This window comes from Panthera pardus, unplaced genomic scaffold (genome assembly GCF_024362965.1).
Source record: "Panthera pardus isolate Hobbes unplaced genomic scaffold, ASM2436296v1 HiC_scaffold_181, whole genome shotgun sequence".
NCBI classification, from domain to species: Eukaryota; Metazoa; Chordata; class Mammalia; order Carnivora; family Felidae; genus Panthera; species Panthera pardus.
Window position 1 is genome coordinate 35,703 of NW_026526745.1, and position 72,089 is coordinate 107,791.

The 72,089-nt window shown below is 39.4% G+C and overlaps 1 protein-coding gene and 1 long non-coding RNA gene across 3 annotated transcripts in view; both read left to right on the plus strand.

The window, feature by feature from the left end:
- The first annotated feature begins 16,757 nt into the window (after window positions 1-16,757).
- LOC109261619 (amine sulfotransferase-like) lies at window positions 16,758-44,656 on the plus strand. Of its 2 annotated transcripts, none has more exons than XM_053906489.1 (7): window positions 16,758-16,872; window positions 21,852-22,004; window positions 33,654-33,862; window positions 37,816-37,939; window positions 38,915-39,009; window positions 41,758-41,941; window positions 43,790-44,656. In XM_053906489.1, exons 1-7 carry the CDS (start codon window positions 16,833-16,835, stop codon window positions 43,909-43,911), a joined length of 927 nt encoding a protein of 308 aa, XP_053762464.1. In that variant the 5' UTR covers window positions 16,758-16,832; the 3' UTR covers window positions 43,912-44,656. The 2 variants fall into 2 exon arrangements, with proteins under 2 accessions (XP_053762464.1, XP_053762465.1); XM_053906490.1 differs by having other exon boundaries at window positions 41,758-41,923.
- A 27,202-nt stretch (window positions 44,657-71,858) lies between these two features.
- Window positions 71,859-72,089, plus strand: part of LOC128778157 (uncharacterized) — a 4,090-nt gene continuing 3,859 nt past the window's right edge. Inside the window, exon 1 of the long non-coding RNA XR_008423516.1 lies at window positions 71,859-71,966. This is a non-coding gene — a long non-coding RNA (uncharacterized LOC128778157). The remainder of the gene's footprint in view (window positions 71,967-72,089) is intronic.

The window sequence follows — 72,089 nt, forward strand, 5'->3', positions numbered from 1 at the left end:
ACATCAGGGTCTGTGCTGGAATAAGTGAGATTGACGCAGGCAGGGTCAGAGAACCCAGTGGAAGGTCCCACAGAACCAGCCCTTGCCTTCATGCAGGATTGAATTCCAATCTGAACTAGAGAATGTGGAAACAGAATTTCCTGAGTAGCATAAGTTACAGACGGAGAAAACAGTTGGAGTGCCTGGGAGACTCAGAAAGGAGAGGAGAATGAGTCTCCTCTTTCTTTGGGGTTAGGAGTTTATATTAGAAAAGGACATAGGGCTCACGTTCTTTCAGGAATTCAATCAATCGAAGGCGAGTGTCAGGTGAACCGTAGGTATTGTTGCATAAAGTACCAAAGGCAGGAATGTTGCGGCCAGTGTCAGCTGAGGTTTGTTTGAAATTGATGTACTGGAACGTGTTCAAGATGTGGCTCTTCTTGGGTGTTATTAGGTGTTTGGGGCCTAGTACAAAACTCAGAGAATGATAAACTTTTTCGCTTCCCCCTGGAAGTGGGAACATGGCTCGTTTGGCATATTCAGAGCAAAATACAGAAGATGAGTAAATGGGGTCTAACAGAAAAAAAATAGAGATGGAGGCTTTCTAAACTGAAGACCCTTCATTTCCCTACTTCATCTCCCTGCTATGAGATTTTTATCCTCCTCATTCTTATAGAGGGGGTTGGAGGTGAAGGCATCATCTTCTGTAACTTCTTCAAGCTGAAAGGGGTTGTAGACTCTGTCTATTGGAGGCATAAAAATCCCAACCCATCTGATTAAATGAAAGTCTCCTATTTATAAGTTGTCGGTCTTAGAAGAATATATGAGGCCTCCTCACAGGAATAGGATATTTAGATTTGGAAGCCGCGCAGCAACAATAGCATCTACAGCAAAGGAAGATTCCTGTTGTAATTATTATTTGTAAAAAACAAGCCAGTTGGAGTAGGAACAGAAACAAAGACAATATTTCCAGAAGGCTAATGGGCATAGAGTATTAATAGGCCATATTTAGAATCAGTATATATATATATATATTGAACATTAACTCTTTACCTAATTATAGTGGTTAAATTAAAGCAGCCCAGCCTCTTGTGACAAAGTATGGGGAGGCAGTTTGACCTTGATCACATCCTACAGACTGACAAGAGCATATCAAGCTTTCCTTATTTCTTCATGCATACAACTGCTTCTATCTGTAAATCATTCAGCCTCTGGATTATACAGAGGTTTATTCTTTCAAAGAGGCCTACTTGAGTAGACTTGTTTTATAATGTCCTTAAAGAGTGAACTAAAAGGTCTTTATTGTCTTTATCAAGCAGTAGAGTAGCTTGGTTCAAGTCTTGCCACACCCCAAGAGTTACATCAGGGGTGTCAAGGAGGATGGCCTGATATTTTCACAATCTCCCTCCAGTTAGCCATTGATGTCCTTTGGCCTCTAAAACTCATTGAACTTCATGTGGGGTCATTATATCCAGATGCTGTCCTAGAATAAGTGTATTAGCTTCTTCAACTAGCAAGGCAGTTGTAGCTTTTTCTTGCAAACATCCTGGCCACCCACCCTCTGCTACTGGGTCTAGCTGTTTGGAGAAGGAGACTACTTGACTGAGAACAGAGCCCAGCTTTTGGGCTAGGACACCCAAGTGATTCCTGTTCTATGCCCTATGTATAGGGTAAAGTAACATTGACCGAGGCAACTTCTTACTAGATATGTTATTTTTTCCTGAGGCAAGGAAAAACAGAGAGCAAAAATAAACTATTGGGACTTCATCAAGATAAAATTCTTCTGAACAGCCAAGGAAATAATCAACAAAATTCAAAGGTAACCTTCACAATGAGAGAAGATATTTGCAAATGACATACCTGATAAATGGTTAGTATCCAAAATGTGTAAAGAACTTACACAACTCAACACTCAAAAACACAAATAATCCAGTTAGAAAAAGGGCAGAAGACAGGCACAGACTTTTTTCTAAACCTCACAGATGACCTACTGACACATGAAGAGTTGTTCAACATCACTCATCATCAGGGTAATGCAGATCAAAACTACAATGACGTGTCACCTCACATCAGTCAGAATGGCTAAAAATAACAACACAGGAATCAACACATGTTGTGAGGATGAGGAGAGAGGGAAACCCTTTTCCACTGTTGGTTGGAATGAAAAGTGGCAAAGCCACTGTGGAAATCAGTGCGGAGGTTCAGGAGAAAGTTAAAAATAGTACTACCCTATGATAGATCTATCACACTACTAGGTATTTATGCAAAGGAGACAAAAGTACTGATTGGAAGGGACAAATGCACCCTGCTATTTATAGCAGCATTATCAACAATAACCATCTATGAAAATAGTCCAATTGTCCATTGACTGATGAATGGATAAAGAATGTATGTATAGACATACAATAGAATACTACTCAGCCATAATAACGAATGAAATTTTGCCATTTGCAACCATGTAAATACAGCTAAAGAGCATAATGCTAAGCCACATAAGCCAATCAGAGAAAGACAAATACCAAATGATTTCACACATATTTACAGCTTAATTTTTTGTGTTTAGTTATTTTTCTGCACTCTCAGTGCAGAGCCAGACATGGGGCTTGAACTCACAAACAGTGAGATCATGATCTGAGCTGAAAACAAGAGTTGGGCACCTAACTGACTGAACCACCCAAGTGCCCTACATATGTAGAATTTAAGAAACAAAATAGATGAAAATAGAGGGATGAAAAGAGAGAGGCCAACTGGGACACAGACTTTTAAGTATAGAGAACAAACTGATGTTTACTGGAGGGGAGGTGTGCAAGGGAATGTGTTAAATGGGTGATGGGTATTAAAGGGTGCACTAGTAGTGAGAGCACAGGGTGTTGTATGTAACTGATGAAACACTAAATTTTACATGTGAAACTCACATACACTGTATGTGAACCAACTGGAATTTATATAAAAACTTGGAAAAAACAAAGTTCTAGAACAAGAGCAGTACTTAATTTTTCTTTGATTTCTTTGAAGGCTTGGTGGCAGCTGTCATCCCATTCTAATGGAGCCAAATTGTTCCCCTGCATGTCTTTATAAAGGAGCCTAGCTGTGAGGCTAAACCCAGGGATCCAGATCCAGTGATGGCATACCATTCTAGAAGCATGTATGGATCCTTCTTCATGATGGCACCTTTCTTTATGGAATCCCTTCAGCTTCCTCACATCAAGAGGAATTTCTTTTATTTAAATTGTTCCATATATTTTATGATGAAAAACAAGGGAAAAGAAGTACATTCCCTACTTATCTGAAAGGGTTGTGAAAGGGAGGAGTGATATTGATATGAATTTTATTCTGAATTATCATACGATACACATATATTATTACCATTTTTTAAATGTAGTCCCTTTTGTCAAGCACAGTGTGTATTCCTCAGACTGTCTGTTCAAGTGAGTATGCATTATGTTACATTTAAATATTTCTTTTGATCATGAAACAACACTACAGCCCTCTTTCAACCTAACTGAGTAAATTAAGCTGCGCTTATTAGTGCCATCTGGAAATGAAAAATCTACTGCACTTTTAGCCAACATTACTGTTCTGCAATTGTGGCCGTCTCCGGGGACAAATGGGGCAAAAACAAAAGCAAACAAAAAACATAAAAATTTATCCCCTCTCTTCCTGACCACTTCCTCAACTTTTGTCTCCCCTACACAAAATGCCTGATTTGCTTACTCTTTGGTATCCTCAGCTAGTTTTGAGGCTTTTTTTTTGGTTCAGTGTTTTAAATGCTTTAAATATGGGTTTAAAGTGTTTAATGCCACCATACTGGAACCACAAAATGAATGAGAGTTGATTTATTTATCTTTTAAATTTTTACTTATTTTTTAAAGTTTTTATTTTAATTCCAGTTAGATAACATATAGTGCTATATTAGTTTCAGGTGTACAATATAATAATTCAACACTTCCATACATCATCTGGTGATAAATGAGAGTTTAGACTCTAAGATATTATGGAACTTCCAGCAATCATTTCTGTTATTGAGGAAGCATTAACAATAGAAGAGTAGCAGCATTTAAGACCAATAACACAGGTATATATAGAGGGAATTTGAATAGAACTTAGATATTTATCCTTTATGGCCATTCTATTTAACCACAAACTGACTGGATAGAGTGTGAACCCCTGAAAAAGAGAACACAAAACTGATTCTGAAGAGCCAACCCCAGGACCTCGCTCTCTCCCTGTGATATAGTGGTATGAAAAGTTTGCAAATGGTGGCCTATTTCAGGAGAATAATAACAGGAAGTGTTGAATGATATTTGGATATGTATCAGATTTGTGTCAACCATATGATGGTAGAATTTGGGAAAGTGTCTAATGTTGCAAAGTAAATCTATTAACTACATACAGATGTGGATTTCTTCCCCCCACTTCTCAACTGTTCACACTAAACCTATTCTCAATACCATTTCTTAAGAAACAACGGCAATATTTAAAGACCCCAAGAGTAGTACTAATGAAGTAGAAGCAACTGAGGCCATTGTGTTAGTGATCTATAGCCTTAAGAGTATCATGAGTAGGGCAGCAAGCAAATTGATCTTTGTTTTCTGATGTTACTGTAGACGTTGAACTCTACTCAGCAGCACTGAGTAGCACTGTAACTCTTTAGAATCTAACACCCATTTTTTGTGGTAAAAACCTCAGGGCTTATCACCAGTTTGTTGTATGATATACTGGTCAGTTACTGATTCTGAGTGAGTTACTGATTATTGCAACTCTGCTAATTGGTGAATCATTGGATCTCTTCATGGAAACTTACCTTTGAACTGTTTCTCTCTCCATCCAGCAGCAACAATTATTCTTCTCACTGACATTGATACCAGAAGTTAACTCTTCTTTTTAACGAACTCCTTTTGGTGAGTAGTTTCAATCTTGATTGGGGGTGGACATTTTTTGGATTCTCTTTCTAGGTTCTTTGGCTGATATGGTAATTAAATTGGCATAAAACAGATTAATAGGTGAAAAACAAGTTTAATTACCTGTGTATGGCAGCACCATAAGACAGGTAAAGTCAGAGACAGTCCTGCAAGGGGAATACAATTGAGGCTTGTATACCCCTAAAGAGAAGGGATACAAGGGTTAGGAATTCAAAGAGGAGGAAGACAATTCACAGGAACATGTGAGGAGCACATACTGGGTAAACAGATGTGTGTCCTGCCATGCAGTTGAGTCTTACTGACATAAAAATATATCTCTGGTAATAACGTTCTTCCTGGTACAGACTCCCTATGAAAATTGTTTTAAGCTGTTAAGGAAAAGATAAAAAGCTTTCTGAGTTTCCTATGTCTGTGTTACTTCCTGCTCAAAACAACTACCTGCTAGAGCCATACATTTAGGGGTGATATACTCTGCTCCCCTTCACGTCTCTGAACTGTATTCATTATGCAGTCTCAGGTTTTGGTGATTTTTCTAAACACTACGCTAGATATATAAAGATATCAGCTCATATACATGCAACAAAAATATTCTGTGTCTCTCTTTCTATGATTGTCAATCAACTTAGCCATTATATGGTTCCAAAATATTTATTTAGAGGTTTAAGAACATAATGACACATAATGAATCATGACTCTAGTGTTTATACTAGGTTCTAATATAAGAGGAATGTAAAAGCTTAGAATTTATAGTATTGTAATATCTGAATGACAGATTAGTTCAGTTTGGGTTCCCTTGTACCAGTTTTTCTGATCACACTAAATTTTTCCATAAGGTCTAAACACTTTACTTCCCTAGAAAGAGACCATTGATGGTATGTCCCTTTTTGTCTTCTTGTTTTGTTACTTTATTTCCTGGTAACACAGCAAAATTAGAGGAGAAAGCGTGTCCTGTTATTACTATGTTCACACATCTCCACAGAAGATCCAGCAGCCGGAGACTCTTCTTCATCACATCTCCTTCTTCCCTGGTCTCCCTTGTAAGCGAAATCTTTTGGCCACAAGATTATTTTGATGTATTTTCCCCACTTTAAAGTATATACACATCCTCCGCCCCATTTCCCAAAGGATTGTAATTGCAATGTCACTTCCTTTAGATATGAGAGTCCTTTCTCCTTGGCCACCTGGTCAGAAAGGCAAATTCCCTTATTTGCAGTGTATTTCCTGGTACTCCTGCATATCAAGAATTAGACGCTGACAGATGTTTCAGTCAACTTCGACTGAGTGTGTATCACCTTCATTCTAATTGCACACCTGTTGTGTAATAGCTTCAACATTCTACACTGGGTAATGTTACATATGTCACATGCCACGGTTGCTTCCCATCCAATGTGCAGTCAGGTAGGGCTCAGATCAGGGCATATGCATCCCCCCTGAAGCCTTCTCTACCCATTTGTCTACACCAAGGAACATGTATGCCATTTGATTCAGGGGAGCCGCTGGGCAGCAAGACCATGATGAATCTCCAACCCAGATGCATTTTTTACAATATTTCTCCCCAGGAACACAAAATAGAAGATACTGGTTTTTTCTACCTTTGTGAAAAGATGATAAGGAACCAACATTCACTCCCCAACATTCCTGTATCTTTCATACAAGTCTTTCATAACTTTTTATCTCACCATTAGAAGTCATTCTGTATTTTCCACATTTTTATTAGCAATGATCATTCCTCCATCTAAACTTAAGAACCAAATACGTATTTTTATTTCTTATTTTTTAAAGTTGACTTATTTATATTTAGACAGAGAGAGCATGAGCAGTGGATGGGGCAGATAGAGACAGGGAGAGAGAGAATCCCAACTCACACTGTCAGTTTACAGCCCAGCTTGACACCGGATCTCATGAACAGTGAGAACATGATCTGAGCTGAAATCTAGAGTCCCATGCTTAACCGGCCCAGCCACCCAGGCAACCCCGGCATATGTATTTTTAAATGTATTCTAAACTGACCTCCCTATCTTTACTAACAGTTGATACTTAACTACCTGGTTGTTGATTAAATTTTCATGTGGGAATCACAAAAATTCTGTTAGGCATTTAAAAATTTGTTGCACCTCACATCATATTTCTGGTTACATTTTAATAGCATCATGATGAAGTCATGCTTGTACAAAACATGTTTACTTGTTCTGATTGATTGCAATCAATGTTTGCTCTTTGATATTCCAAATGTCACCCTTTGGTCACTAGCAGTCCTCATTTTGATCTCTTTAAACCCTGAGTACCTCTTCTGATAGCAACATGATCTTGTTTACTTTATTAGAAGATCATAATGTTACAGGCTTGTTTTTACTTTTTTAAGACTTGGAACTGGTTGTACTAACGAGCCACTTTTTTATGTGCAAGTTACTATTACAGCCCAATGTGGTATCAAGGTGTAAATTAGGTTTTTCCTCTTGAACACTGAGGATAGTACCGAAGATACTCCTTAAATAACTCTTGTGACAGAAGAACTCATCTCCTGTCTCTTCCTCCACCCTTCACTGTCTGGACCCCAACTTTCTTCCTTGTCTGTGAATTCATGTTGATGATTCCAACCAATTTTTACCTTTCAAAATTTCCTTTGTAAAGAGAGGCTAACAATTCTACGTATTCCAGTAAGAGTTGACTGTCAAAATATATTTTAAATATTATTTCCTTTTTTCTTCTTTTAAGCCATTTTTTAAATGTTTATTTATTTATTTATTCTTTTCTTTTTTTTTAATATATGAAATTTACTGTCAAATTGGTTTCCATACAACGCCCAGTGCTCATCCCAAAAGGTGCCCTCCTCAATACCCATCACCCACCCTGCCCTCCCTCCCACCCCCCATCAACCCTCAGTTTGTTCTCAGTTTTTAACAGTCTCTTATGCTTTGGCTCTCTCCCACTCTAACCTCTTTTTTTTTTTTCCTTCCCCTCCCCCATGGGTTTCTGTTACGTTTTTCAGGATCCACATAAGAGTGAAACCATATGGTATCTGTCTTTCTCTGTATGGCTTATTTCACTTAGCATCACACTCTCCAGTTCCATCCACATTGCTACAAAAGGCCATATTTCATTTTTTCTCATTGCCACGTAGTATTCCATTGTGTATATAAACCACAATTTCTTTATCCATTCATCAGTTGATGGACATTTAGGCTCTTTCCATAATTTGGCTATTGTTGAGAGTGCTGCTATAAACATTGGGGTACAAGTGCCCCTATGCATCAGTGCTCCTGTATCCCTTGGATAAATTCCTAGCAGTGCTATTGCTGGGTCATAGGGTAGGTCTATTTTTAATTTTCTGAGGAACCTCCACACTGCTTTCCAGAGTGGCTGCACCAATTTGCATTCCCACCAACAGTGCAAGAGGGTTCCCGTTTCTCCACATCCTCTCCAGCATCTATAGTCTCCTGATTTGTTCATTTTGGCCACTCTGATTGGCGTGAGGTGATATCTGAGTGTGGTTTTGATTTGTATTTCCCTGATAAGAAGCGACGTTGAACATCTTTTCATGTGCCTGTTGGCCATCCGGATGTCTTCTTTAGAGAAGTGTCTATTCATGTTTTCTGCCCATTTCTTCACTGGGTTATTTGTTTTCCGGGTGTGGAGTTTGATGAGCTCTTTATAGATTTTGGATACTAGCCCTTTGTCCAATATGTCATTTGCAAATATCTTTTCCCATTCCTTTGGTTGCCTTTTAGTTTTGTTGGTTGTTTCCTTTGCTGTGCAGAAGCTTTTTATCTTCATAAGGTCCCAGTAATTCACTTTTGCTTTTAATTCCCTTGCCTTTGGGGATGTGTCGAGTAAGAGATTGCTACGGCTGAGGTCAGAGAGGTCTTTTCCTGCTTTCTCCTCTAAGGTTTTGATGGTTTCCTGTCTCACATTCAGGTCCTTTATCCATTTTGAGTTTATTTTTGGGAATGGTGTGAGAAAGTGGTCTAGTTTCAACCTTCTGCATGTGGCTGTCCCGTTCTCCCAGCACCATTTGTTAAAGAGACTGTCTTTTTTCCATTGGATATTCTTTCCTGCTTTGTCAAAGATGAGTTGGCCATACGTTTGTGGGTCTAGTTCTGGGGTTTCTATTCTATTCCATTGGTCTATGTGTCTGTTTTTGTGCCAATACCATGCTCTCTTGATGATTACAGCTTTGTAGTAGAGGCTAAAGTCTGGGATTGTGATGCCTCCTGCTTTGGTCTTCTTCTTCAAAATTACTTTGGCTATTCTGGGCCTTTTGTGGTTCCATATGAATTTTAGAATTGCTTGTTCTAGTTTCGAGAAGAATGCTGTGCAATTTTGATTGGGATTGCATTGAATGTGTAGATAGCTTTGGGTAGTATTGACATTTTGACAATATTTATTCTTCCAATCCATGGGCAGGGAATGTCTTTCAATTTCTTTAAATCTTCTTCAATTATCTTCATAAGCTTTCTATAGTTTTCAGCATACAGATCTTTTACATCTTTGGTTAGATTTATTCCTAGGTATTTTATGCTTCTTGGTGCAATTGTGAATGGGATCCGTTTCTTTATTTGTCTTTCTGTTGCTTCTTTGTTAGTGTATAAGAATGCAACTGATTTCTGTACATTGATTTTGTATCCTGCAACTTTGCTGAATTCATGCATCACTTCTAGCAGACTTTTGGTGGAGTCTATCGGATTTTCCATGTATAATATCATGTCATCTGCAAAAAGCGAAAGCTTGACTTCGTCTTTGCCAATTTTGATGCCTTTGATTTCCTTTTGTTGTCTGATTGCTGATGCCAGAACTTCCAGCACTATGTTAAACAACAGCGGTGAGAGTGGGCATCCCTGTCGTGTTCCTGATCTCAGGGAAAAAGCTCTCAGTTTTTCCCCATTGAGGATGATGTGAGCTGTGGGCTTTTCATAAATGGCTTTTATGATCTTTAAGTATGTTCCTTCTATCGCGACTTTCTCAAGCGTTTTTATTAAGAAAGGGTGCTGGATTTTGTCAAAGGCCTTTTCTGCATCGATTGACAGGATCATATGGTTCTTACCTTTTCTTTTATTAATGTGATGTATCACGTTGATTGATTCGCGAATGTTGAACCAGCCCTGCATCCCAGGAATGAATCCCACTTGATCATGGTGAATAATTCTTTTTATATGCCATTGAATTCGATTTGCTAGTATCTTATTGAGAATTTTTGCATCCATATTCATCAGGGATATTGGCCTGTAGTTCTCTTTTTTTACTGGGTCTCTGTCTGGTTTAGGAATCAAAATAATACTGGCTTCATAGAATGAGTCTGGAAGTTTTCCTTCCCTTTCTATTTCTTGGAATAGCTTGAGAAGGATAGGTATTATCTCTGCTTTAAACGTCTGGTAGAACTCCCCTGGGAAGCCATCTGGTCCTGGACTCTTATTTGTGGGGAGATTTTTGAAAACTGATTCAATTTCTTCGTGGTTATGGGTCTGTTCAAGCTTTCTATTTCCTCCTGATTGAGTTTTGGAAGCGTGTGGGTGTTTAGGAATTTGTCCATTTCTTCCAGGTTGTCCAATTTGTTGGCATATAATTTTTCATAGTATTCCCTGATAATTGTTTGTATCTCTGAGGGATTGGTTGTAATCATTCCATTTTCATTCATGATTTTATCTATTTGGGTCATCTCCCTTTTGTTTTTGAAAAGCCTGGCTAGAGGTTTGTCAATTTTGTTTATTTTTTCAAAAAACCAACTCTTGGTTTCGTTGATCTGCTCTACAGTTTTTTTAGATTCTATGTTGTTTATTTCTGCTCTGATCTTTATGATTTCTCTTCTTCTGCTGGGTTTAGGCTGCCTTTGCTGTTCTGCTTCTATTTCCCTTAGGTGTGCGGTTAGATTTTGTATTTGGGATTTTTCTTGTTTCTTGAGATAGGCCTCGATTGCAATGTATTTTCCTCTCAGGACTGCCTTCGCTGCATCCCAAAGCGTTTGGATTGTTGTATTTTCATTTTCGTTTGTTTCCATATATTTTTTAATTTCTTCTCTAATTGCCTGGTTGACCCACTCATTCGTTAGTAGGGTGTTCTTTAACCTCCATGCTTTTGGAGGTTTTCCAGACTTTTTCCTGTGGTTGATTTCAAGCTTCATAGCATTGTGGTCTGAAAGTATGCATGGTATAATTTCAATTCTTGTAAACTTATGAAGGGCTGTTTTGTGACCCAGTATGTGATCTATCTTGGAGAATGTTCCATGTGCACTCGAGAAGAAAGTATATTCTGTTGCTTTGGGATGCAGAGTTCTAAATACATATGTCAAGTCCATCTGATCCAATGTATCATTCAGGGTCCTTGTTTCTTTATTGACTGTGTGTCTAGATGATCTATCCATTTCTGTAAGTGGGGTGTTAAAGTCCCCTGCAATGACCACATTCTTATCAATAAGGTTGCTTATGGTTATGAGTAATTGTTTTATATATCTGGGGGCTCCGGTATTCGGTGCATAGAAATTTATAATTGTTAGCTCTTCCTGATGGATAGACCCTGTAATTATTAGATAATGCCCTTCTTCATCTCTTGTTACAGCCTTTAATTTAAAGTCTAGTTTGTCTGATATAAGTATGGCTACTCCAGCTTTCTTTTGGCTTCCAGGAGCATGATAAATAGTTCTCCATCCCCTCACTCTCAATCTAAAGGTGTCCTCAGATCTAAAATGAGTCTCTTGTAGACAGCAAATAGATGGGTCTTGTTTTTTTATCCATTCTGATACCCTATGTCTTTTGGTTGGCGCATTTAATCCATTTATATTCAGTGTTATTATAGAAAGATACGGGTTTAGAGTCATTGTGATGTCTGTATGTTTTATGCTTGTAGCGATGTCTCTGGTACTTTGTCTCACAGGATCCCCCTTAGGATCTCATGTAGGGCTGGTTTAGTGGTGATGAATTCCTTCAGTTTTTGTTTGTTTGGGAAGACCTTTATCTCTCCTTCTATTCTAAATGACAGACTTGCTGGATAAAGGATTCTCGGCTGCATATTTTTTCTGTTTAGCACACTGAAGATATCATGCCAAGCCTTTCTGGCCTGCCAAGTTTCAAAGGAGAGATCAGTCACGAGTCTTATAGGTCTCCCTTTATATGTGAGGGCACATTTATCCCTTGCTGCTTTCAGAATTTTCTCTTTATCCTTGTATTTTGCCCGTTTCACTATGATATGTGGTGCAGAAGATCAATTCAAGTTACGTCTGAAGGGAGTTCTCTGTGCCCCTTGGATTTCAATCCCTTTTCCCTACCCCAGTTCAGGGAAGTTCTCAGCTATAATTTCTTCAAGTACCCCTTCAGCACCTTTCCTTCTCTCTTCCTCCTCTGGGATACCAATTATGCGTATATTATTTCTTTTTAGTGTATCACTTAGTTCTCTAATTTTCCCCTCATACTCCTGGATTTTTTTATCTCTCTTTCTCTCAGCTTCCTCTTTCTCCATAACTTTATCTTCTAGTTCACCTATTCTCTCCTCTGCCTCTTCAATCCGAGCCGTCGTGGTTTCCATTTTGTTTTGCATTTCGTTTAAAGCGCTTTTCAGCTCCTTGTGACTGTTCCTTAGTCCCTCGATCTCTGTGGCAAGAGATTCTGTGCTGTCATGTATACTGTTTTCAAGCCCAGCGATTAATTTTATGACTAAATTCTCTTTCTGTTATATTATTTAAATCCTTTTTGATCAGTTCATTAGCTGTTGTTATTTCCTGGAGATTCTTCTGAGGGAAATTCTTCCGTTTGGTCATTTTGGATAGTCCCTGGAGTGGTGAGGACCTGCAGGGCACTTCCCCTGTGCTGTGGTGTATAACTGGAGTTGGTGGGCGGGACCGCAGTCTGACCCGATGTCTGCCCCCAGCCCACCGCTGGGGCCACAGTCAGACTGGTGTGTGCCTTCTCTTCCCCTCTCCTAGGGGCAGGATTCCCTGTGGGGTGGCGTGGCCCGTCTGGGCTACTTGCACACTGCCAGGCTTGTGGTGCTGGGGATCTGGCGTATTAGCTGGGGTGGGTAGGCAAGGTGCACGGGGGCAGGAGGGGCAGGCTTAGCTCGCTTCTCCTTAGGTGATCCACTTCAGGAGGGGCCCTGTGGCAGCGGGAGGGAGTCAGATCCGCTGCCGGAGGTTTGGCTCCGCAGAAGCACAGAGTTGGGTGTTTGTGGGGAGCAAGTAAGTTCCCAGGCAGGAACTGGTTCTCTTTGGGATTTTGGCTGGGGGATGGGTGGGGGAGATGGTGCTGGCGAGCGCCTTTGTTCCCTGCCAAGCTAAGCTCTGCCGTCCGGGGGCTCAGCAGCTCTCCCTCCCTTTGTCCTCCAGCCTTCCCGCTTTCTGAGCAGAGCTGTTAACTTATGACCTCCCAGACGCTAAGTTGCGCTTGCTGTCGGAACACAGTCCGTCAGGCACCTCCGCTTTTGCCAGCCAGACTCAGGGGCTCTGCTTGGCCGGCGAGCTGCCCCTCCGCCCCGGCTCCCTCCCACCAGTCCGTGGAGCGCGCACCTCCTCGCTGCCCTTCCTACCCTCTTCCGTGGGCCTCTCGTCTGCGCTTGGCTCTCGAGACTCCGTTCTGGTAATCCTCTGGCGGTTTTCTGGGTTCTTTAGGCAGGTGTAGGTGGAATCTAAGTGATCAGCAGGATGCGCGGTGAGCCCAGCGTCCTCCTACGCTGCCATCTTCCCTCCAACTCCCCTAATGTTTATTTATGTTTGACAGAGAGAGAGAGAGAGAGAGAGAGATAGAGCATGAGCAGGGGAGGGGCAGAGAAAGAGGGAGACACAGAATCCAAAGCAGGCTCCAAGCTCTAAGCTGTCAGCACAGAGCCCATGCGGGGCTCGAACCCACAAACTGTGAGATCGTGATCTGAACCAAACTCAGAGGCTCAACAGACTGAGCCACCCAGGCACCCCAAGAAACCATATTTAGAATCAGTATATATATTGAATGTTAACTGCCTAATCGTAGTGCTTAAATTAAAGCAGTTAGTTTAGCCTCTTGTCCTAAAATATGAGGAGGTGGTTTGCCCTTGATTACATCCTGCACAATGATAAATTTTATATCAAGCTTTCCTTATTGCTGTATGCATACAACTGCTTCTATCTATAAACCAGTCAGCCTCTGGATTAGACAGAGATTTATTCTTTAAGACAGGCCTACTTGACTATACTTGTATACTGTTCTTACAAGAGTGGATTAGAAGTTCTTTATTGTCTTTGTCAGGCAATAGAGTATCTGGGTTGAAGTCTTGACACACCTTGAGGGTTATATCAGAGGTGCCAAGAAGAAGGGCTTGTTATTTTATTAATCTCCTTCCACTTAGCCACTGATGTCCTTAGGCCTCTAAAACTCCTTGAACTTGATGTGGGGTCATAACATCCAGATGCCGTCCCAGAGTAAGTTTATTAGCTTCTTCAACTAGCAAGGCAGTTGCAACTATTACTCGAAAACATCCTGGCCACCCTCTGCTACTGGGTCTATCTGTTTGGAGAGAGAGATTGCCTGTGTGAGAACAGGCCACAGTTTTTGGGTTAGGACACCCAAAGTGATTCCTCTTCTTTCCCCTACGTATAGGATAAAAGGCTCTTGTAAATGACATTGACTGTAGCAACTTCTTATTAGATATGTTGTCTGAGGCAAGGGAAAGAAAAGCAAAAATAAACTATTGGGACTTCATCAAGATAAAAAGCTTCTGAACATCCAAGGAAACAATCAACAAATTTAAAGGTAACCTTTAGAATGGGAGAAAATATTTGGAAATGACATATGGGGTAAAGGGTTATATCCAAAATAAGTAAAGAATTTATGAAGCAAAACATCCCAAAGCCAAATAATCTGTTAAAAAATGGGCAGAAAGCATGAGTAGACTTTCTTTCTGATCCTATAAATGACTATAGGACACATGAAAAGATGTTCAACATCACTCATCATTGGGGACTACGAATCAAAGCTACGATGAGATATCACCTCACACCCTTCAGAATGGCTAAAATTCGGAAAGAACACGAGGAGAAGGTGGAGAAAGGGGAAAGGGAATTTCTAGGGCAGGGGGATTACTTAATTTTTCTTTTAGTTCTTTAACATCCTGGTGGTAACAGTTACCCCATTCCAATCCACCCAAATTGTTCCTCTGAATGGCTCCAGAAAGAGGTCTGGATGTGAGGCTAAACCCAGGGATCCAGATGCAGTGATAGCCTACCATGCCCCAAATGGGGATGGTTCTTTGCTCATGATGGAGTCTTTCTAAACGAGTCCCTTCAGCTTCCTCACCACTTCAAGAGGAATTTCTTTTTTTGAAAATTGTTCCATATTTTTTATGATGACAAATCGGGGAAAAGAAGCACATGCCGAGGCTTATCTGAAAGGGTTGTGAAAAGGAGGAGTGAGATTGATGTGAATTTCATTCTGAATTACCATATGATGCAAATATATTATTACCATTTCATGCGAATTTTTTGTTTATAATGGAGTCCCCTTTGCCAAGCACATGGTATATTCCTCAGACTGCCTGTTCTGGTGAATACGTAAATTTTGTTAAATTTAAATACGTCTTTTGATCATGAAAGGACACCATGGCCATCTTCCAGCCAAATGGAGTAAATTATGCTGAAAATGCTGTGTTTACCAGTACCATCTGGGGATGAAAGAATCCACTTCATTTTGAGCCACCTGTACTGTTCTGCAATTGTGGCCATTTCCAGGGACGAAGGGGGCAAAAACAACAAACAAAACCCAGAAAAATTTATCCCCACTCTGCCTGGCCACTTCTTCAAATTTTGTCTCTCCTCCACCAAATGCTTGCCTTTGCTTACTCTCTAGTATCCTCAGCTAGTTTTGAGGCTTTTCTTTTTTTTCATCCAGTGTTGTTTATAGATGCTTCAAAGATGGCGAAAGGTGGTTAATACCACCATACTGAAACTGGAACTCTAATGACAGTTGATTTTTTTAATTTTTTCAATGTTTAGTTATGTTTACATTTTTAAGTTTTTGTTGTAATTCAAGTTGCCAGTTTACACTTCAGTGATTCAACACTTCCATACATGTCCCGGTGCTGAATGACAGTGTAGACTCTATGGTTTTATGGAACTTGGAACAACCATGTCTGTTATTGAGGAAGCATTATCAGTAGAGAGTAACAGCATTTAAGGTCCATAACCCAAGTACGTATAGAGGGATTTTGAATAGGCCTTAGAATCCTTTATGGCCATTCTATTTGGACCACAAACCGATTGAATAGAGTGTGAAAAAGAAGACATAAAACGCTACCCGAAGAGCCAACCCCATAACTTATCTCTCCTTCTGTGGTATCACTAGCATGGAGAAGTTTGCAAACGGTGGCCCTTTGAAGGGAATAATGACAGGAAATGTTGATTGGTAGTTGGACGTGTATTAGATTTGTGTCAAGCATATGATAGTCGGATTTGGGAAGGCACTTTATCCTTCAAAGTATTTGCTACTTACAGATGTGGATTTCTTCCCTCCACTTCTTAATTGTTCACACTACACCTATTCTCAATACCATTTCATAAGAGACAACACAAAGATTTAAAGACACTAAGAGTAGTACTAGGGAAATAGAAGCAACTGAAACCATGGTATTAGTAACCTACAGCCTTAAGAGTATTGTGGAGTGGGACAGCAAACAAATCCATCCTTGTTTTTTAATGTTACTCCAAAGCATACTTTGAACCCTGCCCAGGAGCACTGAGTGCCAGTGAGCTAGCTGAATTATTTGACCTTCACTTTTTTGTGTGGTAAAGTTATCAAGGCTCTTCACCAGTCTGTTAGATGATTTACCATCATTACCAGCCTAATCCCACCTCATGATTAAGCTGTTGATTCTGGGAGATCTGCTAATTGGTGAATCATTAAATCTCTTCATAGAAAACACAGTCTTGAGCTAAGTCTTTTTCAACCAGTGGCAGCACGATTATTCTTCCCATTGGCATTGATGTCAGAAGTTCAGTCTTCATTTCAACAAGCTCTTATTGGTGAGTAGTTGCATTTTTGATCGAGGGTGAAAACCTTTTCCATTTTCTTTCTATGTTCTTTGGCTGATATAGTAATTAAGTTGAAATAAGACAGGTTAACAGGAGAAAAAAACAAATGTAATTACCTACATATGGCAGCCCCATATAACAGGAAGAGTCAAATACAGTCCCACAACTGAGGTTTATATATTATCCTGAGCTAAAGAGAAGAGGGTGAAAGCATTGGGAATTCAAAGAAGACAAAGACGATTGACAGGAACATGTGAAGAGCACATATTCTTTGTGTTTACTCAACCTCAACCATGTGATTGAGTCTTTATGATGTACAAAGTTATCTCTGGTATAAGTTTTCTTCCTGGTACAGGCCACCTGTGGAAATTCTTTTAGGCAGTTAAGGAAAAGTAAAAAGCTATTTGGGTCTGCTGGATCTGTATTGCTTCTGTCGCAAAAAAATCCACCTGCTAATGCAGTATATTTCTGGGCACAAACTCTGCTCCCCTTAACTTGTCTGAACTGTACTAATTATACAGTCTCAGGTGAGACTTTTTTCCTTCTTTTTTAAAAAAATTTTTTAAGTTTATTTATTTTGAGAGACGGAGAGAGCAGAAGAGGGGCAGAGAAAGAGGGAAAGAGGGAAAGAGAGAATCCCAGGCAGGGGCTGGGCTGTCAGTGCAGAGCCCTGGTGGAGGGCTTGAAACCACGAACCATGAGATCATGACCTGACCCGAAACCAAGACTGAACCACCCAGGAGCCCCTCAGGTGATCTTTCTAAACACTGGGCTAGATAAATATAAGCTATCAGCTCATATATTTGAAGCAAAAATATTATGTAATTGTTTTGCATTGATTTTCAATCAACTTAGCTGTTTTGGTTCCAAAATATTTATATAGAGATTCAAGAACATTTTACACTAAGACAAAGATATAATGGACCATAACAGTAGTGTTTTATACTAGATTCTAATACACGGAGAATAGAAGAGGGGAGAATGTATAGTATGTATGATAGCAGAATACCAGATTCATTCTAGTTTATCTTCTTTTTTACCCCCTTTTCGGATCACACTAAGTTTTTTCATATGTTTTCAAATAGTTTACTTCCCTAGAAAAGGAGTCCATCGATGATATGTCCCCTTTTGTCTACTTATCTTGTTACTTTATTTCCTGTTAACACAGCCAATTCGAGGAAAAGGCATGTGTCCTATGTGTCCTATGGCCTTTTCCTTGAGCTCCCTCAGAAGCAATATCTTTTGGCCACAAAAGATATTTTTGCTCTGTTTTCCCCACTTTTAAAGGTATATTCACATCCTCCCTGCCACTTCCCAAGGATTTTAATTGCTACACCACTTCCTTTAGGTATGAACGTTTCTTGCTGTTTGGCCACCGGTGCTAAAGGCAAATCCCTTACTTTCAGTGCATTTCCTGGTGCTCCTGAACATCAAAAATTAGATATTGACAGGTGTTCCAACTAACCTCAACTGACTGTGAATCACCTTCATTCTAATTATAATTCCACATCTATTGTACAAGAGCTTCAACTTTCTACCCTGGGTAATATTACATATGTCACATGCCAGGTTTTCTTCCCATCCAATTTGCAATCACGTTGGGCTCAGATGGGGGCATATGCCTTCCCCTAAAGCCTACTCTACACATTTGGACCCTGAGGAACATATAAGCCCTTTGATATAGGGGACCCGTTGGATAGCCAGACCATGTCAATCTCTGACACAGATGCATTGTTTACAATGTCCCTGCCTAGGCTCCAGTATTATAAGATACCATTATTCTACTTTTGTGAAAAGATAAAAGGGACCAATTTTCACTCCCCAACATTCCTGTATCTTTTACATAAGTTTTTCTAACTTTTTATCTCACTGTTAGAAGTCACTCTGTATTTTCCATATTCTTGTTAGTAATTCTCATTATTCCCCCATGTTAATTTACAAACCGGGCATATTTAAAAAAATTTTTTTTTACGTGTATTTATTTTTGAGACAGAGAGAGACAGAGCATGAACGGGGGAGGGTCAGAGAGAGAGGGAGACACAGAATCTGAAACAGGCTCCAGGCTCTGAGCTGTCAGCACAGAGCCCGATGCGGGGCTCAAACTTACGGACTGTGAGATCATGACCTGAGCTGAAGTCGGACGCCCAACCTACTGAGCCACCCAGGCGCCCCTGTATTTTTTTTTTTATCTTTGTGATTCTATGCTGGTTTAATGTTTTTTAAAACATAATTTATTGTCAAAATGGCTTCCACACAACACCCAGTGCTCATCCCAACAAGTGCCCTCCTCAATGTCCATCACCCAGTTTCCCCTCTCCCTCACCCCCATCAACCCTCAGTCTGTTCTCTGTATTTAAGAGTCTCTTGGGGCGCCTGGGTGGCTCAGTCGGTTAAGCAGCCGACTTTGGCTCGGGTCATGATTTCATGGTCCGTGAGCTTGAGCCCCGCGTCAGGCTCTGTGCTGACAGCTCAGAGCCTGGAGCCTGTTTCAGATTCTGTGTCTCCCTCTCTCTGACCCTCCCCCATTCATGCTCTGTCTCTCTCTGTCTCAAAAATAAATAAACGTTAAAAAAAAATTAAAAAAAGCGTCTCTTATGGTCAGGCATATATATTTTTAAATGTTCTCTAAACACGACCTTCCTACTTTTACTAACAATGGATAATTCTTACCTGGTTGCTTATTAGATTTTCATGATTTAATCTTATGAATCCTGTTAAGGCTTTAAAAATTTGTTGCCGGTTTGTGTGGCCACATTTTAATAGCATCATCATGAAGTCACGTTTGTACAAAACTTGTTTACTTGTTCTGATCTTTGCCCTGGCAGTCCTCATGTTGGTCCTTTTGACCCCTGAGTACCACCTCTGATAGCAACAAAATCTTGTTTGCTTTATGAAAAGATCAAAATGTTACAGGCTTATTGTTATTTTTTAATCCCAAGATGTGGAACTGGCTGCACTAAGGAGCCACTGCTTCTTTATAATGCAAGTTACTATTACAGCCCAATGTGGGGATCGAGATGTAAATTATGTTCTTCATCTTGGACACTGCAGATGGCAAAGAGACTCTTTAAATATCTCCAGTGACCGAAAACTCATCTTTCCTGTCTTTCTCCATCCTTTGCTGTCTGGTCCCCCACTTTCTTTCTTGCCTATGAATTCATGTTGATGATTCCAAGTAATTTGGTTTTTTTCGTAAATCTCTTTTGTAAAGAGAGGCTACCAATCCTAGGTTTTCCAGTAACAGTGTGACTGTGAAAATATATTTAAAGTTGTTTATTTGGGGGCATCTGGGTGATTCAGTTGGTTAAGCATCAGACTTCAGCTCAGGTCATGACCTCACAGTTCCTGAGTTGAGCCCCGCATTGGCTCTGTGCGGACATATCATAGCCTGGAGCCTGCTTTGGATACTGTGTCTCCGTCTTTCTCTGCCCCTTCTGTGCTCGCGCTCTGTCTCTCTTTCTCTCTCTCTCCAAAATAAATAAACTTTAACAAAATAAAAAACATGCTTATTTCCATTTTTCTATAATGACCCTTGGCTCTGGCTTTCTGGAATTGTTTTCAAATTATGCAATTCTAAGCTCTTATTTTGTCAGCTACTGCTATGATCAACTATTTTGAGAACTAGGAATAGGACACTTCCGAGTCATCTGGAAGTACCTCTGTAAGGGTTAAATTGTAGTGTAGAGCTAATGCTTCGCTTGAAAAATAACAGCTTTGTGTTGACACTGAAGGTTAAGAGATAACAGCCTTGCTTTGCTCTGGTAAACTATGCCTCATACCCTTGTAAATTAGGCTTCACCAATTAAGGAAACAAAAGTTCAAAGAAAAGAGCATCAGAGGCAGGGTCAAGGAGATCCACTGGTTGCAACTTAGAGGCAGAAAGTCTAAAGTAAACACCTCATTAGACAACTGTTTCTAACTCACCTGGGAACTGTTTCTCTGTTCTGTTCCCAGGTGATGATAAAACGATGTGATCGGTTATAAAAACTCTGTATCCCGGCTGTTCGGGGCCGCACTCTTATCAAGAGTGTTGGTCCCGATCGGTCGGCCTTGCCTCTCATTGTAATAAACTTTGTTGTGACTGTCACCGGTGCCCGTAGCATTCTGTTTCAGGAGTCGTGTGGATGCAACACCTCCAAGAAAACTGAAACCCAGAGTTCTCATATCAAAATGCGTTTTTCCATATAGTTAGGGACAGATAATAATGAAAGGCAAAATATGTACCTAAATGACGACTCACAAGTCTTGGTTTGTACTTTCTACATGCGATCCATTATTTAAATGTTTTCTTTCATGCTTTTCCTTTGTGCCATTGTCCATATTATCATTATGGGCAATTTAATTGCTCACACGCAATGTCTCAGGCTTCCCGGAATAGACTCATGCCTGTGACCATTCATGCTGGTACTACCCCAATAACTTTAAAGATGTCACAAGTTAAAAAAAAGAAAAAACAGAAAGTTAAATTCAAAGGTACCAAGATTACTATAAACAGATAATGCCTACCGAGACATTATATAAAAGAAATCTTTTATGAACCTACTAAGACCTAAGCAAGTGAATGTAGTTCATTTACAGGGGGGAAAAAAGGCCAGCTGATAAAGGACTATGTGGTTGGTCTGATAGCCAAGTGTTTTTGAAGCCCACTTAAATCCTATTTGTATATACGTTTTCTGTTCAAATATACATAAGATTTCTGATTAAGAGCATCAGTTTTTAGAAATATTACAATAATTACTCGTAAGCTACTTTCCCCATACGTACATGAATGGAGCACGCACAAATAAAACCAAGAGCTAGCCCATAAATAGAAGTCTCTTGGGCATTCCCCAAATTCCACACATCCAGAATCCAGGCTTTCAGAGCCAACAGGTTTTCAGTGTTTGTGTTTGTTAAAAAGGAAAGATACAGAAGGGAAAACTATAACATTCTACTAAATTTCTCTCAAATAATTTATCTGTATTTTGCAGGCAACAGAAATATGGAAGATACAAACAAAATTTTAACCAAATTTAAAGGATGTTATTTTGGAAATACTCAACTTAATCTTGAATTTTTAGAAAATTTAGATGATTTTGAAATCAGAGATGATGATGTCTTCATAATCACATACCCCAAATCTGGTGAGTCCTGTATTCCAACAGCTAATACAATTAATAAAATGATATTTCTGTAATATGGGAGCACTGTTTTTTTTAGGAGCATATTCTATTTGCATATATAGTCAATCTACTGGATATAAGTAATTTCTCATGTGGGCAAGGGGAATGGGCATAATGAAGAAGGAGAGAGATTGACGAAACCCTATCAAACACTGAGTTGCTGAAGTGGGCTGGGAAAGGACACAGGGATATTTGCCATTTAGGCAGCTTCTTGGGACATACTTGAAGCTGTATTTAACGACCAAGTACCTGAGAAAGAGGAAATTGAACTTATACTAATTATGATCATTCCCCAAATACTTTGGGTCTTATTTTTGATACCACTCATATATATGTGTAGAATATATACATACATTTTGTGTGTGTGGGCCTACACATACATCTATTTACATTCTCTACCTGTGTTTTATTTTTTTATTTTTATTTTTTGAAAAATAAGGATGTTTATTAAGGACATTTCTAGCCCACAGCTAGGGCTCATACTCAGCTCTATGAGCCACTGTCCGGCCTCATCCCCATTCAATGTGAATGACATTAGGGAGGCCGAGCCACAGGTATATCCCATTGATCCCACAGTAGGGGGGTCCCTTCCATAGCCAGGTATAGATAGAAGATATACTGCTGAGAATGAAGAGGGAAATCACTGGATTAATAAGTTTCTCTACACCTTGCCTGGACCCTTTCATTCTCACCTTCAAACACCATGGGTTGAAGGTGCCTAGTACCATGATGTGGGGTATTCTCTACCTGTGTTTTAATGGGATTGGGGGGAATGTTTTTTGCTGCTGTGTTGTATGAGTTCTCTATATGGTTTGATATTACCTATTATGAGAAATATGATTTCCAAATATTTTATTCCATTCAATATGCCTTTTCATTTTGTTTGGGCTCTTTGGTGTACAGAAACTTTTCAGTCTGATATACTCCCACTTACTTATTTTGTTTTTGCTGCATTTGCTTTTGGTGTCATGTCCCAAAATATCATTGCCAGCATGAATTTTGGGGCACTACTGCCCTTGTTTTCTTATAGGAGTTTTGTTGTTTCAGGTCTTACATTCAGGATTTAATCCATTTTGAGTTAACTTTGTGTATGGTTTAAGGGAGTGGTTCATAGTCTTCTTTTGCCTATGCCAGTCCAGTTTTCCCAATACCATTTATTGAAGAGTCCACCTTATATTTTTTGCTCCTTTGTCAGAAATTAGTTGATTATACATGTTTAATTTGGGGCTCACTCTCTTGCTCTGCTGATCTATGCATCTGTTTTTATGCCAATACCATAATGTTTTGATTACTATAAATTTTTAATATTATTTGAAACTAATAAATGTGATGCCTTTAGCTCAGCTGTATTTTCTAAAGATTGCTTTGGCTACACAGGGTCTTATATGGTGCAAAAAAATTTTATGGTTATTTGTTTTATTTCTGCGAAAAATGTCATGATAATTTTGATAAAGGTTGCATTGAATCTGCTGACTGCTTTGTATAGTATGGGATTTTAACAATATTAGTTCTTCCAACCCATGAACAGGAATGTCTTTCTATATATTTGTATTTTTTTTTCAGTTCCTTCTATCAGTACTTTACAATATCCAACGTGTAAGTCTTCTACCTCCATAGGTAAATTTATTCCTATATATTTTCTCCTTTTTGATGCTATCATAAATGGGATTGTTTTCTTAATTTCTCTTTCTGATAGTTTATTGTTAGCTTATAGAAATACAAGTTATATTTGTATGCTGATTCCTATCTTGCAAGTTCACTGAATTCAAATGATTAGTTCTAACAGAATTTTTGGTGAAATGTTTAGGGTTTTTGATATATAATATCATCTACGAATAAAGACACTTTTACTTCTTCCTCTGCAACTTAGATGCCTTTTGTTTCTCTTTCTTGTCTAAGTGCTCTGGCTAGGATTTCCAGTAAAACTAGTGAGAAGCGTCTGATCTTGGTCATTACTTTAGATGCCCTGGTTATGATCTTAGATGGAAAACTGAAATTCTTACTATTGAGAAAGATGTCAGTTATGATCTTGTCATAAATGGCATTTAACCTATTGAGTTATGTTCCTTCTACATTTTGTTGAGAATTTTTATGATGAACAATATTCAATTCTGTTGAATTTTTTCTGTATTTATGGAGACGACAATATGGTTTTTATGCTTCATTTTTTAATGCATTATCAAACTATTCTATTTGTGGATGTTGAACCATCCTTGCATCCCTGGAATGAATTGTATTTGATCATGGTGTATGATCCTTTTAATGTGTTGTTGAATTCAGTTTGCTAATATTTTATTGGGGATTTTTTGCATCTATATTCATCAAGACTGATGGCCTGTGACATTCTTTTCTTCTAGTGCCTTTTCTGGTACTTAGCTGGGTAATGTTAGCCTTGTAAAATGAATTGGGAAGTGTCCCCACTTTTTTTATTTTTGGAAGAGTCTGTGAAGGATTGTTACTAATTCTTAAAATATTTGTTAGAAAGAAATGTTTTTAATATTTTTTTCCCCCAGAAAACACTGATTCTCTTGCTCTACCTCAATTTAACAGACATGTTCCTATCTCTGGCTCTTTGCACTCACAGAATCTTTTTCCCTTGATGCTCTTCTACCTGATATGTGCATGGTTTACTCCCTTCTTTGGGTCCTTATTTTAAACTTATATTATCATTAAGCCATTCTGGATGGTCATATTTAAAAATGCAGCCTCACTCAAAATTCTCACAGTCTTCTTTGCTGCTTTATTTTCCCTCCATAATATAACACATATCACCTTATACTATACCATATATCTACATACTTAATTTGTTCATTCTTTACAAAGCCATCCTTAGGAAGCACTTCATAGCATTTAGACAAGAACAAATAACCCAGAAGAACAGGAAAGACCTAAAAAACAATTCCATGTGTATAAAAGAACTCAATATAAATTTAAGTAAGGTGCATTTATTAATGGGGAAAAGATAGTATATTTGGTCCCAGGAAATCTGTGTCACTATATGCAGGAAGTTCACCTGGAATCGAACAGCACATAAAAGAGTAAACTCTAAGTGTATTCAAGACACTAATATTAAAGGTAAAATTATACAACTATTTCTATTAAAAATATTGTAGAAAAATCATTGTAACTAAAGAGTGGTCAAGAGTGTCTACACAAATGTCCAAAGAAAAATATACAGGTAAAAGTTTGATAAATTCAGTTACATCAAAATTAAGATGTTTGGGCTTTGCTTAACAGTGAGTTCCCTAGGCAAAGTTAATAGGGTCTGAAAGAGAGGAACTACTGGGCTTTTGAAGATGGCGGTGTAGGAGGATGCTGGGCTCACCGCGCATCCTGCTGATCACTTAGATTCCACTTACACCTGCCTAAAGAACCCAGAAAACAGCAAGAGGATTAGCAGAACGGAGTCTCCAGAGCCAAGCGCAGACGAGAGGCCCACGGAGGAGGGTAGGAAAGGCGGCGAGGCGGTGCGCGCTCCACGGACTGGCAGGAGGGAGCCGGGGCGGAGGGGCGGCTCACCGACCAAGCAGAGCCCCCGAGTCTGGCTGGCAAAAGTGGAGGGGCCGGACGAACTGTGTTCCGACAGCAAGCGCGACTTAGCGTCTGGGAGATCATAAGTTAACAGCTCTGCTCAGAAAGCGGGAAGGCTGGAGGACAAAGGGAGGGAGAGCTGCTGAGCCCCCAGATGGCAGAGCTCAGCTTGGCGGGGAACAAAGGCGCTCGCCAGCGCCATCTCCCTCGCCCATCCCCCAGCCAAAATCCCAAAGAGAACCAGTTCCTGCCAGGGAACTTGCTTGCTCCGCGAAAACACCCAACTCTGTGCTTCTGCGGAGCCAAACCTCCAGCAGCGGATCTGACTCCCTCCCGCTGCCACAGGGCCCCTCCTGAAGTGGATCACCTAAGGAGAAGCGAGCTAAGCCTGCCCCTCCTGCCCCCGTGCACCTTGCCTACCCACCCCAGCTAATATGCCAGATCCCCAGCACCACAAGCCTGGCAGTGTGCAAGTAGCCCAGACGGGCCACGCCACCCCACAGTGAATCCTGCCCCTAGGAGAGGGGAAGAGAAGGCACACACCAGTCTGACTGTGGCCCCAGCGGTGGGCTGGGGGCAGACATCGGGTCGGGCTGCGGCCTCCCCCACCAACTCCAGTTATACACCACAGCACAGGGGAAGTGCCCTGCAGGTCCTCACCACTCCAGGGACTATCCAAAACGACCAAACGGAAGAATTTCCCTCAGAAGAATCTCCAGGAAATAACAACAGCTAATGAACTGATCAAAAAGGATTTAAATAATATAACAGAAAGAGAATTTAGAATAATAGTCATAAAATTAATCTCTGGGCTTGAAAACAGTATACAGGACAGCAGAGAATCTCTTGCCACAGAGATCAAGGGACTAAGGAACAGTCACGAGGAGCTGAAAAACGCTTTAAACGAAATGCAAAACAAAATGGAAACCACGACGGCTCGGATTGAAGAGGCAGAGGAGAGAATAGGTGAACTAGAAGATAAAGTTATGGAGAAAGAGGAAGCTGAGAAAAAGAGAGATAAAAAAATCCAGGAGTATGAGGGGAAAATTAGAGAACTAAGTGATACACTAAAAAGAAATAATATATGCATAATTGGTATCCCAGAGGAGGAAGAGAGAGGGAAAGGTGCTGAAGGGGTACTTGAAGAAATTATAGCTGAGAACTTCCCTGAACTAGGGAAGGAAAAAGGCATTGAAATCCAAGAGGCACAGAGAACTCCCTTCAGACGTAACTCGAATCGATCTTCTGCACGACATATCATAGTGAAACTGGCAAAATACAAGGATAAAGAGAAAATTCTGAAAGCAGCAAGGGATAAACGTGCCCTCACATATAAAGGGAGACCTATAAGACTCGTGACTGATCTCTCCTTTGAAACTTGGCAGGCCAGAAAGGCTTGGCACGATATCTTCAGTGTGCTAAACAGAAAAAATATGCAGCCGAGAATCCTTTATCCAGCAAGTCTGTCATTTAGAATAGAAGGAGAGATAAAGGTCTTCCCAAACAAACAAAAACTGAAGGAATTCATCACCACTAAACCAGCCCTACAAGAGATCCTAAGGGGGATCCTGTGAGACAAAGTACCAGAGACATCACTACAAGCATAAAACATACAGACGTCACAATGACTCTAAACCTGTATCTTTCTATAATAACACTGAATGTAAATGGATTAAATGCGCCAACCAAAAGACATAGGGCATCAGAATGGATAAAAAAACAAGACCCATCTATTTGCTGTCTACAAGAGACTCATTTTAGATCTGAGGACACCTTTAGATTGAGAGTGTGGGGATGGAGAACTATTTATCATGCTACTGGAAGCCAAAAGAAAGCTGGAGTAGCCATACTTATATCAGACAAACTAGACTTTAAATTAAAGGCTGTAACAAGAGATGAAGAAGGGCATTATCTAATAATTACAGGGTCTATCCATCAGGAAGAGCTAACAATTATAAATGTCTATGCGCCAAATACCGGAGCCCCCAGATATATAAAACAATTACTCATAAACATAAGCAACCTTATTGATAAGAATGTGGTCATTGCAGGGGACTTTAACACCCCACTTACAGAAATGGATAGATCATCTAGACACACGGTCAATAAAGAAACAAGGGCCCTGAATGACACATTGGATCAGATGGACTTGACAGATATATTTAGAACTCTGCATCCCAAAACAACAGAATATACTTTCTTCTCGAGTGCACATGGAACATTCTCCAAGATAGATCACATACTGGGTCACAAAACAGCCCTTCATAAGTTTACAAGAATTGAAATTATACCATGCATACTTTCAGACCACAATGCTATGAAGCTTGAAATCAACCACAGGAAAAAGTCTGGAAAACCTCCAAAAGCATGGAGGTTAAAGAACACCCTACTAACGAATGAGTGGGTCAACCAGGCAATTAGAGAAGAAATTAAAAAATATATGGAAACAAACTAAAATGAAAAAACAACAATCCAAACGCTTTGGGACGCAGCGAAGGCAGTCCTGAGAGGAAAATACATTGCAATCCAGGCCTATCTCAAGAAACAAGAAAAATCCCAAATACAAAATCTAACAGCACACCTAAGGGAAATAGAAGCAGAACAGCAAAGGCAGCCTAAACCCAGCAGAAGAAGAGAAATCATAAAGATCAGAGCAAAAATAAACAATATATAATCTAAAAAAACTGTAGAGCAGATCAACGAAACCAAGAGTTGGTTTTTTGAAAAAATAAACAAAATTGACAAACCTCTAGCCAGGCTTCTCAAAAAGAAAAGGGAGATGACCCAAATAGATAAAATCATGAATGAAAATGGAATGATTACAACCAATCCCTCAGAGATACAAACAATTATCAGGGAATACTATGAAAAATTATATGCCAACAAATTGGACAACCTGGAAGAAATGGACAAATTCCTAAACACCCACACGCTTCCAAAACTCAATCAGGAGGAAATAGAAAGCTTGAACAGACCCATAACCAGCGAAGAAATTGAATCAGTTATCAAAAATCTCCCCACAAATAAGAGTCCAGGACCAGATGGCTTCCCAGGGGAGTTCTACCAGACGTTTAAAGCAGAGATAATACCTATCCTTCTCAAGCTATTCCAAGAAATAGAAAGGGAAGGAAAACTTCCAGACTCATTCTATGAAGCCAGTATTCCTTTGATTCCTAAACCAGACAGAGACCCAGTAAAAAAAGAGAACTACAGGCCAATATCTCTGATGAATATGGATGCAAAAATTCTCAATAAGATACTAGCAAATCGAATTCAACAGCATATAAAAAGAATTCTTCACCATGATCAAGTGGGATTCATTCCTGGGATGCAGGGCTGGTTCAACATTCGCATATCGATCAACGTGATACATCACATTAACAAAAAAAAAGAGAAGAACCATATGATCCTGTCAATCGATGCAGAAAAGGCCTTTGACAAAATCCAGCACCCTTTCTTAATAAAAACGCTTGAGAAAGTCGCGATAGAAGGAACATACTTAAAGATCATAAAAGCTATTTATGAAAAGCCCACAGCTTACATCATCCTCAACGGGGAAAAACTGAGAGCTTTTTCCCTGAGATCAGGAACACGACAGGGATGCCCACTCTCACCGCTGTTGTTTAACATAGTGCTGGAAGTTCTAGCATCAGCAATCAGACAACAAAAGGAAATCAAAGGCATCCAAATTGGCAAAGATGAAGTCAAGCTTTCCCTTTTTGCAGATGACATGATATTATACATGGAAAATCCGATAGACTCCACCAAAAGTCTGCTAGAACTGATACATGAATTCAGCAACGTTGCAGGATACAAAATCAATGTACAGAAATCAGTTGCATTCTTATACACTAACAATGAAGCAACAGAAAGACAAATAAAGAAACTGATCCCATTCACAATTGCACCAAGAAGCATAAAATACCTAGGAATAAATCTAACCAAAGATGTAAAAGATCTGTATGCTGAAAACTATAGAAAGCTTATGAAGATAATTGAAGAAGATTTAAAGAAATGGAAAGACATTCCCTGCTCATGGATTGGAAGAATAAATATTGTCAAAATGTCAATACTACCCAAAGCTATCTACACATTCAATGCAATCCCAATCAAAATTGCACCAGCATTCTTCTCGAAACTAGAACAAGCAATCCTAAAATTCATATGGAACCACAAAAGGCCCCGAATAGCCAAAGTAATTTTGAAGAAGAAGACCAAAGCAGGAGGCATCACAATCCCAGACTTTAGCCTCTACTACAAAGCTGTCATCATCAAGACAGCACGGTATTGGCATAAAGACAGACACATAGACCAGTGGAATAGAATAGAAACCCCAGAACTAGACCCACAAACGTATGGCCAACTCATCTTTGACAAAGCAGGAAAGAACATCCAATGGAAAAAAAGACAGTCTCTTTAACAAATGGTGCTGGGAGAACTGGACAGCCACATGCAGAAGGTTGAAACTAGACCACTTTCTCACACCATTCCCAAAAATAAACTCAAAATGGATAAAGGACCTGAATGTGAGACAGGAAACCATCAAAACCTTAGAGGAGAAAGCAGGAAAAGACCTCTCTGCCCTCAGCAGTAGCAATCTCTTACTCGGCACATCCCCACAGGCAAGGGAATTAAAAGCAAAAGTGAATTACTGGGACCTTATGAAGATAAAAAGCTTCTGCACAGCAAAGGAAACAACCAACAAAACTAAAAGGCAACCAACGGAATGGGAAAAGATATTTGCAAATGACATATCGGCCAAAGGGCTAGTATCCAAAATCCATAAAGAGCTCATCAAACTCCACACCCGAAAAACAAATAACCCAGTGAAGAAATGGGCAGAAAACATGAATAGACACTTCTCTAAAGAAGACATCCGGATGGCCAACAGGCACATGAAAAGATGTTCAACGTCGCTCCTTATCAGGGAAATACAAATCAAAACCACACTCAGATACCACCTCACGCCAGTCAGAGTGGCCAAAATGAAGAAATCAGGAGACTATAGATGCTGGAGAGGATGTGGAGAAACGGGAACCCTCTTGCACTGTTGGTGGGAATGCAAATTCGTGCAGCCACTCTGGAAAGCAGTGTGGAGGTTCCTCAGAAAATTAAAAATAGACCTACCCTATGACCCAGCAATAGCACTGCTAGGAATTTATCCAAGGGATACAGGAGTACTGATGCATAGGGGCACTTGTACCCCAATGTTTATAGCAGCACTCTCAACAATAGCCAAATTATGGAAAGAGCCTAAATGTCCATCAACTGATGAATGGATAAAGAAATTGTGGTTTATATACACAATGGAATACTACGTGGCAATGCGAAAAAATGAAATATGGCCTTTTGTAGCAACGTGGATGGAACTGGAGAGTGTGATGCTAAGTGAAATAAGCCATACAGAGAAAGACAGATACCATATGGTTTCACTCTTATGTGGATCCTGAGAAACGTAACAGAAACCCATGGGGGAGGGGAAGGAAAAAAAAAAAAGAAAAGAGGTTAGAGTGGGAGAGAGCCAAAGCATAAGAGACTGTTAAAAACTGAGAACAAACTGAGGGTTGATGGGGGGTGGGAGGGAGGGCAGGGTGGGTGATGGGTATTGAGGAGGGCACCTTTTGGGATGAGCACTGGGTGTTGTATGGAAACCAATTTGACAGTAAATTTCATATATTAAAAAATAAAAAATAAAATAAAAAATAAAAAATAAAAAAAAAGAGAGGAACTACTGGCAATGACTATAATTAAAAATAATTAATACCTAGAATATATTAGGTGTATATACAGATCAACTGGAAGAGAACAGTGATCTACTTATAAAAAGAGCCAAAGAGATGAGCTGAAAATTTACCGAAGGAAACCACTCTCCACCAATGCCAACAAAAAAACCACAAAGCTGGTACACAATAGTCACTTGCTTTATATCTAGTACACTGACAGCAATTAGAAAGGTCAGAAACCCTGAATGCTGCCAAGGAGTACACACACATCTGCATGCTTTAGCATAATACTGCTGGGAGAGTAGACTGAAGCAGCCATTCTCTGGGGAGCAGTCTGGCACTATCTGATCAACTGAAATGCAGACATACCAGGCAATTTTGCTCCTGAGTATATGTCTCCAAGAATATCTCATATGGGTTCATAGGCAACATGAGTGAGGGTGTATGTGGCAGTGTTGTTTGGGGTGTGCTGTCCATTGGGGGAAATTAGACAGGTCAGTGCATGAATGCACACCCTGAAACACAGACAGCATCTGTTAGGTGCAATGGATCAGCAGTAGCATGTAAAGGAATGTTAAACCACAGCTCACAGTGACAAACAGTAAGAAATGACGTGCATGGATTAAAAATCAAGCACATACAACAATACATATTTCAAAAGAACATCTTCCAAGAAAGAATATACTTTAAACCCTAAAGTCTTCTTGTCTGTGGTGGAAGTAGGGGTAGGAATGGAAGCAGGAAATGTGAATATAAGGAATTAATAGATCTTGGAGTGCCTGCAGTGAATCAGTGATGTTAGTATAGCATGACTGCAGAAAATGATAAATATCAACTTACATTAACCTCTGACATCCAAAAAGGCAAGAAGGAGAAAGAAAGAAAGAAAGAAAGAAAGAAAGAAAGAAAGAAAGAAGAAGAAAGAATGGAAGAAAGAAAGAAAGAAAGAAAGAAAGAAAGAAAGAAAGAAGAAAGAAAGGAGGGAAGGAAGGAGGGAAGGAAGGAGGAAGGGAGGGAAGGAAGGAAGGAGGAAAGAAAGAAAGAAAAGAGAAAACGAGAAAGATAGGTTGTGATAGGGGAGTGGATATGGAAGCAGAAGCAGGAGAGAGGACAAAGACAGGAAAAATGCAGCCTATTTTGCCTGGGGAACACGTTCTTCCAGTCCTCATAGTCTTAAATTTCTGCAGATTTGTAACCCATTAAGGTCATGTTTGGTAATTCCTCGGCACCCCTGAAGCTGTGATACCTGATGCAGAAGCAGTACTTCTTATCTGGGAAAGGTTGGAGAATGTAAGAAACCCTTTTAGAGCTTCATAACAATGAATTTTCTTTGTGTTTGAACATCAGCTGTGGTAACATGTAAGCCCACATGATCTTGGTCTTCCCTGGGCAACACTGGAGGATTTATGCCCATCATGCTCCAGACAAGGTGCATACCACCTGACAGCAAGGCATGTATTCTTAACAATGATCTTGCTTACCAGATGCTGCTGCTTCACAGGCAGGGTGATAGGGTGGTCTCAGGAAGGAATTATAGGATGGGAATTGATGAGGGGCCAATGTACTTTCTCATTTAAGATGTTGATTTGAACCTTTCTGGGACATGTGACTTCTTGTTGGGGTAGGTTTTTGAAGCATTGCCTGTATATATGAGAAGCATGACCTTACAGAAGGTGTGTTTTAACTCTTAATATTCCCGTATATGAAGCATGCAAAATGAAGTGGAAGGAATCTAGAGTAGGCAGTACACCCGTGTATTCTGTGACATATGTCCACTCTAATTGGAATTGGGAGAAATAGTCATCCTTAGAATTTGTCACATCCCACTTACAGCAAAAGGTCTAATCTTTTCCTTCCTGTCTCCATGTGGATCACAGGGCCTCCTTTAGGGATTTATAATGAACACTATTTCCCGAAGTGACATCATGGGCACAGTAAGAAACATAGGGAACGGGGGAAAGATGGAAAGTGACTCTATCAGTAAAATGCCAATTTTTTTCTCTCTATTAGCTAACGTCCTAGGAGTGGGGTTGGGGAAGGAAATCTTGAGGCAGGCATAGAAGATAGTTTAAAATTCCCATATATGAAGCAGAAGAAAGTACAGAAGACTCAAGAAAAATTTGTGGGACAAATGCCCATGGAGTTTCACATGTAGAATCTCCTTATAATGAAAAGCAAAGGCAACGTATGTTTGTCTTTACCCACACTGCACCCTTTATATATTAAAAATTCCATTGAGACAAAATTACCTTTGTACGTATTATAATAACAACCTCTGATTAAAAAACTGATGACACATCTATATACTTTTTGGATAAATTTTCGCATCATTAAAACAAAATTATTTCTTTTACAGGGACTGTCTGGTTTCAGCAGATATTGTGCTTGATTTATTTTGAAGAACATCGCAAAGGCATTGGGAATCTGGAAACAGTTGAACGCATCCCCTTCCTTGAGTACTTCTCTCGAGAAGTGGATTTTGCTGAAAGACCATCTCCTCGTCTCTTCACTACCCACATCCCATACTACTTGGTTCCCAGGGGGCTAAAGAACAAAAAAGCCAAAGTAGGAAAATAGACTATGGCTGCTGAAAGACAACTGCTTTTTCATTATTTCATTTCTATTCATTACATTGATGCTGCACTCGTCCAGGTGTTAGCAAATGTGGTATTTGTCATGCATTAATTTTCAACAGACTTTTGTGTTCTTATCTTCCAGTATCTGATTTTATCTTTCACCCTTTGTTTTCTGATCACTTATGGAACACAACCATTGGAAAATGAGACTATATAGGAGTGTATTTAATTTACTTCATAGAGTATATTATAATATCATATACATTATATATTATATACCCTCTCATTTGTTAGCTATATTACCATGTGTATATAAACTGCCAACAATTCCTTTTTCTTTTTTCTGTATGCTCTCCTCGCTTCTTCTGACGCTTCCAACCTGTTTTGCCCGCTTTCTCTGTGAATGTACCGAGTTCATTGGAAATCTGAGGGAAGCTCAGAGAGAATCATTTGTACCTACTGAGTGATTTTTCTGTCTCTCCCAGTATCAGTCACCTCCACCCACTGATAATTTCAACTCTTGACTCATTTTCTCCCTCTCTACCTCCACTCCTCTGACTCACGGGATTATTTCAAAGTTGATGTACATTGTCTCTGGCTGGCCAGATAGGAGTGAGGCCAACTGCGCTCAAAGGATCAACATGAAGGAGGCACTTCCTGTCAGGGCCACACAAGTGTGGGATTGCCTCCTTCAGGTTGACCCATCAGGCTCTGCACTGGCCTCCCAGACCCTAGCCCTGCCAGGCCTCTCCGGTTGATTTAAACTCCAGCCACTTTTCCTCCACCAACCTCAGTAACCCTCTTCTGCAACCCACGTGTTATGCACCTGCCTTTGTCTATGACTGTTTTTGCTTTCTGATGTAATACATACTTACCTGTTTATTTATTGTCTATGTTTCTGGCCACAGTGTAAAACCCTTGAGACAGATGGAGTTTGCAGTGCATAGAACCCTGTCCAGAAGGCATTAGAGTTGAATGAATGACAAAAGGGATCGCCAGTAATTGCCCTAATGCAGATCTTTGCTTCAAGCACCTTATTATCTGAGTGCTGTCTCCTTTTCCTCCTGCTCTTTTCAGGTGTTCCGTTCAATGATGTGTCAGCACATTCATTTCTCCAGCCCCCTCCCCACTCCTATTCCCCACACTCACTCTCATATATATGCGTGTCCCCAATTGCTTCTTGCCCACCAATGACTCTACATTTTAAATTCAAATCCTTTTTGTCTAAATTCTTTTGCTAATTCAACTGTTATGATTTGTTGCCAACCCTTAATTCTGCTGAAACACAATTGTGTTATATTAGTACCTATATTCATGAATCTGGTAGTGTGGTCAGAAAAAATCAAAACAGTTAAAAATTGTGTCTTTCTTTACATTTATGGCCACAATTCTCACACTTTACTTTTTAAAAATGTTTTGCTTCCCCCCCTTTCCATACTGACTTTTCATACTTTCTTTATCTTCTCAAACCTCAGCAGCATTCTGCTCTACCTATCCCAGTAAAAGACTCCAAGTAAACCATTAATAGTAGATGCCCTCCACATGCAAAACCTCCCCTCACTGCTGTCCCTCCTTAAGAGGAAAAGGTGGGATGTGTACACAGTTTTGTTCTCATTACATATCTGCCCCTCCATTCATGGTCTGGATCCCTTTTTGGATCCCTTTTGTCTGTACCACTGTTTCGCAAATGGGAGTCAGGCCAGGCCAACATCTGGGAATCATCAGCTCTCAGCTCTGCGTATTCCCCACAGGATATTTAGCATATTTGAGGCATTTTTGGTTATGGTGGTGGTGCTGCTAGTTATAGTGGGTTGAGGCCTGGGATGCTGTTAAATGTCCCATGATGCTTACGGTAGTCCCAACCACAGACCGTTATCTGGCGAAATGTCCATGGTGCCACTGTTGAGAAACTTGTTCTACTCTCAAAGACTTTCCTTAAGCAATATAATTTGCTTTTTTTCATTCATTACCAATTTCCTTATGCTGATTGGATCATTCTGTTTGGCCCATAATGAAGTTTTCATGTGGCATTTTTTAACAGTAAAATAAAACTTGTCTTGCTCCATTTCAATTTTCATTTTCTGCCTTTCATTTTCTGTTTGAGATAAACTTCTTAAAAGCGTTTAGCCTCATTCTCCGCGCTTTCCCTGAATCCTGAATGTCAACGTCCCTTGTTATTATAGTTTTTGAAAAGGGGGGATCATTTCTTGATCACTTTACTTGGCCTATCACTGGCATCTGACATAGTTGATCACTTTCTATGTCTTTAAACATTTTCTTTTCCTGCTGTTCCAGACACCACATTCGTGGTATCATAATGTCTCAGTGGACACTTAGAGGAGATTCTACCCAAAAACCTTTCCCTCTCTTCATATTTCATTTCAGCAGAGCTCTCATTTTGTTTGGACTTGTATCCTGTATATGCTTCTGGTCTGATGGTTAGAGTGGTAAAATTTGGTTGGTGCAAAACCAGGGCTTGGTACCAGGCATCTTGCCATTAATTTTTAAGGCACAGGTAAGTGACAAGCTTATGAACAACAACACAAGTAAAGAAGAAGTTTCTTTCGTGTCCTCTGAAAGAAGGTTTCTTCATTATTTTAATTGACCATGGGGATGAAAAGTGGCAGCTGTGTGGGACATAAAGAAGGGTTAGCATGTCATAGTGGAAAAGTAGGAGACTCAGTCTATGACTACATCGAGATGATGAGTTAACCTAACCTGTTGCACTCTCATCTTGGGCTTTGGCTTTTTGTGAGAAAAGTTGATACTTTCACTATTTAGGAAATGTTATGTGAGATCTTTTCTAACTTATACAATTATATTTTGAGACGCTGCTCCTTCCTCTTTACTGGCTTCTCCTTCTCTGTCTAACCTCTGAGAGCTGATGATTCCCAGATTTTTGGCCTGGCCTTCTCCTATTCTCCCTCTATAGTTAATCCCTCAGTTAGATTATCTAATCACGTAAGTTAAATACAATGTATGTATAGTTGATTTCTCCCTTTAATTCTAGATTGATGTAAAGTATTTAAAAACTCTACATCTATAGAGATGTCAAATATATCTCTATATAGGTATTATCCAAATATGGGCGCCAATACCAAAAGGAGTTTTGATTTTATCTTCAAACCACTCCTTTTCCCAGTTTCCTTATATATTTTGTTCTATTTATTATGTATAGAGAGAGCATAGTCAGGGGAGGGGCAGAGAGAGAGGGAGTCACAGAATCCAAAGCAGACTCCAGGCTTTAAGCTGTCAGCACAGAGCCTGATGCAGGGCTCAAACCCATGGACCATGAGATCATACCTAAGCTGAAGTTGGACGCTTAACCCACTGAGCCACCCAGGCACCCCAATCCTTTGTATTTTTAATGTCTTTGGGTTGCTTCACTGCTTTACGAAATTATGGCTTCTGATTGGTTACAATATACATTTTTAAAGTTAAATCTCATAGTCCTTCAATGCAAAAAATATTGAAGAAGTAACTACTATGGGTCAAGTACTTGTGCTTTATACTGTGAAGATATATAAGAATTATGTGAACCATACACTGAAGGATGAGAGAAATACAATCTAAACTTTCACAGATGATTTGAAAATATCTTAGTAAGTTTTTCCTATTGCCATAATTGTATAGCTATGAGATATTTTCACATATGTTAGCTTGTTGAGGTAGGGACAGGAGAATATTGTTGGTTTCTGTCTAGGGGAGTAAGAAGAGGTACCATGTGAGGTAATTGATAGTCACCAATAATTAAGTCTCCCAATCATTAAGGGAGAGCCATTGCAGAGGAGAAATGCAAAATACAAAGAGGGCTGAATATATACAAGACATGGTTAGAAACTGTAAAGTTAAGCTAACAGGCTTCATTCAGTTGGAGGGCATTAGGGTACAAATATGACATTATGAAACATCAGATATAATGAATACTTCCTTTCTTTCCAGGTTATTTACATATACAGAAACCCTAAGGATGTTATGTGCTCATATTTTCACTTTTCAAAGAAACTGACAGCATCCGCTACAGATAACTTTGTGGAATTCATGAATCTATTTCTAGAAGGAGAAGGTAACTAAAATTTCATAAAATACTAAGTTTGGTGTCCTGTGGTGAGTTTTTAAGCTCTAGCAGAGAGAAAGAGTTTGCTTAAATAGAGTAGAATGGGGATCAGTAATCAACGTATCAAGCCAGTTGGTAGTGTTGTCTTAGGTGACCATGTCCAGCCATTGTACAAATATTGCTAACTCTCTCTCCTTCTCAACAGATTGTCAAGATTACAGTCATACCAACAGAGAATAATTACATCTAACCATGGAGAGATTATTTCACTGGCACACAGATTTCTGTCCTAGCTTAGTGAGAAGTAGCTCAGTGAGAGCGTACGTTTGGAGCTTTGCACTTCATATTTCAAGGGGCTCCTCCCAAGGGTCCTTTAAAAAATATTTTAGTAAATTTTTATTCATTTGTTTAAGTAATTTATACACCCAGAATGGGGCTCACAACTCTGAGGTCAAGAGTTGCATGTTCTATCCATCGAGCAAAACAGGTGCTCACCACATTCTTATCTGAGGAGCCAGTGCAGCTATTTGACCAGGAACAAAGCTTGCAGAAGTAAACGTGATGATCTGGAACAGACTTACGATTGTGTCCAATGCATTGTGGCAGAGCTGAAGTGACTCTTCAGAGACCTCTCGTGCTCCTTGCAGAGTAGAAATACCTCCATGTGCCTTTGGGGATAGTCGAGAAGTAAGGAGAGGATTCATTCCTCCTTTCCCTTTTCAGTTTTTCTTACCCCATGGCAAGATTATTTTCTATTTATATGAAATGCATTTTTAAGAGACTAATTTCTCCTTGACTGTATGTTTGTTTCCTGGTGGAAGTTGGATGGTTCTCCCACAACCAGATGCTAGGGGAAATCTGGAATCTAGCAGCACACTTCCTTTTCCTCCTTTGTTACTAAAGGTTCCTGCATCTCCTAGGACTGTAGATTCTTTTCAATGTGTTCAACATATTTACTTAATGATGTATCTGTTCTCCCCACAGTGGCAGGAAGTCTTTGGTTTGACCACATCAAAGGTTGGTATGAGCACAAAAACCTGTTCAACATTCATTTCTTGATGTATGAGGAGATGAAGAAGGTGAGAAATGTGACATTACTGACTTCACTGAAGCTGTAAGCCAGCCTGGCTGAATGAATTGATTGTTTATGCCCAGAACACCCAAAGGATGATATCAAATTTGAGAACCCAGATTGTGTACCAGGAGACATTTTTCCTATATCACTTCTATGCTTTCTTTACCAGGTTTCCATTTAGAACTACCACTGGAGGTTTCTTTTCAAAATTTATCTGTGTGTCAATAGATGTCTGTTTATGTATGTTGGTGTGAATGATTTGATTATTTTGAGTCAGATTATTGGTTTCTCTTTGGTGAATTGTTATATCTATTTCCTTCCATTTTTAATTACACTAACGTTGTAGATGTGTGTTCCTCACTTGCAGGTACATTTCTTGGGAACTTTAATCTTGTCTGTATTGTGTATGATTAAACCATGCAGGAAAAATTAAATGAAAATACCTGTGTATGATTAGAAAGAATTCAGCTCCCAGTACAGTCAACTACATGTGCCTGAAAAGAAAACTTTTATTGCTTACTGACTAAAACCCAGAGCCAGGCTACCCTGATGCTGGGTGTTTGGCTCATGCATGTCAAGAATATCCCAGGGTTTTCTGTGTTTCTTTTGTACCATATTTGGTGTGATGACGATGTTTCCCTCATGGTAGCAGGACAGTTGTAGCTCCAAAGTCATGTCTTCACATGATAGCTTACATGGCAGACAGAGTGTTAACGGGGAGAAAAGTGGCATTCTTGCCTTGCTTTGTTCCCACTTTTGCTCCGTGAGGAAACTCACTCTCAGAAACTTCTGTTTGACTTCCTCTTTCAGACCCAATACCCAAATTGGGCCATGTGACCACCCTAAACTAATCTCTTGTAGCAGACAGTGGGATTGCCACGAGGAAGTTGGATTAATAATGATCATTATGGAATGTGGCTGGGCACTGCTGCCAGGACACCACCAGGATCTCTTAGCAGGAAAGAAGAGAAAGAGCTGAAAGGCTGGCGACCCTAAAGGCTGCCACCTGCTGCGTGTTTGTCACTAGCTTCTGTTACCCCTGCCATAGGGCATATACCAAATCTAGACTCTCTGGCTGAGTGCATATCACCTACGAAATAGAGATTCAAGTGTCTGGCTGGCCTTGTAATCTTCTTCACAATATGGCCCTTCTTTTTTTTCTTTTTATATGAAATTTATGGGCAAATTGGTTTCCATACAACACCCAGTGCTCATCCCAACAGGTGCCCTCCTCAATGCCCATCACCCACTTTCCCCTCCCTCCCATCCCCCATCAGTTTATTCTCAGTTTTTAAGAGTCTCTTATGGTTTGCCTCCTTCCCTCTCTGTAATTTTTCCCCCTTCCCCTCCCCCATGGTCTTCTGTTAAGTTTCTCAGGATCCACATAAGAGTGAAAACCTATGGTATCTGGCTTTCTCTGTATGATTTATTTCACTTAGCGTAACACTCGCCAGTTCCATCCACGTTGCTACAAAAGGCCAGATTTCATTCTTTCTCATTGCCAAGTAGTATTCCATTGTATATATTAACCACATCTTCTTTATCCATTAGTCAGTTGATGGACATTTAGGCTCTTTCCATAATTTGGCTATTGTTGAAACTGCTGCTATAAACATTGGGGTACATGTGGCCCTATGTATCAGCACTCCTGTATCCCTTGGGTAAATTCCTAGCAGTGCTATTGTTGGGTCATAGGGTAGGTCTATTTTTAATTTTTTGAGGAACCTCCAAACTGTTTTCCAGAGCGACTGCACCAGTTTGCATTCCCACCAACAGTGCAAGAGGGTTCCCGTTTCTCCACATCCTCTCCAGCATCTATAGTGTCCTGATTTGTTCATTTTGGCCACTCTGACTGGCGTGAGGTGATATCTGAGTGTGGTTTTGATTTGTATTTCCCTGATGAGGAGTGGTATTGAGCATCTTTTCATGTGCCTGTTGGCCATCTGGATGTCTTCTTTAGAGAAGTGTCTATTCATGTCTTCTGCCCATTTCTTCACTGGATTATTTGTTTTTCGGGTGTGGAGTTTGGTGAATTCTTTATAGATTTTGGATACTAGCCCTTTGTCTGATATGTCATTTGCAAATATCTTTTCCCATTCTGTTGGTTGCCTTTTAGTTTTGTTGATTGTCCTTCTATTGCTTACAGGCTCACCTCCCATCTTTCTCATTCCAGACCTGTTCCCATATAGCCCCAGAGAAACTCAAATTCTCATACTCCTGTGACCTGAGATCCCACACCTTCCATGCAACCACAATTTTGCAGATACTCTTTTTTTGATTTAAACACTGTATCTTCAGTTTGTCTATCAAAAAAGTCCTGGTTTTGGTTTAATTCCCAGAACAAATTTCTCATCTTTGAGGAACTTTCTCTGAATTGTGTTACATAATTACTCTTTGCCAGTAAGTGCTTGTACTGAATTCCCAGAACTGATTCCCTGTTGTGCCTCTGTTCACGTGCACCATCATTTAGGGCAGCATCTGACATATAGTAGCTATTCACCAAATACTTGCCCACTTAACACAAATAGAATGAAATATGAGTGTTCCTAATATGCACTCTAAAACAGTGGACAAGGGAGGAATTAATTTATCAAGAAGGAATAAGCAAGAACCTTCTCATGGTCCTGCTCCACTTTTCTAAGTATCCTAAGCACCTACATTTTTCACTCCCATAATGATATTTAGCTGTGACTTTTGTGTGTGTCTTCTTTCTTATAATGTGCATCATTTATCATATTATGATTTGTTTCAGGATCTCAGAGGCTCTGTGTTAAAAATATGCAAATTTTTGGGGAAAGAATTGAGTGAAGAGGACGTGGATGCCGTTGTGAGACAGGCCACGTTTGAAAACATGAAGAATGACCCACGAGCCAATTATGACAATAAACTCAAGGCCTATTTTGGGATACAGAAAAAAGGTCATTTCCTTCGCAAAGGTGATGTTGAACAATAAATGCTTGGCTATCTTGCACTGTGATACAAACATAACGAAGTGTAGCTTCTAAGCTGTCCCGATGTGGAGCTGCTATGGCCCTGTTCCCTTCCCTACACAGTTGATTTTCCATGATTTCTTCTTGGTGCTCTTCGAGAGACTATATTATTTGGTCCCAGAATGTGTCTGGATGAATAGCCTAAAGTTGCAAGGCCTTCTCCTTGGCCCCTGGAAATCTACCAATGCCTATCACCATGTCTACCACAAAAGGGATGTTCATTTAGTGTTAGACTATTTTCCCCCAGTACAATGGGTTAGGCACATGATGATGAATTAATGGTGGCACAGTTGGCCATCACTGGCTGTTCTTCCATCTCTGTGATTTAGTCTGAACCTCGTCCAGGACTGAATTAACAACACATATTCACTATTCTTTTGTTACTGGGGAGGACTATTATGTATACATATAATAGTATACACACACACGCACACACATACACACACACACACACACATAATAGTATAGTATACATAATAGTCCTTCCCAGTAACAAAATAATCTTCCATCATAAAAATGTATAGGAATATCTCCTTTATCTCAATATGATACCTCTGGTGAGTGCATTTTTAAATGAATGATTCCTTCATATAAATGATAAATGTGAACATGTTAGAATATTTTTATTATTTTATAAATTATTCTAAGTTAAAATGTATGATCTTCTTAGTACCTGGAAAATCGATAATACAGAATTGACATAAATTTTACACTTAATCAGAATGTTTTATGCCTCTACGCCAATCGCAATAAATAGTGGCTTAAATACATTAGTATTTCCTTCACTTAACTACTTTGTACATCTTCACCCATTCAATTAAAAAATGTGAAACACTGGTAACTTGGAGCCAACCTGAAGTGGGGACATGCCCTTCCCTTTACCCTCAGCGCATCCTGTCATGTTGTAGATGCTACAATCCTTCTCCAATGCCATCATCATGGCACTTGCATTTGTTTTCTTTGAAAAAAGAAAATTTTCTGTGGTTACACATCTTTAACACACCTGAAAAACGAGAGACTGAAATGGCCAAGACAACAAAAAATGGAGAAGCCAAATTTCCTTACGGAAATGATGCACATTCCCTTGTTTCTTCTGCACATACTTTTCTCTTAGATGTTATGAAGTGTAATGTCATTTGTACTGGCTCTACCACTCCTGCACAAATTGTGTTTGTGTTTTCAGTTTCATTAGCATTGAAGCTGGTTTATTTATTTGTTTACACTTTAGCGTGATTTTACATTCAGTGTTTCTTGCCTCTCCTTCTATCGACCTCTACTTGCCGTCCCAACTCTGTGTCTGTAAGTTTAAAGTAAGATTGTTGTAAACCTACACTGGGTACAGATGGAATAATTACAGGTGGGCCATTCCAAACTGTATGAGCTTGGGCTATATTTTAAAAATCTCTCTGAGCATCCATGTCCTCATCAGTAAATATTTGTCTAATGATATCTGATTTTTGGAATTTTTAAGGACTTCTGTAAACTACAATAGCCCATGTTAGCCTGAAACAAAATAGTCAACAAGTTGCAAGAGTTTTCTCCTTTGTCAGGTAGCTGACAGCTCAGGGCTTGAGCTAATTACCTTAAATTACCTCATAATTGTGATGATGAGTTTTCTTTTCCCCTTGCCATAAAGTGGGAGAGAAAAGGGCCATTGCCATGTGCAGGAGCAACAGGGGCCTTACTAGGGAGGAAAATGAATGTCCAAAAAATGGTGTTTCTCCCAGCACTAAGGCATCATGCCCCCTCCTCCCAGAATCTGCCTTGAAGCAATTTCTTTGCTGTTCCTCCCAGGTACGATTGGAGACTGGAAAAATCACATGACTGCTGAGCAGAATGAAAAGTTTGACATGATTTTCCAAACGAAGATGAAAGATATTCCCTTGAAGTTCATCTGGGATATGAATGAAGAATAGATTTCTTAACAATGCACAAATATTTTTACGAAACTTCTTTCAGAAGGAAATATATTGAATTGTACACTTTCATCTTTGATTGTCACTGGCTTATTATTGAAAAAACTCATTGATGAATAAATATTAATATGCCCACACTACATCATTTGCCATCTGTGGCCTGTTTCAATTTGCTAGGAGTCCTCACTTTCTGATCAGAAGAGGTTTCCTCTCTTTGTGTTGCAGTATAATTATGGAATAGTTTACCTTAAGTTCAGAAGTTCCAAAGCCTTGAACCACAAAGGAGATCATAACATGTGATTGATTTGACATCTTAAAATAGAAGCCTTGTCATTTATAAAAAACTACTTATGGTCTTTTTTCATATTTAAGATTTTAATTCTTAGGTAATCAAACGAGTCAGCCTTTCATTTTATGGCTTCTAGGATTTGTGTCCAACTAGGAGTGTTGCTATCACAAGTATTTCCATGTATTCATAAGTCATTTCTTTATTTAATCTTAATATCTATCTTTTGTTGTTAGATACCTGTCAATTTTTTTTCCTAACAGATAGCCAAATGGCCCAAAATCATTTATTGAATTCACATCATTTTCCTACTGATTAAAACAGACATTATCTTGTTCTACAATATTGTATGTACATAAATTTTCTTATGTAAAATGACATATTTTCTGTCGATATAATTTTCTTTTTTATAACTATGCCCTAATTTCTAACATAGATTAAGAAACCAATAAATCATGATGTATTGTGTTGGAATTCTGCTAAGTGTTGCTTTACTCCTAAAATGTCACATAAAAATTGACATCACCACTAGTTGAGTGTTCCCATTCAGAGGTATTTATACTCACACTTATTTGTGTTTTCTTTCCAGTCATTTGGTAAGGACACCTGGTCCTTACATTAAACTTGCTCATTTCCTGTGAAGATTATCCTATGCCAGCATAGAAAGTATCTGTAGATATTGGGAGGAGAATATTTTTGAGTCAAGTGTTCTAACTGCTCTCCTTTTCTCATGGACTTTTGCCTGCTCAGGCATACACTGGGTTTCTTGTGGTCAGGCTGGCTCATTGCAAATAGTACGGTCAGTCTAGGCCTGTAGGGGTGTGGATGCTGCCGTCCATCAGATTCTGTAGACCCACTTGTATCTTTGTGTGTCTGTGCCCAACTCGGGGTTGCTGGCTGCATCAGTGCCTTTATTTCCATTTGCTCATTGCTCTGTTCATCTTTCTTAAGTAACATACATAATTTCTTTCCTATGCTGCACTTTTAAGAAAAGTTATAAAGGTCCCTGATCCTTCTATTAGGAAAGGATTTCACATCCCCAGGAGCCCACTACTGCTACATTGTCTCCTGCTTTTCTGAACTCCTTTCTTCCAAGAGTTCGTAAATTCCACAGCTGTGGCTTAGGTGATGTACGCCTTTAGAGAAACATATCTTTTCTGCTCCCTTCTTTTATCTTCTCAAAAAAGGTTTATGTGTGGTAGCAGAAAGGAAATATTGTTTAAAAAAATAGTTTTGTATATAGGCACCTTCTGTGAACAAGATACCAACTTTAGAATTACATATGCATTATTTCCTTTATTTAAAAAAAATGCTTATGGGGTAGGTGGTGTTTCATAACAGAAAACAAGAGGTGAAGAGAGGAAATGAAATTTACCTTGAGAAAATATATAGTGTTAGTACTCTCATTCAAACTTGCTCTGTCTTACTCTAGAAATAAAAAATCCTTAATATTCTTCTTTTAGCATTCAGTGTCCAATTATGGATTGAGTTGGGTGAAATGAGTTTTCAATGTAACAAGATTCAAATCTGTCTGATTCATCCCCATTCCACTGAGAGACCAGGGGGTGTGTTTCTCCTTAGCCCTTAGAAATGAGAGTATTTACCTCTTCTCTTTAGCTCTTCTCTTCAGTGGTGTGGATTTTAGTTCTTTATTCTCCTGTTCTAGTTTCAAAATGTGACCTGAGCCCATACTTGGCAAATGCTCTGAGGAAAGGACACGAGGATACCTAAAAAAGGCTCTTCCCACTCTGGAATTTTAGTTGAGCTAGTTCTTTCTGTTTCCAGAGATCTATGGTCTTTAACAATAAAACTTATGTATTTTAGTTGTGTTTTTTAACTAATTTTAGCCATTGTGCATTGGCCTCTCCTAACCTACTCCATTCTGCCTACTCAGGAGAATTCTTAGGAGAAGAATTCACAATGATTTGACCAGTTTTGCCGACCTCCTGACAATTACGCAGGTTTTCTAGTCTTTCAGTGTTAGCAGAAAAGTCAGTTGACACTTTGTGGTAGGAATTTCACTGTTTGTACTCTACCCTCAAATGCATCTAAGAGGACACAAGGGTCTGAAGTAAATTGAGTTATTCTACTATAAGTCCTCATTCATGGCACAGGTTTTGTACCAGTGATTCCTGATGCCAGGATGTACTATGGCTTATAAACCGTTCCTCTGAACCAATTCTCCTGAGTATGTTCAATTCTCTTATTAACATAAAACCTCTTTACACATCTTGTTATTGAACTATCATGTACTAGGGAGAGGATGAATGTACCAACCTCAATTCATCAGTGGGAAAACTTAGATTTCTGATAGGTAATCTGCAAACAATGATCATTAATAGGGCTAATAATTTCACAATATACATACATGCTTCTGCCTACATGAATAACACATTTATACTGCTTTTTACATCGACCCATCTCATTTTACCTTCCCCAAATGAGGTAAGGCAAAGGATTTACTTGAAAAAGAACACACACTCCCTGTGACAGTGGTTTCCGATCATCAGTAGATAGACGTATCCTGGTTTGTGTGGGAAAATAAAAATTTCAAGTCCTCACTCCATTGAAATTCAGATTTTGAGGATTTTCAGGAAGGTCCAGAAGTCTGAGATTTGTAGGTGGTCTGTAACCAAACTTTAAGCGATGTCCAATGATGGCTTCCATGTATTGATCCTGGTACTAATGTGGTGTGCGTTTGTGTGTACGTGTGTCTGTGTGTGTCGCTTGTCTCTATCTTTCTATTAAATCATTGTTACAGTTAACTTTTAAAAACTTAACCAATGATCTGTCAACAGCTTTTCAAATTAACTTCACTAGAATTTTCTGATCTTTTTATCTTGGATAATCTGAAATCATTTTTGATAGCTCGAAAAACGGAAGACTGTTACTAGGTTTAATTTAACAGTGGGTTGTTTCTATGGCATATGTGTTCTGTATATTTATACTGATTTCCAGAATCTGATTAGATTTCTGGCCATAAAAAATTTGTGTTTAAATATAATGTGCATCTTAGTATCTGAACAGTAGCTAAATATATACAGTTTTAAAAGAAATCAGTGGGATTCTCTAGGTGAAATAAATCAACATTGAAAATCCAGAACGCCAAAAATTATTGTTGTTAAATATTAATGGTTGCAAGGGCAACTGCCTTATAGATTAATTGTGATGTACATATATTGTTCATGAACATGGATAATTTATTTCACTTGAAAATAATCAAATTAATTTTAAAGACAAGAGAGAACATGTAGAGCGACAAAGGTGGATTTTTCTCATATACTGGAGGTTCAGCAGTAAAATCCTGAAACTCTCTGTCCATCTCTGCTGCCAGGGTCTGTGGCATTTCTGCACCAGGGTTTTCTGCCTGCCTTTCAGGGAACGGAGCAAGTCCATTCTCCACTGTTCGCTTTCATGAGTTCCTGAGTGAGACAAGCTGTACTTGGGATTCGAGACATTCTGGTGGGAAACTAAACATCACATTGGGTTAAATAAGATCCAGAGAATGCCCCAGTGCCCAGGTTGTTCTTACACATTGGGAAAAAAGAAACGAACAAAAGATTCAATTCTTACCTACTGACAAGATCAGATCATCTGAGGATATTGCAGTAACTGGCCAATTAGTCGCTACTGCCATCCTTGTGTTCTGCCCAGTTTTTCCTCATTTATTGAGAGTGGTTTTTCTTTGAACAAAGGAAATTTTATGTGTTTATGCATTTTTTTACACACCTGAAAATGAGAGATGAAATGGCTAAGGAGACACAGAGGAGTAGTCAAATTTCCTTGTGAAAGTGAAGCACGTTCCCATATGTTTCTTCTGCACATAAACACACTTTTTTCTTAGAGATGTTATGAAGTGGAAAATAATTTACACTGGCTTTACCATTCCTGCAGTTTGTGTTTGCGTTTTCAGTTTCATTAGTATTTCAGTTTGGTTTAGTTATTTTTTTATACTTCAGAGTGATTTTACAATCAGGGTTCTTTGCTTTTCCTTCTACCAATATCTATTTGTCATCCCAGCTCTGCATCTATAATTTTAAAATAAGACTTGTAAACCTAAAGAGGCTAAAGATTGAATCATTACACGTATGCCGTTCCAAACTGTATGAAAACATGCTATATTTAAAAGAATCTCTCTGAGCAGCCATGTCCTCATCAGTAAATATTTGCCCAACGATATCTGATTTGGGGAATTTTTAAAGGACTTCTGTAAACTACAATAGCCCATGCTAGCCTACAACAGGACAGTACACAAGTTGCAGGAGTTTTCTTCTTTTCCAGGTGGCTGACAGCTGAGTTGTAGGGCTAATTACTTAAATTCCATCATAATTGCTATAAGTTTGTTTTTCCCCCTTGCTATAAAGTGGGAGAGTTAAGATTCATGGTCATGTGCAGGAGCAACCCGGTCTTAGAGGGGAGGAAAATAAAAGTCCAAAAACTGGTGCTTTTCCCAACACTAGAGCTTGACGCCCCCACTTTCTTGAATATTCAGTGAAGCAATTTCTCTGCTGTTCCTCCCAGGTACCACTGGAGACTGGAAAAAAAATCATATGACTGCTGAACAGAATGAAAGCTTTGACAAGATTTTCCAAAGGCAGATGAAAGATTTTCCCTTGAAGTTCATCTGGGATATGAATGAAGAATAGAATTATCAGCAACGCAAGCTATTTTAGGAAAGCACTTTCAGAAGAAAATATACTAAATTGTACACTTTCATCTTTCATTGTCATTAGCTCGTTATTGAAAAACCTCAGTGATTAATAAATATTAATATGCCTCTTTTACATCATTTGCCATGTCATCTGTTTTCCATTTGCTGGAATTCCTCAGTTTCTTAGCAAAAGGGGATTCCTTTTTTGTTTTGCAATATAATTATGGAATAGTTTTTATTTCACCTTCAGAAATTCGAAAGTCTTGAGCAACAAAGGAGGTCTTAAGATGTGATTAATTTTGCATCTTAAAATAGAAACTTGTGGCTCAGTTGGTGAAGTGTCCGACTTTGGTTCAGGTCATGATAGTGTGTTTGAACCCTGCATGAGGTTGCTGCTGTCAGCACAGAGCCTGCTTTGGAATGTCTGTCCCTTCTCTCTCTGCCCCTCCCCCCCCATCTCTCTCTCAAATATAAATGAACATTAAAAAAATTAGAAGCCCGGTAATTATAAAAAACTACACGAGTTTTGTCTTCACATTTAAGATTTTAATTTTTAGGTAATCAAATGAGTCAAACTTTCATTTTTTGAATTACATATGTTATTATTAATTTTTTAATTTACATCCAAGTTAGTTAGCATATAGTGCAACAATGATTTCAGGAGGAGTAAATTCCCTCATGCCCCTTACCCATTTAGCCCATCCCGCACTCCCACAACCCCTCCGGCCACCCTCTGCTTGTTTTCTATATTTAAGAGTCTCTTATGTTTTGTCCCCCTCCCTGTTTTTATATTATTTTTGCTTCCCTTCCCTTAAGTTCATCTCTTTTGTATCTTAAATTCCTCATATGAGTGAAGTCATATGATATTTGTCTTTCTCTAACTTCACCTAACGTACTAACCTCTAGTTCCATCCACATAGTTGCAAATGGCCAGATTTCATTCTTTTTGATTACCGAGGAATACTCCATTGTATGTATATATATATACCACATCTTCTTTATCCATTCATCTGTTGGTGGACATTTGGGCTCTTTCCACACTTTGGCTATTGCTAATAGCGCTGCTATAAACATTGGGGTGCGTGTGCCCCTTCAAAACAGCACACCTGTATTGTTTGGATAGATACCTAGTAGTGCAATTGCTGGGTCATAGGGTAGTTCTATTTTTTGTTTTTTGAGGAACCTCCATACTGCTTTCCAGTGTGGCTGCACCAGTTTGCATTCCCACCAGCAGTGCCAAAGAGATCCTCTTTCTCCACATCCTCGCCAACATCTGTTGTTGCTTGAGTTGTTAACGTTAGCCATTCTGACTGGTGTGAGGTGGTATCTCATTGTGGTTTTGATCTGTATTTCCCTGATGATGAGTGAAGTTGAGCATTTTTCATGTGTCGGTTGGCCATCTGGATGTCTTCTTTGGAGAAGTGTCTATTCATGTCTTTTTCCCATCTCTTCACTGGATTATTTATTTTTTGGGTGCTGAGTTTGGTAAGTTCTTTATAGATCTTGGATACTAACCCTTTATCTGATATGTCGTTTGCAAAGATCTTCTCCCATTCTGTCGGTTGCCTTTTAGTTTTGCTGATTGTTTCCTTCGCTGTGCAGAAGCGTTTTATTTTGATGAGGTCCAAGTAGTTCATTTTTGCTTTTGCTTCCCTTGCTTCCAGAGACGTGCTGAGTAAGAAGTTGCTGTGGGCAAGATCAAAGAGGTTTTTTCCTGCTTTCTCCTTGAGGATTTGGATGGCTTCTTGTCTTACATTGAGGTCTTTCATCCATTTTGAGTTTATTTTTGTGTCTGGTGTAGGAAAGTGGTCCAGGTTCATTCTTTTGCATGTCGCTGTCCAGTTTTCCCAGCACCACTTGCTGGAGAGACTGTTTTTATTCCATTGGATATTCTTTCCTGCTTTGTCAAAGATTAGTTGGCCATACGTCTGGGACCATTTCTGGGCTCTCTATTCTGTTCCATTGATCTAAGTGTCTGTTTTTGTGCCAGGACCATACTGCCTTGATGACTACAGCTTTGTAATACAACTTGAAGTCTAGGATTGTGATGCCTCCAGCTTTGGTTTTGTTTTTCAAGATTGCTTTGGCTATTCGGGGTCTTTTCTGGTTCCATAGGAATTTTAGGATTGCTTGTTCTAGCTCTGTGAAGAATGCTGGTGTTATTTTGATAGGGATTGCATCGAACCCCTGGGGGGGGGGGTGGATGGAAGTAAATGATGGAAGTAAAATAGAATTTGAAAAAATTTACACAAAAGTAAAAAATATAGTAAAAAAGTTAAAGAAAAATATTTTTAATAAAAATTGAAAATAAAACTGAATTTTTTCTCTTTCTGTATTCAAGAAAAAAAAAGTGAAAAAGAGAAAAAAAAGAAAATTGAATAGATGGATCTGCTAACAGATTGAAATATGACTGAAATTACTTCATTTCCCCTAGAAGTCAGACTATGAAGCGCTTTATAGTCCATAAAGTAAGCAGGCGGTGAGACTTGTGTTCTTGAAGAGCCAGGTTGGCCCAGTTGGGTGGAGCTTAGTGTAACAGCTCAGTTCTCCACTAGATGGCGCCGCTAGTCTACTGGGGTGGATTGTTGTGGCGCTGTAGGTGCATATGCGCATTCAAGGGAGTGGTGAAAATGGCGTCACCCAGCTACCCAGTCTCTAGTATCAGAACTCTGTTCTCCCCAATCAACAATCATGCACCGGTCCTCTGTCTTCAGCTTTTGTCCACTCCCCCCCTTTTCACTGTCCGTGACCAAGCCCCAGGTAGTACCTGTCTCCTGAGTTTTGTTTCAGATGTGGCTGTTTTCCCTGGCCCCTTACTTCTGAAGGACTGTGGCTTTGACCCATTTCTCCCCTCTGTGAGAGGGTCTCACTGAGCAATGGCCAAATGTTGGCTGCACCCAGGAACACTTGCTGGACCCTGCTGCTGCGGGTGCCCTGCACTGCAGCCAGGTGCCAGCTCACCCCAGAAAAAGTTCACGAGACAGTGTAGCAGCAGCGTTTCAGGGATTACAGAAAATCACAACACACATCTGGCACCCTATAGTCCTGGAAGTGTGTGATTGATTCATTTTCATATATAATCATACAATGCTTACCTTTGCTCCCTGATGTTATGTTTCTGAACGACAAATACTGTGAACTACCTGAGGTAGTATACTCACTATCTGTTGTAACATAAATAATGGGCTAACACGTGAATATTGAAACCCATGTTCTCTGTTCTCCTGGAATCTAAGAATGCATCTCTTTGCTTCTTGGCACATAGATCTTTGGAGTTTGTGACAGTACAATCAGTGAACTTATTCTTGCATCTGTAATATTTTTGATCACTTTTCCTGGTTATACCTCAACTAGGAAATGTTCATGTAATGCTTTAATTGAGTTTGCCTTATATTGTGTTTATCCATATGTTTTCTAAAGCATCCTTATGGAACAAAAATATGAAGTAATGCAAAATCCAGAGATATGGGTAAAAGAGGCAGGGAACAAAAATATAATTTAATTATTATATCAGCCAAAGAACCTAAAAAGAGAATAGAAAAAACTTTCACCCCCAATCAAGATTGAAACTACTCTTCAGTAGGAGTTCATTAAAATGAAGAGTTAACTTCTGATATCAATGTCAGTGGGAAGAATAATTGTGTTGTTGCTCATGGAGAAAGCACAGTTCAAGACTAAGTTTTCCATGAAGAGATTTAATGATTCACCAATTAGCAGAGTTGCCAGAATCCATAACTCATTAAGAGGGAGGGATTAGGCTGATGCTGACCAGTATATCATCTAACAGACTGGTGAAAAGCCTTGATGATTTTACCACACAAAAAAATGGATCCTAAGTGCTTCAACCAGATCAGTGTTACTCAATGTTGTTGAGTATGGTTTAAAGTCTCTTTTTCTGAATAACTTCAGAAAACAAAGATGGTTTTGCTTGCTGTCCACTCATGATACTCTTAAGGCTGTAAATCGCTAATACAAAGGCCAGAGTTGCTTCTACTTCACTGGCACTAGTTTTGGAGTCTTTTAGATATTTGCGTTGTTTCTTATAAAATGGATTTATAATAGTTGTGGTGTGAACAATGATAAGGGGAGGGAAGACATCCATATCTGTAAGTAGTGAATAGATTTACATTGAAGGATTAGACACTTTCCCAAATTCAATTATCATATGCTTGACACAAATATAATACACATTCAACTACCAATCAACGTATCTTGTCATTATTCCCCTCATATGGGCCACTACTTGCAAGTTTTTCATACCACTATATCACAGAGAGATAGGTGGTGGGGTTGGCTCTTCAGATACTCTTTGGTGTCCTCTCTTTCAGGGATCCGCATTCCATCCAGTCAGTTTGTCACCTAAATAGAATGACCATAAAGGATAAATATTCTATGGTCTGTTTAAATTCCCTCTATATATACTCATGTTATTGATCTTAAAAGCTGCTACCCTCCTATTAATGCATTACACATTAATGCTTACACAAGAACAGACATGTTTTTTTTCAGTTTCATACCATCCTAGAGTCTAAACTCATTCAGCCCTGGGTGATACACGGAAATGTTGAATGACTATGTTGTATGCCTGAAATTAATTAGCATTATGCTCTCGAGCTCCATTTACATCCTTGCAAATGGAAAGATTTCATTCTTTTTTATGGCTGCATAATATTCCATTTTATGTATATACCACATCTTCTTTACCCATCATCAGTCAATGGACATTAGGGATCTTTCCATAGATTGGCTATTGTTGGTAATTTTGCATTAGGGGGGTGCATGTATCCTTCAAATCAATATTTTTGTCTCCTTTGAGTAAATACCTAGTATTGCAATAGCTGGATCATATGGTAGTTCTATTTTTAACTTTCTCATGAACCTCCATACTGTTGTCCACAGTAAAAAGTGTCCACACTTTTTATTCCAACCAACAGTGTAAGAGTGCTCTCCTTTCTCCACATCCTTGCCAATATGTGTTGCTTCCTGTGATGCTAATTTTAGTCATTCTGACTGGTGTAGTTTTGATTTCTATTTCCATGATAATGAGTGATGTTGAGCATCTTATCATGTGTCCCTTAGTCATCTGTAGAGTTTAGAAAAAAAATCTATTCATGTCTATCGCCCATTTTTTAACTGGATTATTTGTTTTTTGGGTGTTTTGTTTTATAAATTCTTTACATAGTTTGGACACTAACCCTTAACAGACATGTCATTTTCAAATATCTTCTTCCATTTCAAAGGTCTGGGACAGCATCTGGATGTTATGACTCCACATTGATGTGGTTCAAATGGGGTTCAAGGAGTTTTAGAAGCTAAAGGACATCAATGGCTAACAGATGGGAGATTATTAAAGTAACAGACCCTCAGTGTGCCTGGGTAGCTCAGTTGGTTGAGCATCCAACTCTTGATCTTGGCTCAGGTCACAATCTCATGGTTTGTGAGTTTGAGCCCCACATAGGGCACTTAAAGCATGTAGACTGCCTGGAATTCTCTCTCCCTCTCTCTGGCCCTCCTCCACTCACACTCTCACTCTCTCTTTCAAAAAAAAATCGAAAGTTAACAAGCCCTCCTCCTTGACACCCCTAATGTAACCCTCAGGGTGTGTTGAGGCTTAAACCCAGTTACTCTACTGAGTGATAAAGACAATAAAGCTCTTCCAATTCACTCTTGTAAAGACACTATAAAACAAGTATATTCAAGGAGGCCTGACTTAAAGATGAACCTCTGCCTAATCCAGAGGCTGAATGGTTTACAGATAGAAGTAGTTGTATGCATGAAAGAATAAGAAAGGCTTGATATGCTGTTGTCGGTCTGTAGGATGTGCTCCAGGTAAAAATGTCTCCCCATATTTTGGCACAAGTGGCTGAACTAACTGCTTTAACTTTAGCACTACTATTAGATAAAGAGTTAACATTCAACATATATACTGATTTTAAATATTGTTTCTTAATCCATGACCATTAGCCTTCTGGAAATATTGTTTCTTTGGTTCTGCTCCTACTCCACACTGTTATTTTTTACAAGTAATAATCATTACAATAGGAATTTTTTTTGTGGTTGCAGATTTGCTGCATGGTTTCCAAATTTAAATATCCTATCCATTTAATGAAGCTTCATCTACTCTTGACAATGTACAATTAGGAGCCTTTCATTTATCAGATAGGTTGGGATGTTTATGCCTCCTAATAAACATGGTCCTCAATCCTTTTCAGCTTATAGAAGTTACAAAAGATGAGGCCTTCACTCTCCAACACCCCCTATAAGAATGAGGAGGATAAAAATCCCATAGCAGGGAGATGTAGTAGGGAAAGAAACGACTTCATTTTAGAAAGGCTCCATCTTGTGCTGTTTTTCTCTAAAGCAACATTTACTCATCTTCTGTATTTTGCCTCTGAATGAGTCAAACAAGCTATGTTCCCACTTCCAGGGGAAAGCAAAAAAAAGACTTCATTCTCTGAGTCTTTTCCTAACCTCTGTTCTGCATGGAAAATGTTTGTATGACTTGTCATGAATTTCTTCCCAGAGCCACACATATATGGAGGGCTTAGTTGGCTTGAACTTCGTGTCTTGCCTCAAGATCATAAATGTCCCTTCTGTTCCTGACACCAAGAGGGATTAACTTGCCTCATCTCCTTGACCAGACCAGGCTGGCTCCCTGGAATGGATCAGGAGGGGAAGAGAAATATACACATGCCCAGGCACCCTGTTGTAGGATACCATAAAGAGAGAGAGAAAAACATCTTGCTTGGGACTCCACTTAAGCAAACTTAATGACCCACCATAAATCACACACGGTTGGTATATATATTTCCCTGTTGGAAATAGGTAGTTGGAAGCCTCACCTAAGGAAAGGATGCTTGGCTCAGGGCCCTCAAAGGGTCTCTAACCTGGCTGTTCACTACGGGGCTTCCTGTAGTGAAGGTTGGAAGTTGTGACTACCCAATTTGATGTATTAAGCCTTCCCTGTTCTTCTCCATACTCTCTCCCTCTTTATGTTGATTATAATTGTTTAATCCCTTATATTCCCTTTCTCTGATAATTAATAAAGTTTTCCTCCATGAAATAGTGAAGCTATTGTGAATTTCTATTATTCAGAACAACCCCTAACACTTAAGAACATGAAAGAAGAGCCAGATCCTGAACATGTCCCAGCACATGGACTTCAAACTAAACTCAGTGGATGTTGGCATTAACACCCAGAAAATTATAGTGTAGTTAATTTGAGACGCTGTTGGCAGGTAATTGGTTAAATTTTTAAAAATTAATTGTGAGAGTGATTTCATAGAAAAGTAGAGACATAGTGACACACACACACACACACACACACACACCAAATTACTACACCATACATGGAAGTCATTGATGAGCATCACCTAAAGTGTGACTATAGATTACCCAGAAATCACACAGTTCTGGGCCTTCCTAAAAGCCTGCAAAATCAGAATTTCTAGGGAGTGAGGCCAGAAAACCTATATTTCACAAACAAACCAGGAAATTTCTATATAGTGGAGGTACAAAAACCACTGCACAGGTAATGCATATCTTGTTTGAAATACATCCTTTGCCTCATCTCAGGGATGATCACTTGGGGAAGTTAAATGGGATGGATCTATGTGAAAGGCAGTAGAAAGATGTTACTCATGTAAACAGAAACATCTAAGTATATTGTGAAATAATTAAAGTAATTCACTGAGGTATAATGAATTGTTTGCAGATTACCTATCGAAAATCTCAGTTTTCCCACTGATGAATTGGGGTTGGAATGTTCATCTTTCTTCTTATAACATATAATGGTTCAATCATAATGTGTAAAAGAGCTTTTATGTTAATAAGAGAAATGGATCACTCCAGGAGAAAGTGGTTCAGAGGATTGGTTTATAAGCCATAGAATGTCCCAGCATCAGGAATCACTGGTACAACACCTGTGCTATGAACAAGGTCTTGCACAAGGACAACTTAATTCACTTCAGACCAATGTTGCCCCACAGTTGTATTTGAGAGTAGCTGCAGCTTAAGAAAGAAATTACGTGTGTTTCTTGGAAAAGACGAACACAGCAATGAGAAAACTGAAATTGAATAAAGGCATTGACACCAGGCATGTGCCCCCAGCTGGGCACAAACATACAGAGATACACAAGTGGGTCTATAGAATTATGGATGGCGCATCTACACCCCTATGGGCCCAGACTAACTGCACTGCTTTCACTCAGCCAGCTGTACTACAAGAAACCCAGATGATGCATGAGCAGGCAAAAATCCGTAAGCAAAGGAGAGCAGTTAGAAAATGTAACTCAAAAATATCCTCCTCCCAATAGTGACAGACACCATCTATGCCTGCTGAAAATAATCTTCACAGGCAATGAACGAGGCTAATATAAGCACCTTGTATTTGTAGCAAATAACTGGTTAGAAAACACAAATGCAAGGTGAGTATACAATATCTCTAAGTGGAAACTCTCAGTGGTGATGTCAGTTTTTATGTGACATTTCAAGGTAAAGCAATAATTAGCAGAGTTCCAACACAACTCATCATGACAGTTTATTAATTTATGTTAAAAATTAAAGCGTGGTTATAAAAAAGAACAATATACCAACAGAAAAGATGTCATTTTACATAAGACAATTGATGTACATACAATTGTTTAGAAGAATACAGTGTCTATTTTAACCAGTAGGAAAATGATGGGAATTCTGTAAACAATCTTGGGCCAATTTGTTTTCTCCTAGAAAAGAAATAGACAGGTGTCTTACAACATCAGATAAATATTCAGATTCAATATAGATCAGATTTATGAATACATGCAAACATTTGTGACAGCAACATTCTAACTTAGATACAAACCCTATGAGCCATAAAATGAAAGGTGGAGGAGAGGGGCCAAGAACAGCATGGAAGTTTTTTTTTGCATCTCTTGTCCCTGAAATGCAGCCAGATCAACAATGAACCATCTTGCACACCTAGACAACTGATTTGAGGACTAACACAAAAATCTGCACAACTTGAACCACAAAACTTGGCAGTTACCTGGTGCATAGAGGTGAACTGGGGGAGAAAGAAGCCATGGAGGGCAGGGAGCTATTTTTGCTTTTGGAGACAGGACAGAGACAGGGGGAGAGTACTGGAAAGCACCCCACCTAAAGCAACTAGAGAGAAAAAGAAGAGTACACAAGGGACTGAACAAAACAAGGGAGAAAGGAGAAAGGAGAGGGTTGAAATTCACTTAGGACTCTATAAACATGGGGAGCACAGAGTCTAAAGTTCCACAGCTCGATACCTGGCAGTGCTCTGGTGGGAAGCACGAATCCCCAGGAGCAGAGAGTGAGGTCCAAGGGGTCCTCGGGTGACATGGGGAGAGGTGGTACCCTTGCTTGGAGGACCTTTGGTAGAGGCTATTCAGCCTCCCCACAGGCAAAGGTCCCAGCGGACCCTGGAGAACAACCACATTTGCTGGTACTGAACAAGGATGTTAAGGGGGAAGCCTGGTGCCAGATGTGTGTTGTGATTTTCCATAATCCCTGAAACGCTGCTGCCACACAATCCCATGAACTTTTTCTGGGGCGGGCTGGCACCCAGCGGCAGTCTCTTGGGGTCAGCAGCAGCACGGTCTTGTGAATGTTCCTGGGTGTGGGCGGGGACCTGGCCATTGCTTGGTGAGACCCTCCTGCAGAGGGGCAGAATGGGTCAAAGCCGCAGCCCCTCAGGTTGGGAAACACAGGTGCATCTGATATAAAACTCAGAAGGAAGGTGCTGCCTGGCAGCCTGATGGCTTGGTCATGGACAGTGTGAAAGCAAGGAGTGGATGGAAGCCAGAGACAAAGGCGGGTTGCTCGTTGCTGGTGAGGGAGAGCACAGAGTTCTGATACTAGAGACTGGGTAGCCATTTTCACCCCTCCTGCGCATGCACATATATGCCTAAGTGCACCACAAAAATACACCCCAGTAAGCTAAGCATCACCATCTAGTGGAGAACGGAGCCGTTACACTAAGCCCCGCCCAACTGGGTCAACCTCGCTTTTCAATAATACAAGTCTCACCACCTGCTTAGTTTATGGACTATAAAGCGTTTCATAGTCTGACTTCTAGGGGAAAATGAAGTAATTTCAGTCATATTTCAATCTGTTAGCAGGTCCATCTATTCAATTTGCTTTTTTTTCTTTTTCACTTCTTTTCTTTTTCTTGAATACACAAAGAGAAAATTCAGTTTTATATTCAATTTTAATTAAAAACATTTTTCTTTAATTTTTCACTATATTTTTTACTTTTGTGTAAAGTTTTTCAAATTCTATTTTACTTCCATCATTTTATTTTAGTCTACTACAGTGTATTCGCTTTTTCCAATTTTCAAATGATTCCCTTTTTTGTTTCTTTTTTCTCTTTTTCGTTTCTTTTCTTTTTCTTGAATACAGAGAGATAACAATTCATCTTTATTTTTAATTTTTATTAAAAATATTTTTCTTTAATTATTTTTCTATTATTCTTTACTTTTGTGTAAATTTTTTCATATGCTATTTTACTTCCATCATTTCATTGTAGTCTACTTCAATGTATTAATTTTTTTCAAATTCTTTTTTTTTTTTTTTCCTTTCTCTTTATTTATTTTTTTTTAATTTACATCCAAGTTAGTATATAGTGCAACAATGATTTCAGGAGTAGATTCCTTAATTCCCTTTACCCATTTAGCCCACCGCCTCTCCCACACACCCCCCAGTAACCCTCTGTTCTCCATATTTATGAGTCTCTTAGGTTTTGTCCCCCTCCCTGTTTTTATATTATTTTTGCTTCCCTTCCCTTATGTTCATCTGTTTTGTATCTTAAGGTCCTCATCTGAGTGAAGTCATATGATATTTGTCTTTCTCTTACTAATTTCGCTTGGCATAATACCCTCTAGTTCCATCCACATAGTTGCAAATGGCAAGATTTCATTCTTTCTGACTGCCGAGTAATACTCCATTGTATATACATACCACATCTTCTTTATCCATTCATCCATTGATGGACATTTGGGCTCTTTCCATACTTTGGATATTGTTGATAGTGCTGCTGTAAACATGGGGGAGCATGTGCCCCTTTGAAACAGCATACCTGTATCCCTTGGGTAAATGCATAGTAGTGCAATTGCTGGGTCGTAAGGTAGTTCTATTTTTTTTTTTTTTTAATTTTTTAATATATGAAATTCACTGTCAAATTGGTTTCCATACAACACCCAGTGCTCATCCCAAAAGGTGCCCTCCTCGATACCCATCACCCACCCTGCCCTCCCTCCCACCCTGCCCTCCCTCCCACCCCCCATCAACCCTCAGTTTGTTCTCAGTTTTTAACAGTCTCTTATGCTTTGGCTCTCTCCCACTCTAACCTCTTTTCTTTTTTTTTTTTTTTTTCCTTCCCCTCCCCCATGGGTTTCTGTTATGTTTCTCAGGATCCACATAAGAGTGAAACCATATGGTATCTGTCTTTCTCTGTATGGCTTATTTCACTTAGCATCACACTCTCCAGTTCCATCCATGTTGCTACAAAAGGCCAGATTTCATTCTTTCTCATTGCCACGTAGTATTCCATTGTGTATATAAACCACAATTTCTTTATCCATTCATCAGTTGATGGACATTTAGGCTCTTTCCATAATTTGGCTATTGTTGAGAGTGCCGCTATAAACATTGGGGTACAGGTGCCCCTATGCATCAGTACTCCTGTATCCCTTGGATAAATTCCTAGCAGTGCTATTGCTGGGTCATAGGGTAGGTCTATTTTTAATTTTCTGAGGAACCTCCACACTGCTTTCCAGAGCGGCTGCACCAATTTGCATTCCCACCAACAGTGCAAGAGGGTTCCTGTTTCTCCACATCCTCTCCAGCATCTATAGTCTCCTGATTTCTTCATTTTGGCCACTCTGACTGGCGTGAGGTGGTATCTGAGTGTGGTTTTGATTTGTATTTCCCTGATAAGGAGCGACGTTGAACATCTTTTCATGTGCCTGTTGGCCATCCGGATGTCTTCTTTAGAGAAGTGTCTATTCATGTTTTCTGCCCATTTCTTCACTGGGTTATTTGTTTTTCGGGTGTGGAGTTTGATGAGCTCTTTATAGATTTTGGATACTAACCCTTTGTCCGATGTGTCATTTGCAAATATCTTTTCCCATTCCGTTGGTTGCCTTTTAGTTTTGTTGGTTGTTTCCTTTGCTGTGCAGAAGCTTTTTATCTTCATAAGGTCCCAGTAATTCACTTTTGCTTTTAATTCCCTTGCCTTTGGGGATGTGCCGAGTAAGAGATTGCTACGGCTGAGGTCAGAGAGGTCTTTTCCTGCTTTCTCCTCTAAGGTTTTGATGGTTTCCTGTCTCACATTCAGGTCCTTTATCCATTTTGAGTTTATTTTTGGGAATGGTGTGAGAAAGTGGTCTAGTTTCAACCTTCTGCATGTTGCTGTCCAGTTCTCCCAGCACCATTTGTTAAAGGGACTGTCTTTTTTCCATTGGATGTTCTTTCCTGCTTTGTCAAAGATGAGTTGGCCATACGTTTGTGGGTCTAGTTCTGGGGTTTCTATTCTATTCCATTGGTCTATGTGTCTGTTTTTATGCCAATACCATGCTGTCTTGATGATGACAGCTTTGTAGTAGAGGTTAAAGTCTGGGATTGTGATGCCTCCTGCTTTGGTCTTCTTCAAAATTACTTTGGCTATTCGGGGCCTTTTGTGGTTCCATATGAATTTTAGGATTGCTTGTTCTAGTTTCGAGAAGAATGCTGGTGCAATTTTGATTGGGATTGCATTGAATGTGTAGATAGCTTTGGGTAGTATTGACATTTTGACAATATTTATTCTTCCAATCCATGAGCAGGGAATGTCTTTCCATTTCTTTATATCTTCTTCAATTACCTGCATAAGCTTTCTATAGTTTTCAGCATACAGATCTTTTACATCTTTGGTTAGATTTATTCCTAGGTATTTTATGCTTCTTGGTGCAATTGTGAATGGGATCAGTTTCTTCATTTGTCTTTCTGTTGCTTCATTGTTAGTGTATAAGAATGCAACTGATTTCTGCACATTGATTTTGTATCCTGCAACTTTGCTGAATTCATGTATCAGTTCTAGCAGACTTTTGGTGGAGTCTATCGGATTTTCCATGTATAATATCATGTCATCTGCAAAAAGCGAAAGCTTGACTTCATCTTTGCCAATTTTGATGCCTTTGATTTCCTTTTGTTGTCTGATTGCAGATACTAGAACTTCCAGCACTATATTAAACAGCAGCGGTGACAGTGGGCATCCCTGTCGTGTTCCTGATCTCAGGGAAAAAGCTCTCAGTTTTTCCCCGTTGAGGATGATGTTAGCTGTGGGCTTTTCATAAATGGCCTTTATGATCTTTAAGTATGTTCCTTCTATCCCGACTTTCTCAAGGGTTTTTATTAAGAAAGGGTGCTGGATTTTGTCAAAGGCCTTTTCTGCATCGATTGACAGGATCATATGGTTCTTCTCTTTTTTTTTGTTAATGTGATGTATCACGTTGATCGATTTGCGAATGTTGAACCAGCCCTGCATCCCAGGAATGAATCCCACTTGATCATGGTGAATAATTCTTTTTATATGCTGTTGAATTCGATTTGCTAGTATCTTATTAAGAATTTTTGCATCCATATTCATCAGGGATATTGGCCTGTAGTTCTCTTTTTTTACTGGGTCTCTGTCTGGTTTAGGATTCAAAGTAATACTGGCTTCATAGAATGAGTCTGGAAGTTTTCCTTCCCTTTCTATTTCTTGGAATAGCTTGAGAAGGATAGGTATTATCTCTGCTTTAAATGTCTGGTAGAACTCCCCTGGGAAGCCATCTGGTCCTGGACTCTTATTTGTTGGGAGATTTTTGATAACCGATTCAATTTCTTCACTGGTTATGGGTCTGTTCAAGCTTTCTATTTCCTCCTGATTGAGTTTTGGAAGAGTGTGGGTGTTTAGAAATTTGTCCATTTCTTCCAGGTTGTCCAATTTGCTGGCATATAATTTTTCATAGTATTCCCTGATAATTGTTTGTATCTCTGAGGGATTGGTTGTAATCATTCCATTTTCATTCATGATTTTGTCTATTTGGGTCATCTCCCTTTTCTTTTTGAGAAGCCTGGCTAGAGGTTTGTCAATTTTGTTTATTTTTTCAAAAAACCAACTCTTGCTTTCGTTGATCTGCTCTACAGTTTTTTTAGATTCTATATTGTTTATTTCTGCTCTGATCTTTATGATTTCTCTTCTTCTGCTGGGTTTAGGCTGCCTTTGCTGTTCTGCTTCTATTTCCTTTAGGTGTGCTGTTAGATTTTGTATTTGGGATTTTTCTTGTTTCTTGAGATAGGCCTGGATTGCAATGTATTTTCCTCTCAGGACTGCCTTCGCTGCATCCCAAAGCGTTTGGATTGTTGTATTTTCATTTTCGTTTGTTTCCATATATATTTTGATTTCTTCTCTAATTGCCTGGTTGACCCACTCATTCGTTAGTAGGGTGTTCTTTAACCTCCATGCTTTTGGAGGTTTTCCAGACTTTTTCCTGTGGTTGATTTCAAGCTTCATAGCATTGTGGTCTGAAAGTATGCATGGTATAATTTCAATTCTTGTAAACTTATGAAGGGCTGTTTTGTGACCCGGTATGTGATCTATCTTGGAGAATGTTCCATGTGCACTCGAGAAGAAAGTATATTCTGTTGCTTTGGGATGCAGAGTTCTAAATATATCTGTCAAGTCCATCTGATCCAATGTATCATTCAGGGCCCTTGTTTCTTTATTGACTGTGTGTCTAGATGATCTATCCATTTCTGTAAGTGGGGTGTTAAAGTCCCCTGCAATGACCACATTCTTGTCAATAAGGTTGCTTATGTTTATGAGTAATTGTTTTATATATCTGGGGGCTCCGGTATTTGTCGCATAGACATTTATAATAGTTAGCTCTTCTTGATGGATAGACCCTGTGATTATTATATAATGCCCTTCTTCATCTCTTGTTACAGCCTTTAATTTAAAGTCTAGTTTGTCTGATATAAGTATGGCTACTCCAGCTTTCTTTTGGCTTCCAGGAGCATGATAAATAGTTCTCCATCCCCTCACTCTCAATCTAAAGGTGTCCTCAGATCTAAAATGAGTCTCTTGTAGACAGCAAATAGATGGGTCTTGTTTTTTTATCCATTCTGATACCCTATGTCTTTTAGTTGGCGCATTTAATCCATTTACATTCAGTGTTATTATAGAAAGATATGGGTTTAGAGTCATTGTGATGTCTGTATGTTTTATGCTTGTAGTGATGTCTCTGGTACTTTGTCTCACAGGATCCCCCTTAGGATCTCTTGTAGGGCTGGTTTCGTGGTGACAAATTCCTTCAGTTTTTGTTTGTTTGGGAAGACCTTTATCTCTCCTTCTATTCTAAATGACAGACTTGCTGGATAAAGGATTCTCGGCTGCATATTTTTTCTGTTTAGCACACTGTAGATATCGTGCCAAGCCTTTCTGGCCTGCCAAGTTTCAAAGGAGAGATCAGTCACGAGTCTTATAGGTCTCCCTTTATATGTGAGGGCACGTTTATCCCTTGCTGCTTTCAGAATTTTCTCTTTATCCTTGTATTTTGCCCGTTTCACTGTGATATGTCGTGCAGAAGATCGATTCAAGTTACGTCTGAAGGGAGTTCTCTGTGCCTCTTGGATTTCAATGCCTTTTTCCTTCCCCAGTTCAGGGAAGTTCTCAGCTATAATTTGTTCAAGTACCCCTTCAGCACCCTTCCCTCTCTCTTCCTCCTCTGGGATACCAATTATGCGTATATTATTTTTTTTTAGTGTATCACTTAGTTCTCTAATTTTCCCCTCATACTCCTGGATTTTTTTATCTCTCTTTCTTTCAGCTTCCTCTTTCTCCATAACTTTATCTTCTAGTTCACCTATTCTCTCCTCTGCCTCTTCAAGCCGAGCCATCGTGGATTCCATTTTGTTTTGCAATTCATTTAAAGCGGTTTTCAACTCCTCGTGACTGTTCCTTAGTCCCTCGATCTTTGTGGCAAGAGATTCTCTGCTGTCCTGTATACTGTTTTCAAGCCCAGCGATTAATTTTATGACTATTATTCTAAATTCACTTTCTGTTATATTATTTAAATCCTTTTTGATCAGTTCATTAGCTGTTGTTATTTCCTGGAGATTCTTCTGAGGGGAATTCTTCCGTTTGGTCATTTTGGAGAGTCCCTGGTGTGGTGAGGACCTGCAGGGCACTTCCCCTGTGCTGTGGTGTATAACTGGAGTTAGTGGGCGGGGCCGCAGTCCGACCCGATGTCTGCCCCCAGCCCACTGCTGGGGCCACAGTCAGACTGGTGTGTGCCTTCTCTTCCCCTCTCCTAGGGGCGGGATTCACTGTGGGGTGGCGTGTCCCGTCTGGGCTACTTGCACACTGCCAGGCTTGTGTTGCTGGGGATCTGGCGTATTAGCTGGGGTGGGTAGGCAAGGTGCACGGGGGCTGGAGGGGCAGGCTTAGCTCGCTTCTCCTTAGGTGATCCACTTCAGGAGGAGCCCTGTGGCAGCGGGAGGGAGTCAGATCCGCTGCCGGAGGTTTGGCTCCGCAGAAGCACAGAGTTGGGTGTTTGCGCCGGAGCGAGCAAGTTCCCTGGCAGGATCTGGTTCCCTTTGGGATTTTGGCTGGGGGATGGGCGGGGGAGATGGCGCTGGTGAGCGCCTTTGTTCCCCGCTAAGCTGAGCTCTGCCGTCCGGGGGCTCAGCAGCTCTCCCTCCCTTTGTCCTCCAGCCTTTCCGCTTTCCGAGCAGAGCTGTTAACTTCTGACCTCCCAGATGCTAAGTCGCGCTTGCTGTCGGAACACAGTCCGTCCGGCCCCTCCGCTTTTGCCAGCCAGACTCGGGGGCTCTGCTTGGCCGGCGAGCCGCCCCTCCGCCCCGGCTCCCTCCCGCCAGTCCGTGGAGCGCGCACCGCCTCGCCGCCCTTCCTACCCTCTTCCGTGGGCCTCTGGTCTGCGCTTGACTCCAGAGACTCCCTTCTGCTAATCCTCTGGTGGTTTTCTGGGTTCTTTAGGCAGGTGTAGGTGGAATCTAAGTGATCGGCAGGACGCGCTGTGAGCCCCGCGTCCTCCTACGCCGCCATCTTCCGGAACCCCCAAGGTAGTTCTATTTTTAATTCTTTTTTCAAATTCTCAAATGATTTCCTTTTTTCTTTTCCCCCCTTTTTTTCTCTAATCTATCAAACCATTTTCAACACTCAGACCCAAACACACCTAGGATCTAGCATCATTTATTCAATTTTTTAAATTGTTTTTTTTAATGTTTATTTATTTTTGACAGAGAGACAGAGCATGAGCAGGGTAAGGGCAGAGAGAGAAGGAGACACAGAATCTGAAGCAGGATCCAGCCTCTGAGCTGTCAGCACTGAGCCTGATGCGGGGCTTGCACTCACAGACCATGAAATCATGATGCTCATGATTCAGATGCTCAACCGACTGAGCCAAAGCCAGACGCTCAACCGACTGAACCACCCAGGCGCCCCATTTATTCGATTTTTTGTGTGGGTGTGTTCTTATTTTTTTCATTTTAATATTTTTTAATTTTAACTTTTCTACCTCATTAATTACTTTTCTCCCTTCAAAATGATGAACTGAAGGAATTCACCCCAAATGAAAGAGCACATAGAAACAACAGCCAGGGATTTAACCAACACAGATACAAGCAAGATGTCTGAACCAGAATTTAGAATCATGATAATAAGAATACTAGCTGGAGTTGAAAATAGACTAGAATCCCTTTCTGTGGAATTAAAAGAAGTAAAAACTAGTCAGGATGAAATAAAAAATTCTATAACTGAGCTGAAATCACGGATGGATGCCACAGCAGCAAGGGTGCAGGAGGCAGAACAGCGGTATAGAGGACAAACTTATAGAGAATAATGAAGCAGAAAAAAGGGGAGATTAAGGCAAAAGAGCACGATTTAAGAATTAAACAAATCAGTGACTCATTAAAAAGGAACAATATCAGAATCATCGGGGTCCCAGAAGAGGAAGAGAGAGAAATAGGGGTAGAAGGGTTATGTGAGCAAATCATAGCAGAAAACTTTCCTAACCTGGGGAAAGACACAGACACCAAAATCCAGGAAGCACAGAGGACCCCCATTAGATTCAACAAAAACCGACCATCAACAAGGCATATCATAGTCAAATTCACCAAATACTCAGGCAAGGAGAGAATCATGAAAGCAGCAAGGGAAAAAAAGTCCCTAACCTACAAGGGAAGACAGATCAGGTTTGCAGCACACCTATCCACAGAAACTTGGCAGGCCAGAAAGGAGTGGCAGGATATATTCAGTGTGCTGAATCAGAAAAATATGCAGCCAAGAATTCTTTATCCAGCAAGGCTGTCATTCAAAATAGAAGGAGATATAAAAAGTTTCCCAGACAAACAAAAATTAAAGGAGTTTGTGACCACTAACCCAGCCCTGCAAGAAATTTTAAGGGGAAATCTCTGAGGGGAGAAAAGATGAAAATATAAATAAATAAATAAATAAATAAATAAATAAATACCAAAAGCAACAAAGATTAGAAAGGACCAGAAACACCACCAGAAAACTCCAACTCTACAAGAAACATAATGACAATAAATTCATATCTTTCAGTACTCACTTTAAACGTCAATGGACTCAATGTTCCAATCAAAAGACACAGGGTAACAGAATGGATGAGAAAACAAGATCCATCTATATGCGGTTTACAAGAGACCCATTTTAGACCTAAAGACACCTTCAGATTGAAAATAAGGGGATGGAGAACCATCTATAATGCTAATGGTCGCCAAAAGAAAGCTGGAGTAGACATAATTATCAATCTAGACTTTAAAAAACAGACTGTAACAAGAGTTCAAGAAGGTCATTATATCATAATTAAGGGATCTATTGACCAAGAGGATCTAACAATTGTAAACATTTATGCTACAAAAGTGAGAGCACCCAAATATATAAATCAATTAATCACAAACATAAAGAAACTCATTGATAATAATACCATATTAGTAGGGGACTTCAATACCACACTCACAGCAATGGATAGATCACCTAAACAGAAAATCAACAAGAAAAAAATGGCTTTGAATGACACAGTGGACCGGATAAACTTAACAGATACATTTAGAGCATTTCATCCTAAAGCAGTGGAATACACATTCTTCCCCAGTGCACATGGAACATTCTCCAGAATACATCACATACTGGGACACAAATTAGCCCTCAATAAGTACAAAAATATCGAGATCATACTGTGCATATTTTCAGACCACAATGCTATGAAACTCGAAATCAACCACAAGAAAAAGTGTGGAAAAATAACAAATACTTGGAGACTAAAGAACATCCAACTGAAGAATGAATGGAATAACCAAAAGCTAAAGAGGAAATAAGAAGGTACATGGAATCCAATGAAAATTATAGCACCACAGCCCAAACCTCTGGGATGCAGCAAAGATGGTCATAAGAGGGAAGTATATAGCAATCCAGAACTTTCTAAAGAAAGAAGTAAGTTCTCAGATACACAACCTAACCTTATACCTTAAAGAGCTAGAAAAAGAACAGCAAATAAAACCTGAAACCAGCAGAACACAGGAAATAATAAAGATTAAAGCAGAAATCAATGCTATCTAAACCAAAAAACAGTAGACCAGATCAATGAAACCAGAAACTGTTTCCTTGAAGAATTAAAATAATTGATAAACCTCTAGCCAGTTTAATAAAAAAGAAAAAGGAAAAGACCCAAATAAATAAAATCAAGAATGAAAGAGGAGAGATCACAACCAACACAATAGAAATACAAACAATAAGAGAATATTATGAGCAATTATATGTTAATAAAATGGGCAATCTGTAAGAAATGTACAAATTCCTAGAAACATATATGCTACCAAAACTGAAACAGGAAGAAATAGAAAATTTAAACAGACCCATATCCAGTAAAGAAATTGAATTAGTAATCAAAACTCTCCCAGAAAACAAGAGTCCAGGGCCAGATGGCTTTCCAGGGGCTTTCCAGGGGCTTTCCAAACATTTCAAGAAGAGTTAACACCTATTCGCTTGAAGCTGTTCCAAAAAATAGAAATGGAAAGAAAAATTCCAAACTCTATGAAGCTAGCATTACCTTGGTTCCAAAACCAAAGACCCCACTAAAAAGGAGAACTACAGACCAATTTCCCTAATGAACAAGGATGCAAAAACCTTCAACAAGATATTAGCCAACTGGATCCAACAATACATTAAAAGAATTAGTCACCATGACCAAGTGTGATTTATACCTGACATTCAAGGCTGGTTCAATATCCAGAAAACAATCAATGTGATACATCACGTCAATAAAAGAAAGGACAAGAATCACATGATCCTCTCAATAGATGCAGAGAAAACATTTGACAAAATACAGCATCCTTTCTTGATAAAAACCCTTAAGAAAGTAGGGATAGAAGGATCATACCTCAAGATCATAAAAGCCATATATGAAGGACCCACCGCTAATATCATCTTCAATGGGAAAAAACAGAGCTTTCCCCCTAAAGTCAGGAACACGACAGTGATGTCAACTCTCGCCACTGTTACTCAACATACTATTGGAAGTCTTAACTTCAGCAATCAGACAACACAAAGAAAGAAAAGACATCCAAATTGGCCAGGAGGAAGTTAAACTTTCACTCCTCACAGATGACATGATACTCTATATGGAAAACGCAAAAAATTCCACCAAAAAACTGCTAGAACTGACCCATGAATTCAGCAAAGTCGCAGGATATAAAATCAAGGCACAGAAATTGGTTGCATTCCTTTATACCAATAATGAAGCAACACAAAAGAAATCAAGGAATCGATCCCGTTTACAATTGCACCAAAAACCATAAAACACTTAGGAATAAATCTAACCAAAGAGGTGAAAAATATGTACACTGAAAACTATTGAAATCTTATGAAAGAAATTGAAGAAGACACCAAAAAAAAAAAAAAAAATGGAAAAGTTTCCACGCTCCTGGATAAGAACAAATATTGTTAAAATGTCAATACTACCCCAAGCAATCTACATATTCAATGCAATCCCTATCAAAATAACACCAGCATTCTTCACAGAGCTAGAACAAGCAATCCTAAAATTTCTATGGAACCAGAAAAGACCCCGAAAAGCCAAAGCAATCTTGAAAAACAAAACCAAAGCTGGAGGCCTCACAATCCCAGACTTCAAGTTGTATTACAAAGCTGTAGTCATCAAGGCAGTATGATGCTGGCACAAAAACAGACACTTAGATCAATGGAACAGAATAGAGAACCCAGAAATGGACCCACAGACGTATGGCCAACTAATCTTTGACAACACAGGAAAGAATATCCAATGGAATAAAAACAGTCTCTCCAGCAAGTGGTGCTGGGAAAACTGGACAGCGACATGCAGAAGAATGAACCTGGACCACTTTCTTACACCAGACACAAAAATAAACTCAAAATGGATGAAAGACCTCAATGTAAGACAAGAAGCCATCCAAATCCTCAAGGAGAAAGCAGGAAAAAACCTCTTTGATCTTGCCCACAGCAACTTCTTACTCAACACGTCTCTGGAAGCAAGGGAAGCAAAAGCAAAAATGAACTACTTGGACCTCATCAAAATAAAACGCTTCTGCACAGCGAAGGAAACAATCAGCAAAACTAAAAGGCAACCGACAGAATGGGAGAAGATCTTTGCAAACGACATATCAGATAAAGGGTTAGTATCCAAGATCTATAAAGAACTTACCAAACTCAGCACCCAAAAAATAAATAATCCAGTGAAGAGATGGGAAAAAGACATGAATAGACACTTCTCCAAAGAAGACATCCAGATGGCCAACCGACACATGAAAAAATGCTCAACTTCACTCGTCATCAGAGAAATACAGATCAAAACCACAATGAGATACCACCTCACACCAGTCAGAATGGCTAACTTTAACAACTCAAGCAACAACAGATGTTGGCGAGGATGTGGAGAAAGAGGATCTCTTTGGCACTGCTGGTGAGAATGCAAACTGGTGCAGCCACACTGGAAAACAGTATGGAGGTTCCTCAAAAAACAAAAAATAGAACTACCCTATGACCCAGCAATTGCACTACTAGGTATCTATCCAAACGATACAGGTGTGCTGTTTCGAAGGGGCACATGCACCCCAATGTTTATAGCAGCACTATCAACAATAGCCAAAGTATGCAAAGAGCCCAAATGTCCACCGACAGATGAATGGATAAAGAAGATGTGGCATACACACACACACACACACACACACACACACACACACACACACACACAACGGAGTATTCCTCGGCAATCAAAAAGAATGAAATCTGGCCATTTGCAACTATGTGGATGGAACTAGAGGGTATTCAGGGTAGTCAGAGAAGTATTGTGTATTCAGGGTAGAGGGTAGTCAGAGAAAGACAAATATCATATGACTTCATTCATATGAGGAATTTAAGATACAAAAGAGATGAACTTAAGGGAAGGGAAGCAAAAATAATATAAAAACAGGGAGGGGGACAAAACATAAGAGACTCTTAAATATAGAAAACAAGCAGAGGGCGGCTGGAGGGGTTGTGGGAGTGGGGGATGGGCTAAATGGGTAAGGGGCATGAGGGAATTTACTCCTGAAATCATTGTTGCACTATATGCTAACTAGCTTGGATGTAAATTATAAAAAAAATTAAAATTAAAAAAATTTTTGTGATGGAGAATGTATCATTGAAGAGCAAACATTTTTGAGATTTTTTTGGATCTGTTTTAAAACTGCAGTTTGGCAGATTCATATGTTTACAGTGTGCTGTGTCCCACCCAACTTGTAAATATTTGACAAATGTTACCTTTTAATTCCTGATAACATTATGAAAGTGTTAGGAAATGTTGTGGCCGATAACCTCTTCCTGAGCCTAAGATTCACATTTACCATGTAGTTATTGATTGACTAGAACAAAATGATTTTGTTTTCAGGGAAACAGAGTCTCTCAGAGCCACATTCAAACTTTCCCTTCATTTAGTTGTATGTTTTCCAAGGACAGAGATAAGATTTTTTCCCCATTCTGCTTCTCAAGCAGGTCAACCTGGATCTAGTAAGACCAAATATTTATGGACATATGTGAGTATGCAATTCCCTAATGAAAAATGTGTGATAATATGTCAGAATGAAAGATTTTTGAGACAGTAATGCTGACTGTATGAGTTGGGCATTTACTTAAGCGGCGTTGCTGGGAAGCAGATA

Excerpts from the sequence above, each read along its gene's own strand:
- LOC109261619 (XM_053906489.1), top strand. The coding sequence starts at position 16,833 with ATGTCAGAAGTTCAGTCTTCATTTCAACAAGCTCTTATTG. Across the intron at positions 16,873-21,851 it reads ATTTCAACAAGCTCTTATTG|GCAACAGAAATATGGAAGAT; the intron begins GTGAGTAGTTGC and ends TGTATTTTGCAG. Across the intron at positions 41,942-43,789 it reads AGGTCATTTCCTTCGCAAAG|GTACGATTGGAGACTGGAAA; the intron begins GTGATGTTGAAC and ends TGTTCCTCCCAG.